Here is a 67,474-nt window from a genome sequence, read left to right as displayed (position 1 = left end):
CAGTACCCTGTATTCAGACACATACCATTTACAATCATTAAACAACCAATTATTAGTCATTTATCACAGGAAGAGTTGAAAAACCGACTGTTTTGTGGTGTTATTGATTGACTGATTGATGTCAGTGAAGTCATTGAAGCAAGACGTCATTGTGGGACTTGGCACTGAAAGAAATCACTCAGACCAGAGAACAAATGGGAGGGCTATTTGAAAACACAGAGGAGTCATCAGTCTAATCGTTAAAAGCCAGGTTACAATTATCCAGAAGGAAATAACAGTGTAGGTGGTCATTCTGATTTATATTGCATGTCTTCGATAGTGTGTATCCTTGGCCGATTTAGTTTCATCCTTGCATGGGTTGTTATCAGGCAGTCGTAATGTAACATGAGGTAGGTGGTAACCTAATTCACAAAAATACCCAGCAGCATAATCATGTCAGAGCTGTTTTAGGGTTTCAAGCACTCAGCAATGAGAGTTTACAACTGTAGAGGTATATTATGGGGATTCAGTTCTCAGTATTAATTGGCCACACCCCATAGGAATTTGATTTGAAACTTGAATGTACTGAATTGCAATTTAAAGAAATATAACAGGAAATGTATTCTGGGATAGTAAATGTCCTTCTATCCATCCATCCATGGGTATAAGTTCACTTAAATTCTACTGACACAGGGTGTTCCACAGGGCTCAGTTCTTGGTCCTTTAATTTTTTATCATCTATGTGCAGCCACTTGGTGATATCATACTCAAGTATGTTTTCATTGTTATGCTGATGATTTCTAAATCTACCTTACCACCTCCTCTGATATTTCATCTCTGCCTGACTCACTCACTGCATGTATTAGAGAAATCAAACACTGGATGTCACTGAACTTTCTTAAACTAAATGACAGCAAAACTGAAATAATGCTGATCGGCTCCACCATACCTGTAAATAGAATGGACCTGTCCTTTGACATAGATGGGGTTCTTGTTAAACCCTCCTCCCCTGTACGTAATCTTGGTGTTTTATTTGATTCCTCTCTTTACTTTGTTTCTCATCTCATCACCAGCATAATATCGCACGTCTCTACTCCTCCCTCAATCTGGCTAATGCAGAAACCCTTGTTCATGCACTAATAACTTGTTTGGACTACTGCAATGCCTTGAAACAACATATTAAAAGGCTACAGTATGTACAAAATGCAGCTGCGAGAGTGCTCACCTCGACTAGAAGTAGTGCTAATGTAACTTCCTTCTCCATGATCTTCACTGGTTACCTGCTGCATCACGTATTTATTTTAGGGTACTCCTTTTGATCTTTAAAGCTTTAAATGCTCTTGCGCCTCTATATCTATCAGACCTACTCCACCCATACCTTCCCACCCGGCCTCTTAGATCATCTGAACTTGGCCTATTGTCAGCTCCTAGATTCCGGCTGTCTACTACAGGTGGACAATCTTTTTGTGTTAACGCTCACAAGCTCTGGAATTCATTACCCCCTCTCTCTTCGTAATATCTCTTCTCTACCTTCCTTTAAGTCTCAACCTAAAACATATCTCTTGTATCTGACGTTTTTGTGTTTATTTTTTGTGGTGTCTGTAACTGTAAATGTTCTTCACCTTTGTTAAGCAGCCTTGGGCTTGTGGAAAGGCGCTATACAAATAAAACTTCCATCTGTCTGTCTATATACAGTATACAATCATCATCTATCCAGCTACAGTATCCATTTATCTGTCCATCTGTCTCTGTCTACATCTATCTGTCTATCCATCTGTCTATTCGTTTATCCATCTGTCTATCCATCTGTCTATTCTTTTATTCATCTACAGTATCCATCTATTTGTCCATCTATCGATCTGTCTTTCCATCTATTTACAGTATCCATTTACCCATTCATAGTATCAATTTATCTATCAATCTGTCTATCTGTTTATCCATCTACAGTGTCCATGTATCTGTCCGTCATCAGGAATAATAATAAAATGGACCATAACAAGACCTGACCCCACTTTAAAGAGCAGTGTGAATGGAAAGAGAACTGGATTCTTCACTCAATTCACTTTTGGTCTACTTAGGATCTGAGTTTTTTTAAATGTTATTTTAGAGGGGGATTCAAGTGTGAAAACTTGAATTATTAGCCATTAAATACAAAAGCAGACATTGATTTGTTTGGATTCTTACACAATGCAGCTCCCAGTAGACTTTTTTTTTTCTGTGCGTGTGTGTGCGCACTGGACTGTAACGTCACCCGGGCCCCACACTAGGTTTCTGGGAACAAGAGTCACGTTTACTGTAAGTGTTTTTTTTTTCCTCAAGCACATCAGTTTTGGGAAGCAGCCTTGGCTTCGGGCCCTCTGTTAAGAGATCTCTGCTTTATGACTCGCTCCTGTGGTTAGCTGGAAGGCTGACCCCGTGCCGCTGACAAGTCATCAAAGCAAAGACTGTGTGAACAACTTGCAGGCAACTGCGGCGAGTTATTTTTTTCCTTTGCTGTTAATCGCCGCTGAGATGGACCCTCTGACAGAGTATCTGATTTAAGGCCTGTTTGCGGCATGAGTCAGAGGAAGTGCGCTTCAGCGCAAGTGCAGTGAAATGAAGAACAAATGTGCACTGTAAACCCAGGGAGGGGGGGGGTAAGACATCCCTAAGGATTGCGGGGGGGAGTGGGCAGTTACGTGAACCATAGCCGACGGCTAGACGTGAGTCAGTTAAGACTCATGGTACTTATTCAATTATGCATACAGTACAGTTATATTAGGGCCTATGAGACTTCCAAGAATCTATTCCCTCACAGACAGGAATGTGTCATTTCTCGGAAATCGGTGTTAGTTTAAATATAAACATGGTGATCATTACACATCGTGTTAAGTTTGTTCTTATTTGCAGCCCCTCAAACCACATCTTAGGATGTAGTGGTTGAACGTGAAATTTATGCGAGCGAACGCAAAAGCACTGAAATATAATCTTTTTGAGTTTGCTTGTAAAATAATGCAAAAGTTTTGCCAGCAAAGTTTCTGCAAAAGCATTTTATAAATCATATTATTTTATCATCACCATGTCCCTTTAGACCAGGGATCTCCAAACTCTGTCCTGAAGGGCCAGTGCCATGCAGAATTTAGCTCCAACCCCAATTAAACTCATCTGAACCAGCTAATCAAGGTCTAATTAGTCATACTAGAAACTTCCAGGCAGGTGTGTTGAGGCAAGTTGGAGCTCAACTCTGCAGCACACTGGCCCTCCAGGAGCGAGTTTGGGACCCCTGATTTAGGTGCTCCTTGAAAATCTGCTATAGATCTCAAAACTCATTAGCATTTACCACTATATATATTCAAACTTAGCATGATGCATTCACTTGTGAAATCAACAAATGCACGGATTTACTGGGAAAATGAACGCGTTAATTTCTTTGGTTAATGTGAACTGTTTAACACGATACATTTACAATTAATACAGCACCCTTTTTTCACTTAAAGAGGCTATGCTAATGTTTTTTTCTCCCATTTGTTTTGTGAGAAGGGTTCTATTCTCACACTGATTAAGTTCAGAGAAAGTGTTGAATTGTATGATTACAAGATTACAAAATATAAGATCATAATTCATCACACCTAACATGATTAATAGCGATCCATCACCAAAAACTTGTTTTCACAGTACGAAAGGAAGCAGTGTAAACATTGTTCGAAACATCTCATTTTTTGCTGTAGAAAAAGGTTTAGAACAACATGAGGGTGAGTAAATGATCATTTTCATTTTTAGGTGAGCTAGTCCTTTAATCCCAGGTTTAGTCACAGAGAAATCGTTTCGGATTAAAGTGTCTGCTGGTAAATGCTTGCTGACTTGCTAGTGAAGTTCTGCATCAGAGTCCGCGTGCTTCATGCGACTGCAGGTAGTGCCGGTTTAGAGGTTATCAGAGAGCAGACATGCGTAATAAGCTGCACACTGCGGTGAGGAAATATAAAATTACTGATTTGCGCAGTGGTGTTTCTGTTGGCAAGGCCATTCCAGATGAGCGCAGGCCGGGTTTCCCAGGAGCACTTCTCAGAACAGCTCATTTAGTTCAAGACGTCCTGGGAATTTGTAGTTGCAGGTCACTGTAATTTTCTTCCTCCTTTGTCAAAAGCCACTTGGTAAAATCACTTATTTGTCAGGTGTTGCTATACATAGGTTCAACTGAAGTGGTATACCAAAAATAAACTAGCACAGAATTGCGAGCTGTAAGAAAAAGGCTCCTTGTGTTTAGCATGACTCAGGTTAGCATCACTTCCACTCACGTCATACCCGCAAATCTCTAAAGCATTCAGATCCAGTCTACTTGTGAGTGTGTTTGTGCCAAAAAGGAACATAGACGGTATGAGTGGACAGATCTACTTGTCCTTCATGGTTCCTGGAAACTCTTGCTTATCCTCATTCTCCCCATTTTTCTATCTTTCTACTCTTTTTTTTCGCTATGTATTTACTCAGACTCTAAATTTGGCCCACTTTTCTGATAGGGTTAAGGTTGTTTATCTGTTTTTGCCCAGAAAGGAACATTCTCCTGTGGCTATGTCACACTGCGCGTGTACAAGTGGGCCAAAGTTCAGCCTCTTCCTGTAAATAGATCAAAAGGAACAGCCAGATGTCTGAAATTCCCCACGAATTGTCCAAGAATTCCAAAGAACTTGCGCACTAAGAGCATGCTTTGGAACGATTCACTGCCAAAACGGCTGTGGTTAATGCCAGGAGATGAAGAGGGAAAAAAATATTTGTTATTAGGAAAGAAACATGTCGTGTTATGTATAGCTGCGTGTGGGTGCCCGTTTGCTTGTGTATTTACGTACAAATACTTCATCTATATAAATATATACACGGAGTGTGCATCCAAAAGTCTAAGAGCACATTAAAAATCTGTGATTCAAAATCTAATTTAACCTAGAAACAAATAAAATAATGTGTAAAAAAAAATTAATTTTGCACTATTTCTAGGTCACTAAACAAAATTTGTGACATTTAAATTAAATTGATATTGCTTCCCCAAAACACAAGATCCGACTAACAAATTCTTCTGTTGAGAGTTTATTAAAGTTTTTAAGACCCACTTTTATATAATTTTCATTTTTTGTGTGCTGCAGTATTGTTGCATTGTGTGGATTTAATAAAACTCACACAGAGGCACCACTTTTTAGCCTTGATTTATAAATAGGTGACAGTCTCTTTCAGAGTGCCTTCTAATTAAAGAAAGGAAGGAGGAGAGAATGAGTGTGTGACCTGCTGCCACTATATCCATCACTCTCCATGCCCTATGCATGAACTCAAGAGAGCATGCTAAGCCATATTAACACCATGCTGAACTCTATTGACTGATCTGCATTAACTTCTGGGTCTTTCTCGCTCTTACGCATTCAGCAGTGTTAAAACCATCTATCCTCACAGCACTGTCTCATGCCGTTCTTTTCATCTTGGAGTCTTTACAAAGTGAATCCTGCTGCACTCATGTATCTCTCTCTGCTGGGTTTCAGATGGGCAACTACGGTGTGTAGTTAGGCCACACAGAGGATGTTTAAAGTGCCTCTATTATGCTATTTTAAACATTCACTCCTACGATAGGTTTACAGGTCCAAGGTCAAAAAAATTAAATTTTCTCATAATATACATTGCATATTACCTCTTTTCTCACAGTGTCTGAAAAGGCTCAAAAAATGATTCAGTCTCTCTAAATGATGTCTCTCTGCTCTGATTCGTTAGATGGCCCCGTCTGTTGTGATTTCGGAAACAAAACGGCCATTACCATATCTGAATTTCAGTGGAGAAGGTTTCCTCAACAGTAACGATTACCATATCAATTCCAGCACAAGTCCTCAATTGTTTGAAGTACATGCAAAGTGGATTTGCAGCGCTGAAAACTGCGTCTTCTCGACATGTTGACAACACAAATCAAACTCTTCCAGGCCTCAGCTACAACTACAGTGTTTGAGCGTGGAAGTACTAAAGCCGCATTTCCACCGAAATTACCCGGAATAATTTGTCCTAGGTACAAACCTGTTGCTCTCTGCGTTTCGATCACGATCTAAAGTACCATGAAGATTATGTCCGGTGACATAGGACTGCGTGAGACTTTACAGTTCCCACTCGATTTCATCCTCTGCATATAAGCTTAGTAAAGCCTGAACCTCGTCGTCAGTCCATCGGTCATTTTAAACTCCATTGTTGATTCGAATAGCAAACAATTCTTACTGCAAGCACTGCAACAGAGTTTTAAAAATGGTGGTTGAAATAAAATGCTTTTTGGAGTCAACCAATCAGCATATTCAGCATCCAAGTCCCACCCCTGAAAGTTCCTGAACTTTGAAAAAGCACTACATTGTGAGCAGGGACTTTCTGAGGAGGAATTTTTTCCCCGGAACTTAATTTAGAACCTGATCCCTGCGGTCGAAACACACTGAGTACCACGCCAAAGTCCCTATTTCCTGTGGAAAGGTCCTGCGGGGGAAACGCGGCTTGAGTAGACATTGTTCACAGGCAGCCAATGAAGACTACTGGCTGGCATTATGCAAATTATTTATAAACCTACGTATATGTGTTACGGAAGTGAGACTGGAAACTTGTTTCAGCAGTTCAGAATTGATTCTTTCTTTAGGAGGCAATAACTTTATTTGTCATGCACTTTGAGCTTTAAAACTTTGCCTTTTACATTCACAAACAGCTATATTACACACTGCATGAAAGGTAATATTTGGAAAAGTGTAATAGGGGCACTTAAATGTCTATAAATAATCAGGATGTAGGTAACTAATATTTGACCCAGCTTTGAACTGAGTTTATCTACACCAAAAGTATGAGCATTTGTGCTTGCTGAGTATTTCAGAACCACTGGCATATGTACTGTGTGAGAGAATTAATTATGATATTATAAACAAAATTAAATACTTTGGATTTATATAGTAAATAAAGAAATTAAATTATTTGTAATAATAATAATAATGATGTTTTATTCATATAGTTTTTTCCCAAATAATATTTTAACTTTAAATTCTGCTCTCATCCATGTTGTTGTTCCTGGAACTGTTCTGTTAAATTATTGACCCATAAGGAACCATTTACAAGAATTAGTTACTGTTCTTGGATCAGTTAAGTGCTGTGCAGTTTGTGGATGTGAGTCATATCTGTGCTTGTGTATGTGGCATACTTTGACACTGACATGATTAAAATAAAACACCTGCCTCCTATGATTCATATCTGACTCATCAGCTGAAACATATGTACATCCCTGCATCATCTTTCTCACTCGAAACTCACATCAGGACCAGCACAGATTCTTTTTAAATGGGGCAAACTGCTTGCTTGTTCCATGAATGAACAGATTGGGAAATAGTGTTTGTGGTATTGAGGAAGGACTGTAGAGTATCGACTGGTGTCACAGCAGCAGTATGTTTGCTGAAGCACTTATTAATACTGGGGAAAAGTGAGGGGGAACTAATCGAGGTGATGAACGAGTTTCTATGAGCTGTAAATGTGATGAGTCATTATTCCATAGGGCAGCTTGTTGGGTTTTAAACATTTGATGGAGAAATAACTAAACCACCGCTGTATGTGCGTGTGTATGCTGCATACGTTTAGTTATGAAAAATGGTGGTGGGCAGATTCTTGTGATGCTCTATGACCTGCTTTGCCTCGCATACTGAAGTGCTTTCTTTTTCTGACTGTTTTTCCCCATCAGCTTTTAGTTCTCAAACCACAGTCTCTTTAATGCATAGTACACTTTTAAAAATGTCAGATCAAGATTAAGATCAACTAGTTTTATCCAAGTTATTATGTAATAGTTTGGTGCAACAAAAGTAATTTTTAAAGTCTACAGCCGGATGTATTTGTCTGATGTTAGCGAAATGGGATATACAACAACAACAAGGCCGGTAAGAGCTGTACGTGTAACCCTCAGTCCCCTGATCTCAAGAGACGCTCTAGAGACTGACACTATAGAGACTGTAGTCTTTAGCCTCCTTGTTAGAGGGCCTGACTCCCATGCCAGCGTACCCGGGTTCGTGTCCCGCTTAGAGAGGGCGGTTCGAACAGAAAGGGTTACGTTGGTGCCGTGACCCGGATGGGAGTGAGGTTTAGAGGGGTGAGTGTAATGGACGTAGACCGGTAAGAGCTGTATGTGTAAACCTCACTTCAAACAGAAAAGGTTACACAAGGATAGAGTAGGTGGTTGAAAATTAAGAGGGATTGGTGATGTGCTGAAAATTTAAAGGGGGACCAATTATGCCCTTTTTCCAAGTCTTGATTTTGTATCATATTACATGAATTTCTAAGGCCTTGACATGATCAAAACTTTGCTGAAAAATCTGTTGCACACAATCTAATACATGCCCTCTGATTGATAGTTCATACTTTTTACTAAGTAAAAGGCCTTTTAGTGTAATTGAGAAAAAGTCAATCTTCAGGTTTTGCGGTGAAACGGTTAAAAAAAAAACAAAAAAAAGTGGTGAATGAACATTTTGGGGAGTGTTTATTTGTATCTCTCAATCATTATTGAATTCCATTGCATTGCATTTTGCCCCCACAATTAAAAATACAAAGTTTTGATCATAAAAATAAGCATTTAAATATCATCTTATTAAGACATATTATTGAGAGATGATGATATTACTGATTTTTGTGTGTATAAATATATATTTCATGTAAGTAACCTGCTATATTTAAAAAAAAAAAAACTCATTGATTTACATCAGAGGTCTTCAATGTCCAGTTTAGCTCCAACCCTAATCAAACACACCTGAACCAGCTAATCAAGCCCTTCAGGATCATTTGAAAATCACAGGCAGGTGTGCAGGTATTTACATTACAAGCTATCAGAATTTCATCGTACTTTTTGGCCATATAAATAACGTCCGCACCAAATTGCATATTCTTTGTCTGTTTGGGCCTGAAGAGTTTTTCCCTTGAGTGTGAGCTCCGTATTTTTATTATACTATATGGGCCATAACATCCTGATGTAATATGATACATAAAACATACACCTACTTTTGTTTTGTATTATTTTGTAATATTTTGTTTAAAGGTTTAATAAACAGTTCCATTAAAAAAAAAAAAAAATCAGGTAAAAATGTCTCCTTAAGCTGCACATTTTCACTTCTCACAGTTAGCAAGCATTCTTGAAACAAATTACTATAAAGAAGCATCATTCCGCCTCTCTAACAGATCCAGCAGTGAGAAACACTCACGTGGCTGGACAGACTAATCACTTCTGGGCCACGTCATTACAGAGCTCACACGAGCCAAGCCACCAAAGAGGATAGGCGTTTCTGTTCACCCACCCGCATTCGCAGAGACGAACACATTTAGCTGTGCTTTTTGGCGGCAAGGCTCAGCTAGTACAAAATAAATTGATATCAGAGAGAGAGAGAGAGAGAGCTAATGTAGAGCTAACAACCACGACTGAAGGAGTGCTCAAAGCAGGTTGTTACATAAAATAGAAGATCTTGTCATTCTCTTTTATAAAAAATTAGGCCAAGGAGGCAACGGGCGGGAGGGGGTGATGTCATCACTTATAGCGACGGGCAGTCATGCAGTCCATTCATTTTTGTGAGTTTGTGTGTGTATGTGTGTGCGCACACAGTGAGTTTCTGTCTTCTGCGTGTCAGTTCCTGGGATTGAATAGAGTAGGAAGTGGAGTGACAGGGCGCAAAGAACAACACCTCTATGGTGGGCTTTTCACACACACACCAGAGAGCAGGACTCACATGTGTGTTTGTGTATTCACTGACTTGGCAGGAGTCCCTTCAGCTCTGCTGCCCTGTTTTTGCTGGTTATTTGTGTCTGAATGAGATGTACTGAAACACTGCCCTCTTCTGTTTGCTTTCAGAACTGGAGAAAAAAAATGTTCAACACCTGCTGTTCTAAATGGATCCGGTAAGTTGCACTATCATTAATTACGATCAGCATAATAGGACCAGTCCAGGCTTACATAAAATCTCTGCACACAGAACTTGATTTCCATAGAATTAACTTAACAGCACTAAAGCATATCTTTTTAATTGTATCTAATTTTCCACAGAACCCATTTTCTATATATCCGCTCTCTATTTTGGCTAATTTGAAAATTACTTATTGGCTGAGTCTACCACATTTTATTAAATCCATTCTCTAGAATTCAACATATTTTCCCTCAAAATCAAGACAGAAAATGTGGAAAAATGTAATCTGGGCCTACACATGACTAATCATTTTTGTTCAGAAAAATATCTTTAAAAGCTGTGTAAGCATTTTCTGCACTACATGGAATTTGCAGAGGTAATCACTGTTTCCAAACAAGCTTCCGAAATGCTTCCTCCATCTGCCATAAGTCTGTAAATCAGATAGCCTTGTTCCAAACTCATGCCCTTGGTTTACAGAGCACCATCTCAGTGGACCACAGTCACATTTTTATTTGCCATTTACAGAGCTAAATGCTGCTATAGAAACGAGTGGGATTTCTCAGGAGAGCCATTATAGCAATATCTAACTTTTAAAAAAAAAATATGCAGGAAAGCTTACAAGACTTTTAATAAGCTTCACAGGTTGCAAGGGTTGTGCTATTTTGAATAGTATATGTTATACAAGATGATATTTTCTGTCCAATTAAACTGACAAAACTGAACACCAAAGCTAGCGCTGGTTAGCAGAAGACGGTTAACTGTCACTTTGTGTGAAAATAAAGGCTGCACTCTCTCCTCTTATGCAAGAGTCAGTGCCGGCTGACTTGGGCCATTAAATCAGGCACCTCCTGTGGGTTCCGGGGTGCGAGAAACAGATAATAAGGTGTGTAATAATACACGGTAAGCTAAATCTGTGTGGGCTTCCTAGCATCCAGAGGACACCTTATGCAAGCTGGTAAAACAGTAGTGTACAGCTTATTGCTGCAGGTCATATGCGGTGATTATTCTTGGTGAGAAATATAAGGAAATATGAAATCCCTGCAGCACAAACAGTCAAAAACATTCATAAGCCTAAATATAGCTGTTAACCCTAGTGGAAGCTTTTAAAAGGACAGTTCACCTAAAAATGAATGATCTGGCATCATTTTTCACCCGTTATTCCAAATCTATGACTTATTTTCTTCTGTAGAACAGAAAGATGATATTTTGAAAATGTTTCTGTGAAAGTCACTGGGGTCATTTTGATCCCCATTAAAGGGACAGTTGGGTTTTGTATGAATATATTTAAAATTTTTAACTATAATAACCGGCTTCCGACAAACATCCATACTCAAGTCGACTTACGGCGAAGTGTAACCTCTGACGCGATGTGACGTAGAATGTAAGAGTAGGTGAGAGCAGACTCCTTTTGCGGATCAAACAAATAGAGCTGGGCAAAAAACTCAAGCTCCTCTACTTTTATATCGAAATCCTCTGACATTTCTATTTTAAAATTCTCATTTTAGACTTTTAATTGGTGAACAATAGTTGCGTCCCAAATTACGCACTATACACTATGCACTTATATACTATGTACTTGTGCACTCATCCATGTAGTGCGTGAATTGTATAATATAGGTTATTTTGTCATTTAACAATGGAGTCCGATCCTCCCTTCCCCTCCACTATGTAATTAAAGCTGCGACAGTCAAGTGCACGAAGTGTCCAACATTCCACACTTTGTTTTTCCCGTTAATTTAGTGCATCATCCGGGTATTTAAAGTGCACTTTTTCTTTTTGGATTTTCTGTGTGAACACACTACTCACACTATTTATACTTAAAAACGTCATAGAATAGTGCACAAGTACGCAAATTGGGATGCACCTAATGTTTTGTTTTACTCTATCCTCTGCGCTTCCGCGTTAGTCAATACATCATGCGTCGCGTCAGAGGTTAGGCTTCCACCGTAAGTCGACTTGCGCACAGATGTTAAATATAAAAGATAGAAATATAAAAACAAAAGGCTCATTCAGATTATTAATAAATACTATAATAGTATATAAATAACACCTACTCGTAGAGACAAGTCAGTGATATTCTAGCAATGACATCATCAACGTGATCAGCCATTGGCTGATGTATAAATGAGGAGGAGCCATGTAGAGGTGTGGTGCATTAAACACGTTTCAAAGCAATTAAGAAAGCGTGCCATGTCGAAACGCCATTATTTGCAAGTGGGCCCGAGACCACGTCAGTGATGCGTTGGCGGTAAGTACGCAAGTTAACTTCAAGGACCTTCAGTGGCCCGGCCACAGGTGAGCGACCAATCCTGTTCGTGTTTGACGTCTACTTTGAATGATGACATTGTTTAGAGATCATTCAGTGACTCATATTTTCCATCTCCCACAGTTCTCCTTTGAAAAAGGGCTGACGTCATCCTCCCACGGACAAAACCAATGCAGGGATTCTTTCTGGGCAATCAAGGGTCTATTTATACACAAACATGCCATACATCAAAGCACATTGTGTGTTATGCAATAAGATGCAGTCTCTTTGCTGTATTAACATTCTTATCCAACTGATCAACAACCAGAGGTTTACAAAGTCTGGTATCAATGGAGGAAATCGGAGGTCACTGTTCAAAACCGCAACGCCATGGTGACCATGACCGTGACATTTGTTTTGACAGAGTCACTTCCTGTAAAAGCATGCCCACTGCTGTTTCAACCTTTTGCCTTTCCTGTAATGTTAATCATCAGCTCAGCCAATGACACAGGGACATCTGATAGGATTGTTTGCACTCCTGGACGCTTCCTCCGGATGCTGGTTTCACATGGTGGTTTAGATGTGTTCTACCAGTGTCTAGCACCATTTGAAATCAGTGTTCTTGGGGAGGGAATTGCAGCTGGATCACATTTCCCAGCGATGGACGATCCAAAGAATAGCAAAAAAGGACAAGGAAACGTTAGTGGGTGGAGTGGCTTTTCGAGAGAAGTGAGGGAAGTACATCTATTGAATCACAGGAGAACCAGATAGCGCTTATATGACTTGCCCCAAGCGCTTGATGAACTCACTCAAATACTGGAAGTCAAATGAATGTGGTGTGAACAAGCCAGCCCAGTCCCACAAGGGAAATACAACTGTAAAAAAAAAAAAAAATGAATAAGTCAAAACATCATGTTTTGCCATTACTTTAACCAATTTCAACTTTTTTTTTTTTTTTTTTTTTTTATACAAGATTCAACTATTTAAGTTAGGTGAATATAACTGAAAAAAATTGAGTTGAAATGACTTGTACAGACAATTTGATTACACTTCATTTAAGACAGCAACTGAACTTTAAGCTGAGCTGGAATTTTTTTTTTTTTTTTTACTTTTTTGGAGGTTTCTGTAAGGCCCGTTTTGCATGGCGCTATCTCTGTCTGGTGCAAAATATGGAACAAAAGGAACATGTTGCAATATTGTGCATTACAACAGTGTATGAATTACATAAATAATACTAAAATAACACTGCATCATGCTGTATCACACATTTATGTACTTTTATAGTATGTATTAATATTTTGAATTGCATTTTATTTTATATTTTTATTTTGCATTTTTAGTTTTAGTAATTAAATTGAGTGAAAGTGAACATTTTTGTCGGTTATAGCTTCAATTTATTTTTATTTCAGTTTTAGTCATTTTAGTAATTCATCTCATTTTATTTTGGTTAGTTGCCAAGGTCAAATTAATATTAAATATTAAAATTAAATATAAATTAATATTTAATATTTCATTTACAAAGTAATAGTTTTAGTTGACAATAACATGGCATGATGAACCTCATTTAATTTGATTTTCTCATTAGGAATACAAACAAACCACTTGACTAACAAGTAACCGAATTCTTCAACATGAGGTTCAAGGATAACCAGAGCTTTTATGGTGCATGGATAAATGACGATAGAGTAGTAATTTCTTGTTGGAGGAACAAGCAGGGATCGGGCACTTTGCATTAAATACACAGCTCACAGACTGTATTTACTGTATGAATACATGGAAGTTTGTGTGGTTGAGTCTACTTGTCTACTTGCATTATATGAGTTTTTTAGTGTATTTGTTTTTCCTACCCTCATGTGAAATGTTAACATTGCCTGATAGGGCCAGTAAAGAGAGATTGTGTTCTCTGAAGCTCTTTCTCCCTCTCTGGCCGTTCCTGCCCCCATCTCTCCCCACCAAAGGATGACTGATTTCCTCTGGTGCTGAGAGTCCCTTCTGTCATCTAGCACCATTTGAAATCGGTTATAATGACTGGGGATCAATTCTTCGGCTTCCCATTGCGCTCAGAGCGATCTGTGCCCTTTGCATGTGTGCTCAAGCCTTTGAAGAGGTTATTGCAAATATACGGGAAAATAAAACATGAGTTAAATAGGCCTAAATGTTTTCTTTTCAGCTGAATATGAGTGAAATTTCAATTAACTTGGTTGTTATTGTGAGACACCCTAACTATGTATTCATCAGCAATTAAATGAACACTACAAGGCAATAATAACTGCTTTAAGACTGGCCTAATCTGATGTTAAATTCTGCCCTCTGTTGGTGTAAAGGCACTACAAGCTAAAGTTTCAGAATGTAGGTGTTAGATTTAGGTAGAGTTGAATTAAAGTCAAGTATAACACATTTCACAATACATTGTTTCAAAAGGGCTTTTGCAGAAAATCTTGATGTTAATTTTTCATATTTTAATATCTGTATGCTTTAAAGTCACATTTAGCTGGATGATAATATAGTTCACATTAATATTTAAAGGATCAAAGCACTACATAATTTAATAGCTATATTGCCTCTATTCATTTTTTCCTATATTGAATGATGTAGATAATAATGATGTTGTATGTTTTGAAAAAAACACTTTTGCAATTTAACAATTTGTACTTGGGAAAATGTAATTCTGAATAAAATATAAGACTGCAAAACCTTTGCCCAATAACCTGTAACCATACTGTGACTGAAAGATGAAACCCTCCTTAATAAAGATGTTTAAACTTTGAGAATTATTAACCACTGTTTCACCATCAAATGTGCATATTTTAAAATAATCATGAAGTATCTCTCCTGGTATTTTGTGCATATGCGGGTCCTGATTATGTGGTTCAGCTAATCATATTTAGGCTATTTGTAGAACATGTTGTGGAAATGGAATACTAATAAAAATATTTAATGGTTATAATAATAAATGTGTAATTACAACAACATTCAGTATGTTTATTGTGCAGGCATTTTCACTGAATAATGAAAGAAAAATGGGTTTACTGGTTTACTGACTCATACAAAAACAAGTTTATTCATTGGGAACTGTCAATCTTTTCTTTGTGCATTTACAATGCTTGAACTGTTTTGTTGTTTTAATTACCCGTACACAATAGGCATCATTAGTTTGAAATAAACAAGCTTAACGTTTTCAGCTCTAATGAGGTCTGGATATTGTGAGGGGTAAGACTGCTTCCAGACTGGCCTTTAACACATCAGTTAACACTTTTGACCTTATGATACATAAACTGACGTAGATTACATCTGATCTGTCTTCAAAGTTAAGACCATTTTGCCATTTTTATTCAGATTTCTTGAAATACTCAAGAAATAAAGGCCCTTAAGTCAGTTGTGTTGAGTAAAAAGGCTTTAGTGCATGAACAGTGTTCCCTGTTTCTGTTACAATATTGTGTTTATCTTTATTAGAAGTATTGAATAGACATGATTACAATCAGGGATGGGCAATATTTATGATACATGTATTTCAAACACATTTCAAATATAAAATAGTATTTTGTAATTTGTATTTGATAGGGTTGATGAAAATGGCTTTGTATTTTGTATTAAAATACTTTAGTGTTTTGTATTTTTGTAGTTTTAAAATACTGTACAATACTTCGTAAGAAGTCTACATGATGACATCATAAAAATGTGGCTCCTGATTGGTGCCTGCTTAGAATCTTTCCAAGACTTGTGGAGATCAGAACAGAAAATTGATCCATGTGGAAGAAGGTGGTCAAGGTACAAAATCAATTTTTGCATAAATTGCTATAATTTTTAACAGTTCATGTTGTTTTGGTGTTCATTTTAGTAGCCTAGGCTAAATAGTTTACCAATTTATGTAATGTTTTTGAAAACTATTATACGGAGCAGCAGACCCCTATTTATGATTAAAAATCAAATGATTAATTAGTTACAAAGAAACTACAGGTGCCATCAGTTGTCTTCTTATGAATGACTTGTTTTCTCATCTAGTTGCTGATGCAAAGTAGGCCCTTTGTTACCAAACACCAAGTAACTAAATTAGGATACAATTATGAGTCATTCGCAAACTGTTAAACATTAAACAGTTGGCTACTTTAAAACTAACCTTCATCTGGGAGATCACAGGGATATGTGAATTTTTGATCTGTTAACTGGTTGCATATATCAGATTTATTGTATGACTCGGGCAGAGAAAAGCTGGTGCTATCAAACATTGTTTACTTAAAGGGATAGTATGCCCCAAAATGAAAATTATTCCATGATTTACTAACCCTCAAGCCATCCTAGGATATCTGTCATACACAAATGCATGGATTTGCTTCAAAAAGGCATTTATTCACAATCATGATAAATCTTGGAGGATAAGGATATTTTTAAATATATCTCAGATTGTGTTCATCTGAAAGAAGACATATACACCTAGGATGGCTTGAGGGTGAGTAAATCATGAAATAAATTTAATTTTTGGGTGAACTATCCCTTTAATCAACTGAGTCAGTGTAATGGTGAAGGGATAAATCAAATAGGCCAGTTGATGAAGAAATTTCATGCTCCCTTGTAAAACTAGTTTTAAGTATTTTTAAAATACAAAAATACAGAAGTTTATTTTAATACATGTTGTGGCATTTGTATTTTGTAGTTTATTTTGATTCATTTAAAATGAAGGTATTTAGTATTTTATTTTAAAATACATTTTGATGCATCTTTGCCCAACCCTGATTACAACAATATAAAATTATCCAATAACATAAAATCGCCAAATGGGGTTTAAGAAATGGTTGAAAACAAACAATGAAACGTTTGTTTTTAGCTTTTAACACGGTTTTATTTTCATATGCAAATGTCGTTTTTAGTACTGATTAATTTAAGTAAAATGCAAGAATAGGTGGTTTGTTGTTGATGAATATACATGTAACACGAGAGACAGCAGGCGCGCAAATATTTCGTCATTACTAGTCGCATTAAATCCCTCCCCCATGCCCACTTCTGATTGGCCGCGATTCAGATTTCCGCCATATTCAAAATCCGTCCCATCCGTTGAATAACACTAACTTCTCCTTTTCTGTTCACCCCACAAATTAATTAATTTGAATTGTATTACGTTTTGTACATACAATTTACAGTAGCGTATTCCAGGTCCACTTTTTTTCAAATGGAGGAAACCGACGGATCTCCCGTGCCGATGACAGAGCCGGTGAACGAAAGACCGAAGAGGAATAAGAGAAAATCGTCGATGGCTGATATGGACGCTTCCCCAGAGCGCAGTTTCAAACGGTCAGGAATATCATATTAGATACTTTGTTGTTGCTCTTATTATTCATTATTATTTCACTATTCACTATTGTGTTCTGCTTATTCCTTTGCAAATTATCCCATTGTGCGAACTGATCTGGTAATTAAGAACTGTATTAGCTGATTTTTATTAATTTAAACGGTTTTATCTATAGATATCCATTATAAACCATAATTAAGGAGTTATCCTGTAATATACGACTGAACGGGTGAAAATAGAGTAATGAGTTTGTTTTGTTTCCAAAGTGAGAAAAACTTCCGCAATATGTCGACACATAAAAACAAAACATGACAGCAGGAAAGCACTATATTAATGCAATATTTTATTCTACCACACGGTGGCGCTCATGCCTCACAAAAATAAGAGCGGTGTTCAAGCCACAACTATAGAAAGACAGCTAAAACAGTACACTCAATTATTGTTTTTAGCTTACTAAAAATAAAGAAATCTGCAGTATTTTGAGTCCCTCTCTTGGGAACTGTCAAACTGACATTTGATCAGCTGTGTAATGCAATTGACTGATTTAGTAACAACAACATGTTTACTTTGTTACATGGTTATACATCAGTAGATCTAAGCGAGCCAAATAGTTTGATAACACAATATAAACAAAAAACATACTCTGTGCAACATTAATTTTATCCAAAGACATTTGATCTTCAAAAGCTCATATATTTTTGAATAAAAGGTTAAAATGAATGACCGTCAAATCCCTGGTGCATGCCAGTTTTACCAACATTATATCGAGGACAACTGATAATGTGTCCAAGGTACCCTGCATAAATAGAGCATGCCAAATATATACAAGATAAACCCTGAGAAAGAAAGGAAAGGGGGATGGAAAGCATCAAAATGTGCTTTTATCACAGGCTAAAATAGCAACAGTGTATTTTGGCAAAGGGACTGATTTCTTTCTCTCATGCCTTCTGATTTATTGGAACACCAGTCTGTGACCCAAATGAAATTGCCATGGAATGGAAATATTATTTTTAAAGATTTTTGGAAAATGTGAGTACTACTTGCCACTATGATGCAAAGGCATTAGTATGTGAAGGCTGATGTTCTAAATGGGTTTTAGTGTGTTGCTATGCAGTTGCCAGGGTGGTTGTTTGGGTGGTATTGAAAACATGATAATCAAGATAAAATTATTATTGTGTCGCACTATAAATCCAGCACACCACTTTCATTTTGTGGTGTGCGTTCGCTTCTCCCTAAATGATTAGTAGTTTTCAGTAGGTTGTGGAAGATCAGTTATTTGCAGAACCCTTGTTATTAGCGACACCAGTGGTTGTTAAGTGAACTGTTTTGTCTTTGCTTAGAAGTAAAAAGTAGTTGGAAATACTAGGGCTGCACTGGGGTTTGTTCTAAAGAACAAACAAACACATTCTAAAAGAACACCAGGGTTTGTTGGGCAAAAATGTTGTGCTTTCATGAATGTGACTAATAACCATCATAAATAATCATTATGATCATTATTACCTAATGAGAATATTAAACAAACTAAGAAATATTATTATTGTAATAACACCATTTCATTTTAAAACAAAAGCTTCTGAGAGCAATGTTGAGTAAATATGTGCTGCACTCTTCCCTCAATAACAAAAATGGAACAAAAATGACAGCCGTAACATATAAAACAGCATTCAAGAAGTATAAACACTTTAGAAAGCACCTGATCATAGCAATGTGGATAAGTTTGCATCCACTCTGCAATTCACTGGCGTTATGTCGACAGATGAGGTAATTAAAATTACACTGTTATGATAGTTTTAATATAAAGTATGTTTGAGACTACAGATCTGGCTATGTGAGACAATAGCCAGTCTCACAGCTGAACAATGTCATTGTTCAGCTGAAGTCAGTTCAGTGTTGATTCAGTTCTGCTGTAAAGATCATCAATTATTAAATTAGTTCATTTCATCTATAAAACGGCTCCGCAGAAAACAGCGACGTCTTTGTCCAGCTCAGTTCAGTTTTCATCCAATAGTGTCAGTGCAATCAAATCAACAATATTGTTGAATATTAAGTGTTACACTGTTAAAAGTTGATCTTGTTTTCTTATCAAATTAAGTGATTATGATTTTTACCATAATCAAGCAGCCCTAATTAATTGATCTAGCATTGCTTGCCACCTTATATGAATTATGAGCAACAACAACAACAACAAAAAAAGCTCATGACCTGAAAAGCCCACCATAGGTTTTGACGTAATGTTGTGTCACAGAAAACCGAAACAGACTTTTATTAAATGTCTTGTTTTTGGCCTTGTTTTTTTTCCAGTAATCCCCAAGGAATTAGTAAACAATAACTTGCTTCATTTCATACGCACTGAAAGGCCAGATATAGTTGAGATAAGAGCACAAAATCACAGTTTCACACATAGTGGGATGTCGTAGGTGTTTAAGGCAACCATTATCCAATTTCAGATTATCTTTTCTCTGAGCTTTTTTGACACTCAAGCCCTTTACGTGGCCTTTTACAGGTTTGTTATATATGATGTCTCATATTTGACAGTGAAAACCACAACAAAGAGAGCTTTTGAAGCCGTATTAGAATGATCTCGATGAGTAAGTGACATATCATTCCTCCAAGGCCTGTCCTTTGTTTGCTACGTAAAGCATGGTGAAACCAAACCTACTTATCTTAACCCGAGTCCCCTCAAGTGTTTTCCCACCTTAAAGTCTGTGGGATTGCTCGCTCATTGTCATAGGGGGAAAAAACAGCTAAAACCAATGTTGACCATTCCTCTAAAACTATTGGTTTGTATAGTACATTGTGACTACTACCAAAATTCAGAATAACAGTATGCAGGAAGTGTAGCTGTATTTATAGAAATGCTCCTACTCCACACATAAAAATGACCAGTGTATCGATGACGTCACCTTGTGAATAGACCAAGTAATCTCTTACATGTTCCCACGCTTGTGTCAGATCAGCTGACAATCAGTGGCGGTAAAGCTAGTGATGTAATTTTCTGCTGAATTTCTTAAAACAGGGTAAGCCTCATTTTTGGTATATTTGTGGAGACTGTTACGTTACCAGTGAGTGTTAGAGTTGTGTATGTGTTGATGCAACCATCACAGGGTGTGCGCGCTATTTGTTCCATGTTTGTCATGCCAATGTCCAGAGTTTCAGACAACACCTCAGCATTTCAAACATGTTTTAGAAGCAATACGCACTCACAGGATCCCTACTCAGTTCCTGAAGCTCCCAAATAGCAACGATTTTGGATGTCTCCCTTATCAGATACACCTGTTTCAGGCCTTGGAGTCTCTGCTATTGAGCTGATGAGTTGAATAAGGTATTTGATTATGGAGAGTGTGTTGAGGGCTTCCAGGAACAGGCCTGGGAACCACTGCTTTAGGCTTCTTTTTTTTTTTTTTTTTTTTTACACATAGCTACAGGTCATGGGGGTGTGTTTATTCTGCCGTACAGTCATTACCACAACCATTCAGATCACATTTTTTTTCCTTTTAAAAACAGACAGGTTTGTTCATTTGTGGTAATCTGGAATTCAGTCTTCTCAGAATTTGTATATAAATGATGCTTACGATGCTTTTGGGAAATGCTGCATCACCACAAAAGTTTGCACATTTGCACATGTTTTTAAGCCTTGTGATTTTAAATATTCAAGCTCAAGACGACGCAAAAAAGAACTCAATTCGGTACTCGTTGTGTTTGCAACATACATCCGAAGCACGCCCAGAAAGCCGCCTCTCAGACAGCGCTCGAATACTGAATTGAGTTCTTTTTCAAGTAGGCCTGCACAATTGATCGAATTTCGAATTGAAATTATGATTACAGATGCCACAGTTTTGTAATCGTTCAAAGGTGCGATTACATAAAAAAAATCCACTTGCATTATTCTGCGTGCTTAAGAGGTGTGTTTAGAGCGTGTTACATTCAGAGGTCTAACCCAGCACAAAAGGAACTAGCAGTGGCGTAAGTGTACGCTGACTGGTCAAACGAATGCGAAGCACCAGTATATTCACTCCACGAACTATCTCTACAAACATGGAAGCTAGACCTCTAAACTTGACGCTAAGGAGTAGGGATGTTGCGGTGACGGATTTTTTCCTCCGGTTAATCGACGTGTAAAAAGAACGGTAATCCCGGTGTCACCGGGGTTGCGTGTCGGGGGTTTCCGGTGGCCGAAAATGCGGTCGTGCAGACGTGCACACGTCTCAATTTACTTTCACTTTAATTAGCGGCAATACAGTAGCATTTGTTTGAATTAATCATGGGTTCATTTATTTTATTCTTAATAAAAATACACAAAACAATAAGACACTCGCTTGTATTACACACATCTTTATTGCAAAATGAATAATAACTTAACACCATGCAAAAACTAAACAAAAGCACTTATGAAACACCTTTAAAAAGTGCATTTATTAACAAAACAAACCACTGCACACATCGTGCAAGTATCAAACAAGAAATTATATTAAAAAAAATCACTATTCGTTAAATAAGTGCCTGCCTTTTTCAGCAAAAAACAAAACAAAAACACCGCACAACCATAGAATATGAAACGAACGAACATCAAAAACTTTGTTCCCTGTTCGCATTTGGTTTGAATCCAAAATATTTCCAAATAGGTGCTTTTGCATTTCGCTTTGAAACCAGATCTTACGCCATCCTTTGCCAGTTAGCTCGCCTCACTCTCCTCAAATGATAAATGAATGTGCCGGTGGTCAAGTGCTATGACCGGTAGGTGTGTTAAACACCGTGTATCACCGGTAACACCGACTATCGCAACAAGCCTACTAAGGAGAAAATCCAGCGTGACTATGAGCGGACCAAGCAAAACATGATTATGTATTGTCTGCTCAGCTAGTGACATTGGGCATCAACTACATGGCAAATGCTAATACTTTCATATACTTTCGTCACTTCAGAGTTCCTACTAGCGGTGTGAATGCAACCAGGAAAATGGCCCTAGGGGAACATTAGTTCTCAGGGAAACACCCTGGTGGCTAGCTCCTATAACTAAGTTCAAACAATCGTACAAAGCTATTCAAAACTTTATTCAATGTTATTTTGATAATCATAATTAATAAATTGCAATTACAATTTCAAAGAAATAATCGACAATTATGATTTGTCAGCCCTACTTTCACATCGTCTTGTGCTTGAACGGACATAGTCGCACAACATTTTGTAATTGGCAAGTACACAATCTGAAAGTTGTGAATTTTATGAATTTTAAGGTAATGAATTTAGCTAGATGTTTTAAATGCAGGCACAAACAGTGTGTGACATGGTTGTGTGGTATGAGGACAGAATTTTATGACTTGACAGCATGTCCCAATATATTGTTATGTTACTTTACTGCACACCCAAGTATGTACTTTCCTATAAGTACATAGTGTTTGTTTTGTTTTGTTTTTTTATCCATAACTTAAATATTCTGTCCACTTGTTACTATGGTTTATTCCTCATCAAGTCAGCTTGGAATGGAGGACACTCCATCATGGGATTGGCAGCGTCATTTGACCTACATATTTAGGCTCCTGTTGTCTTTAGCATTCTAGACCACCCACAGTAGTCTTTTTCTAGTGAACACTGATATAGATTCTGTACTCTGTTAACACACAAATACACTCTGACTGGTCAGATAATATCACACCTAGGATTGCCCAGCTTAATATTCCGCTCACTGCATCACTGCTTTTCTTAAATTGCACTGTTGTTTAGAAACATCCACCTGTACAAGACACCATCACACAATATTCAATTGATAAGTTAAATGAGTCACATTTAAACTAGTGTTTCCATGAGAATCAGATTCTCTCACTTCCCATTTACATTCTTTAGATTTATTTTACTCTAATTACCTAATCTGTCATATGTACACACAGTACTTGCATTCCTCTAGGTGCCACCTGCACTCATTCCCAAGTGACGGAATAATAAACAGACAACTGATGGAGAGATAGAAAGATGGGGGATTCCTGCAGAAACCACACCAGACAGAATAAGAGGAATTTTCGCATTTGTTACACCTCTGCCAGGACCCCAGGGTAGATGGCAACCAGAGAACAATTGTCTTCATATCACAATAAATCATCACTAAAAACACATAATGAAATAAAGTTTGCCCACACTTAATAAATACTTTAAAATAATACACCCCCATAACTGTTATTATAAATAAATGCATGAGGATGAGTCAAGGTCTGACAGCTTCAAAAGCAACTTCACCGCACATTTACTTAAATATTATCTATTATCAAATTAAATTATATACTGGTATATAAATGATTAACATACAATGATTTTTTTTTTTTTTTTCGATCAAAGATTTATTAGTTTAATATTTAATTTGCAGCATTCTGGGTCAGACAGCTCTGATAACAGCTAAAGTGTATAACTGACCATTGTCCCAGACAGCTGATTTCCTAATGTAGTTGTGCTTGTCTCTTCTATTACTCTGATCTTTCTCTTCTTGTATATTTAAGATGAAAATTTCAATATTCCAGTGTATTTCCTTGCACTACCGTTCAAAAGTTTGGGGTCAGTACTTTTTTTTTTATATATATATATACTTTTATTCAATAAGGAGGATATTTTTAATTAATCAAAAGTGAGAGTAAAGACATAATATATTGGTTTTCACAAAAATATTAAAGGTGCCATTGAACGTTTTTTTACAAGATGTAATATAAGCCTAAGGTGTCCCCTGAATGTGTTTGTGAAGTTTCAGCTTAAAATACCCCATAGATTTATTTAAATAAATTTTTTAACTGCCTATTTTGGGGCATCATTAACTATGCACCGATTCAGGGGCTGCTGGCCCTTTAAATTTCATGCTCCCTGCCCATCGAGCTCGCGACTCTATAATACAGTGCATTTACAAAGTTCACACAGCTAATATAACCCTCAAATGGATTTTTACAAGATGTCCGTCATGTATGCTGCATGCATGCTTCGTGTCATGTGAGTATAGTATTTATTTGGGTGTTTATATTTGATTCTGAACAAGTTTGATAGTGCTCCGTGGCTAAAACTAACAATACACACTGTTGGAGAGATTTATAAAGAAAGAAGTTGTTTATGAATTATACAGACTGCAAGTGTTTAAAAATGAAAATAGCAACGGCTCTTGTCTACGTGAATACAGTAATAAACAATGGTAACTTTAACCAACAGTAGCCTACATTAGCAGCATGCTAACGAAAATTTAGAAAGAGTTTACAAATATCACTAAAAATATCATGATATCATGGATCATGTCAGTTATTATTGCTCCATCTGCCATTTTTCGTGGTTATTGTTATTGCTTGCTTACCTAGTCTGATGATTCAGCTGTGCACAGATCCAGACGTTACTGGCTGCCCTTGTCTAATGCTTTTCATAATGTTGGGAACATGGGCTGGCATATGCAAATATTGGGGGCGTACACCCCGACTGATGCGTAACAGTCGGTGTTATGTTGAGATTCGCCTGTTCTTCTGAGGTCTTTTAAACAAATGAGATTTATATAAGAAGGAGGAAACAATGGAGTTTGAGACTCACTGTATGTCATTTCCATGTACTGAACTCTTGTTATTCAACTATGCCAAAGTAAATTCAATTTTTAATTCTAGGGCACCTTTAAGCACTGAGAAAAAATATTTCACAAAAATATTAAGAACTGTTTTCAATATTGATATTGTAAGAAATGTTTCTCGAGCAGCACCAAATCGGTATATTACAATGATTTCTGAATGATCATGTGACACTGAAGACTGGTGTAATGATGCTGAAAATTCAGCTTTGCCAACACAGGGATAAAATAAAATTTTAAAATTATTAAAAAATATAATTATATAAAACATAATTTCACACTATTATTATTTTTGATCATCTTAGAAAGTTCAAAAACATAAAAAAAAAAAAAATCTTACCAACCAAACAATAGAGACAATAATGTATGTAATGTAGTGTAGTGCAAAAAAAAAAAATCCTCAAGAATGATTTCAGAGTGATTTGAGAAACACAAGAAGTTACCACATTTTCAATCATTAGATAAAAGCTTTTCTTTAGAATACGTGCTGGTGCATGATTCAGGATAATTCCTCAGTCTGTTTCAATGTTGCTAAAATAAGCATACTATATTTGACTTCATTTCTGAAGAACTAAAATTATTTAATCATAATCCTGTAGAATAGCTGATAACTCTGAGAATTTCTCTCAGAAAAGATTCGGCAGGGCCGTCCCATTATCATAGCTGAAAAAAGCAGCGGCTGTTCTGAAAAAGGAACCCTGGGTATCTTTGCAAACATGACCTCGCTGAGACAGTTGTTACCAGTCCCCAAATAAGGGCCCAGCCAACAATGAGGGGCAGTGCATTTGTGAGTAAAAGAGGACATGAAGAATAGAGACTGAAGGCGAGGGCACGTGGGTGAAAGACAGCAGAAACTGAGTGTCTTAGTGTGAGTTAGAGAGATCGGGGCTTAGTGACGCTCTCTCTGTATCAGTTCTGCAGAAGATGATGCAGTGTCACGGGAGACAGAGCTACACCAGGCTTGGTGTGTGGTACGTACAGGATGTGTCTTTACATTTATGGGCTTTTCTTGTGGGCACACTGACATTGTTGGGTTACAGACATACTAATGGATCTACAAGGTTTGGCTGCACATTCTGTGTCATTACTGCACAACCAGAGGTCTGGGTCTGGTTGGATGCTTTGCATTTGTCTGGTTATTGGTATGAATAGGGTATTAAATATTTTATTTTAAATGGCTTTTGTAATTGTTTTAAAAACCTTATTCTTAATTTGTTTTTCTTGCTGTAGGCCATCTTTGAGACGAGGAAGTTCTTTCATCTTCCTGACACCTGGACCCCAGTGGGACTTTACGCTGGTGAGTAGCTTATGACATCCATATAAATAATATCTTTCTCTAGCATACAAAACACTCTACTGTAGCTATACTGTGTCAACATAGGGAGCTAACTACTAAGATGGCATCATAATTGCCACAAGCTATGTTTCCATCCAAAGCTGTGAATTTAACTTAAACATTGGAATATCACATAAAACACTTACAGATAAAGTGCTTTTCCATCCCATGTGTTCAAGAGAACACAATCATCCTGGGAAACTGCAAATTATCTGTAATAAAAATGGAAGTTTCTGCATTGGGGGAAGCCACTGTGGATATTTTTTCATACATTACTACTAGCACAAAGTTTGGGAATGCTATTGTGTGAGACATTTCTGGGAGATAATAATAACAATACAATACAATTCAGTTCAAATACATTTTTTATGCGCATTTTTAGAATTTGTGTGCATCCTGGTGTTTTCATTGTTTTTTTTTTGTTTTTTGTTTTTTTTTTAATGCACTATCGCAGAATTTTCATAAAAAAGGTGGATGGAAACATAGCTACTGAATGAGTGATTTAAAACAGTCTTCATAGTGCCACACACGAAGACAGACATGACTCTTAGTTGATTCCAATAGAGTTTGACATCACATGTAATTAAGAATTTTGGTATTTATTCTTGGTTTGTTTTGTAAAAAGTTTGGACCCACTTCATATGAAATATCTAACTACTTTATACTAGTAGACCCTATACCTAAACCACCCTTAAACCTAACTATACCACAAAACTTATCTTTTATGCGTGTCCGTCCTCAATAACAGCAAAAGTGTTTTGTAATAAAACACAATAAGTACACTGTACCTAACTGAATTTTGATTGAGTTAAAAGACACCTAGAATAAAGTGTAATATAAAACTTTGGACGTACAACAGATGTCCTTTGTATTTTAAGTGACGTGAATGCTGTAGCCCCATTAATGGTGCTTTGCTACAGTTCATCAGTTTTTATGCCTCAAACTACAACAATAAGGTCATTTTTGTTAAACTTTCCATCCTTTTCTTTTGCGCAAGTGTGCAATTGTACTTTCCCCTTGCCCTTTATGAAAATTTTGGCAGATAGCGTTTTCCACTCAACCATCATATTGTCGCCAACTGATGACATCTTAATCCTCTCATGGCATCGCGTGCCTTTGGTTCAGCGGATGCACAAATTGCCACCGATAAATTCCCAAGCATCCCCCCCCCCCCAAATTTCCATCAAACTGAACCGAACATAGCCCTCATTCCCACTGAATCAGTTAAGCAGTAAATGCAAATTAGTTTGTGATTGAAAACAGAGTAGAGCCCGTTTAGAGCATTCCAAAGTTTATGAAGGCCAAGCGAAATGCAATCCATCTCTCATCTGTAGGAGAATTTGGAGGGAAGGGGGAAGGGTGCAAAGACGGGAAAGATGACTTGCTGCTTTATCACATGCCAAAATGTTCCTTTGATATGTTTTTTTTTTTTTTTTCATGAATACACACACATTAGCTCATCTAGGGGGCACATGGGCCTCATTAGGCTTCAAGCTCAAGCACCATTATCTCACCTTCAAAACCCTGCCGAGGTGAAAGTATTCCTCTCTCCTTCTATTCCTGCTCAAACTCCTTGAACATGAAAGCTGAGGGTGTCTGTCTTTATTGTGGAAGTAGTTCTACTGGTTGAGGCCGTCTGCATTGCCACAGGGTGATCGTGGTTGTATAACAACAGATGGATTATGCAGGAAGTGGCCTGCGGACCTGTTATAATGCTGGATTTAATTTTGCAGTGTGTTGTGCCAACATGTGGTGATGACTTGGAAGAAATGAATCTCAGACATGTTCAAACTTCTGGATTCATTGTAATTTTTTTCCTCAATTGTTCCTATGAAAATTGTTTGGTGTTCACAAAAATTAGTTTTTTTCTTCTATAGCGCCTAAATTCACATAACAATGTGAGTCATACATTTATTGTAGAAGACACATAAAGCAGCTTGAGTCAGATGGAATTTCTACATTGATTTTATAGTAAAAGAAAATAGCTGCATCTTTAAGTCTATCTGAAGGTGACATGCTTAATAGGGTTGCAGTATTGGCTCAACTGATGGCATGAGTTTGCCACAAGACTACTTTGAACAATAGTAGAGTGAGGAGTGTTAAGGAAACTTGTTTGAAAACAGTAATTTTTCCAATTCTATTATTTGAAGTCTAACTTTAAAGGGCTTTCTTTTCACCTTTGAAACGTGGGCTGCGTCCAAAAGCTTAGGCAGCTGACTTGTTGCCCTGCTTTCCTATCAGGCAATGACTTTGTTGGCAGCATTTGCGCATGAAGGTACCTCACAAAACGGATTTCAGACAGACTTCTGAGGAAGTATAAAGGACTAATGAGCTACAACAATAGAGAGAGCTTTGATTATAATTAAGCGGATATTTAATTACTACAATACTAATTTCTTGCTAGAAATGACATCAAAAACGTTCATTTATACAGAAACTGACCACCAACCGCAAATTTCAGACGCCATCTTTATTTTTTAGCTTAACTGTCAAAGACTGGAATGCACAGTATTGTGGGATAAAGACAGCGATGGATACATCTATGCTGTTTTCAGAAATCAGTCAGATGAAGGTATCTCTGGAGATGGGATGTGAAGCTAACATTGAATTTGGACGTGCCTTGACGCCTTCCTACCTTGGAATGCATCCTCTGAAGCATTTCAGATGCAGCTGCCTTTTCATCAAGCCGTCTTATTTTTCAGCTCCTTTCCACCAATTAGCATTGCTCACATCCTATTACCATGTCACGTTTTTCCCTAATTGAATATCCATTCTTACTTGGAAAATGTCACATTACAGAAGTTAAATGGGTTGTGAACTCAGTTTTATGTTGGCTTTATTTCATTCTTTAAGACTTTTTCCCACTGATTTGTAATAACAAATGGCATTTTGGTTTAATCCATATCAAATAATCACAATATGCAAACCACATTCCTTGTCATCATGTGCACAGCCATCCTAGATCTTACTGACAGCTGCAATATGCAGTGTGTCTCAAAAACGTGACTTTGATTTGAGCTTGTTTGTAATAATCTAATTTTTTCTGTGCCAGCAGCCATTTGCTCTCATAAATTCTTTGCTGTAATATCCATTTATGGTTTGTACACCAAGAACATGCCGTTTGGAGCCAAAACATACACAGCCTGTCTATCACTTTGAACTTTTCTCCTTGTTCCTCCGTTTTATTTCTTCTTCTTGTGAAGCTTTGGTTTTATTCTTTTAATTGTTTGGCTTTCCAAGTTGACCAAATTTTTTATCTGAATCCACTAGCAATATTGGTGCCACTTGTAAACTAGGAATGTGTGATATAGATCGTCTATGATAATATAATTGTTGTTTTAACAATTGCCGATCTGACTTTATATAGTATGTCCCTAACTTTGCAAAAAGATGCCTAGTGAGTCCACACATTCACTGTGTGATTTAGCCTTTTTGGTTTAGTTTAGACTACTGCATGTGGGCATTTAGAGTGCATGCTTTTACTGTGAGAGAAAACTATTTTATTCTATTAAAAAGGAATAAATATGAATATTTGTCTTTTAGGCTATATTTATGATATATTAGGCAATCATACAAAGAGTGTCGTTTTCTTTTCCCAAATATATGCATGATTGCATATGATATTGATTTTAAACAACAGTTTAATAAACAAGAAATATGAAATGAATTACATTTTAGACAATATTGCTGTTTTTGTTCTTTTCCTATGAAAATTGTCCAAACAAAGCCACAGCAGAGCTGTTTTGCATCTCTGAGCAACACACAATGGTGTTTCATTACTGAATGAATTGGTTCTTTTGAACAAATCTGTTAGTTAATGGCTCACTCATTAAGAAAGTTAAATGTAGGGCTGGACGATTAATTAAAAAGTAATCGAAACTGAAATTTCAGTTTCTGAAATGCTAACCGACGTAATTTTCCCATGTCGGTTATTTCGTTTTTTTAATCCTGTTACTTTGCCCTTAAAAACATATTACCGTGTGGATTCACGTGTAGCCTCGTCTAGTCAGTGGCACGGAAGAATCACGAAGGCGAACTCAAACGCCAAGTCAACACACACAGACAACGTGCGAGCGGCAAGCCGCAAAGTGAGATCACTTGAATGAGATCACAATATGTTAATTTAATCGAGATTGATTTTAGGTCATATCGTCCAGCCTATTCAAATGCTTCATTCTTGAAACAATCAGCCGTTTGAACGAATCGGTTGAATGAATGACTCGACTCAGTTAACAGTTACTTGCCGCCACCTACTGGCAGGTTTAGTCTCATATTTAAAGTGTCTTTTTAATTTTAAAATCATTTCAAATCAATACTTAACATTTTATTTTTAATCAAAACATTTATGCATTTGTATCTGAAGGTAAATGCATTTGTCACCCCTCTGAGCTGCATTAAACAGTCTGTGTAAAAACATCTAAATGCCAGTTCAAATGAAGCTTGTTTCTTCTGCGTTGCAAAGACGGATATTGTTGATACTGATTTTATTTGATTGGTAACAGTTCTATAGTGTCTTTTTCTAATTGATGTAATTGATTAAATGTAACAATTTGACAAAAGATGATGCATAGGCTACATTTAATTAAATGCCTTTATAAACATAAAACTGCCTATAAAGGGTAAAAATCAATTTAAACTTATTGGATATTTTCAGTCTCTGCTGTGAACTAACAACTGCACAAAATATGAAGAATATCAAAAACTTAAGGAGTCAGCTCCTAAACCTGCATGGCAGTCTTAAACCTCCCAAGATACCTGTATAATAACATGCTCAGCAAACAAAAATCGACAAAAATCCCAGAAAATAGACCATTAGCTTTTCTCCACTCTCAGATAACACAAAAGTAGACGCTTATCTGTGTTACCCTTTAAAACTTCAAGTCACATTATAACACAAGTTTAGGTTTATCCGTCTATAGGTCTTCATATTTTTTCCTTTCAGTTTCTTTACTTATAAGAGGATGTTGCCAAATGGCTCTTCTCAGAAACTGAGGAGGATTATGTATAGGGAATAATTAACTTAAAACGAAACACTTGTCATATCCTCACCCTGATGTTCCAAATAGGGGTAGGCGATATGACCAAAATCTCATCACATTATGAATCATTTTATTTCACACTATAGCAGTGTTCATTTTGACAGCAAATTTTGGTTTAGTTTTAGTCATAGTCTTTTGACTAAAATGCCATTTATAACAATAATAACCCTTATACTTGTAAAATATATTGAATGTGTCAAATAATGTTCTTAGTCTTTCCTTCCTGTGACAGAAGATACATTAGTTTACTATGAATTAAACAGAAATTAAATTAAATACAGTTTATTGTTTAAACAAAATAACAATAATGACCAGGAAAAAAAATAATAATTATAAACCATCCTGAAATACACCGTGACTCTTATTCTGAAATGTCTGCAGTCTGCACTGTAGCAGGCTGCTCATGAGGGAGATAAATATGCATTCTTACAACCGTCTCAAACATGCTACCATATAAACATCGTGTAGTAAACATTGTCATAATTCATCAACATTAGCTTATAAGCAATCGCTTGGCCTAAATGTGCGCTATTCATTAATTGCGCAGCAGTCACATGTGCTGCTGCACGAGCCTGTAGAGCGCGCAACAGTGTTGCGTTTCCCGCGGTTAAATCAGCACATTACAGTTCAAATGTGCGCATCTTCCACACAGGACAGCAGTTCTGACTGCATATCTTCCCAAATCGTCCATCTCTTTCATTTTCGTCTCATTTTTATTCGTTGACGAAAATTAGAGTAGATTTTAGTCATAGTTTTAGTCATTCAAAACGCATTTTTATTTAGTCATCGTCTCGTTTCCGTCCGTGAAAAAATGACGTTGACAAATTATGACAAATAATTCGTCAACGAAATTAACACTGCACTATAGTTATTTTTGCTTTAAATAAAGTTATATCACACTGAAGACAAGTAAACAGTCAATGAATACAATAGGAACCAAAACTAATTACAAGCAGTAGGACAAAACTACAATAGAACAAAGACACAAATAAAAAGACCTACCTGAAAATTCAAGCACTAAATTAGAAATACTAGGCTACATGAATTGTATAAAGTAATTAGCCTTGCATAGACTTCACTGTGTAAATAAAATATAAATTTATTCTTATTAAAGTGACAAAAGTGATTCAAGTCAGGAGCAGTTTCTCTTTTTCTTATTTGATTAACATTAAAACGCAGACAGCAGCAGGTTTATTAGGCTCACTTTAAGACCGAACGCACTAATATACTGATACACATGCACTTTTTCTCAACTGTTTACGTTCACTTAAGACATAAGTGACTGTTTATGAGGATACTCGCAAAGATTATCTGAGTTACCCATTAAAACGTTCAAAACCAAACACCATGAGTAACCTGTGATTCACTCAGTAGCTCAGTATCTGACTGGCCAGCAATCATTACTGCCTCCAATCAGGTCTTGATTAATTCTCCCCCATTGTCTATGAATGGGGATTTGCTAAATGATAGCTTGTCATTTATTGTTTTAGTGTGTTTGCTAACTTATTTGCTGTGAATGGGTCTGATGTTATATTAGCCTAATCTACTCATTGCTTCAATGAAACCCAGTGAGCTGGCTGCAGTGTGTTTGGTTTTGATCACATGACTTTACATATGCTTTCACCCTATAAGAAAACAAAAGGCTCATCAAGACGTTACTTCTGTTAGCGGCTGCGACATCAAGAATAGTACTTTTTCAATTGATACTGGTCTCAGACGAAACCCTAATTGACATACAAACTGGCCCTCTTTGTGAAATGTTGCTTACAAACGTATAAAGCAGATTATGGGCACATTTGTGTTAAAACTACCACCCGTTTTAAATGCGATTTACATGAATTCAAATTCAAATTCCCCTTCAACTTGTGGATTTAATAATGATATTCAGCCTATTACATAATAAAATAATAATAATAAGAAGAAGAAGAAGAAGAAATAATCAATTAATTTGTTTTAAAATAATATATTGAATGATTATTATTATTATTATTATTATTATTAATAAATAAAACACAATATTGTTTCATTATGACAGAAAATAAAATTGTGCATATTCCACGTGGGCCTAGTTATATGGAGGGATGTCTTCTTGGGAGGTTCATTATCCTATAATTCAGCCACCAACTGCCTTTCTTGAACAGTTTCGTGAAGTGGTTTCTTTTGGGAAAAGTCCAGTAAAGAGAGCACAGGCCAATAACAGAGATCCTGAGGGCTCTCTGTGGCCACTGCAGTGCTGCAGAAATGTTTACAACTCCTTCACACCCTGCACACGCTCCACAGGTAGAATTTTCACTAGCCAGATGCCCCACCAGCCCCCGAATCACACACACAGGTGCTAAAAGGCCTCAGGGATAATGATGTCCTTCCTGAGTCTGACGGGACCTCCTTAGGAGCCATTGTAACCCGTAATAATGCCAACTTTCGGGGCAGCACTTTGCATACTCTTCAGGAAACCAAAAGAAAAGTGTGGCAAAGTTGACAAAAGAATGTCTTCTCCTTCGTTCCTCTCCCAAAGCCAGAAAGTTTACATTTTTGTAAGTGTGCCTTTTAGTTTAGATGTGTATTGTGCTACAGGTTCTCATAGACTCTTTTCTTTTTGCAGAAACGCAAGCGCAGAGAGAAGGACGATAAGGACGATGCGGACGCAGTCAGTCTCTGCAGCTTTGACTTCAAGGTAAGAAAACCACCAAAACAAAATACGTTTTGCAAAGCCAGAAATGACACAACAGATTTATCAAAATACACAAATCAAATTACTTCCTGAAGTCAGTCTGTCCACAGCATACCTCAAAACAACATTAAAGTCTCATAACAACATCAAGAAAGACCAAAATAAAAAAAATGCCCCCGTCTGTCATATTTGTCAGCAAAATTAAAGCCATTTTACGCAAGAATCCTAGATAAAATCATTTGTTTGTGGCAGAAATCAAAGCCTTTTAACCTTAAACTTGTGGAATTTAATCTTAGAAAATCTTTCCACTGATAATCTGAAAGGTCATTCTTCCAAAACCGTAAACTCCATGATTACCGTCAGTAATTATCCTCATTTCAGCAAGGGCTTAATTGAGACGCATTGCTTTGTAAACTAACAAGTTGTGTAATTTGACTCCACACTGATCTCGACTCCTTTATTTTCATACTTTTTTCCCCATCTAAAAGGGAACAGTTGACTTATTATTACACATCCATAGCAACCGAACATGTTTTTTGCAGTTTAGTAAGGTCACACTGAGCACACCCAAATCCTCTGTATTTTGACAGACAAATGAACAATATAACAGAAATGGCTTTCATCAGTCTTGCGCCTACAAGATAAGAGAGCTCTGATTCAACAAGAGCCTTCATGCCTTAAGCAATGGAAAAAACCTGGGCATGGTTATTACATAAAAACAAAATATATTGTAACAAATCCATTTTTTTGTATTGTTAGAATGGATTATAAATGATGGATAGATTGATAGACAAAGGAACACAAGACAACACTGAAAAAAATGATCAGAGTATGTGTGTTCAATAACATTATTTTGGACTACAGTGACTTTCATTGTATGGACAAAAATAGTTTTACTACAACATTCATCAAAATATCTTAAGAAAACGTCTGAAAGATTTGAAACATTTTGAGAAATGAGGCTGCAATTCCTTCAATTCACATCTGAAATGTTTCACTCACTTGTCCATTCTGACCCAGACTATTCTATAGAGTGAAACTTGTTTCACTAGACAGTGCAGTAAACAAAAGTCCAACTCCCTTCCCCACAGCACATCTTTGAGAATGCATATTGGGGGAGGTGTGGGCTTTGTATAATCACCTGTCCTGATGGTAGCCCTTTTTATTGCCCCCTGCTTTCTCACCAGGGCCTTGTTCTGATAAAATTACATGCCTGATGCAGACTTTTCAGACTTTTCTGTATAATGCTTTGCACAATCAAGCGGAGATCTGTCATAATGTTGCCTTAACATGGTTACGGTTGAAATTTTTACTCTGTATGGAGTGACTAATTTAACTTTCATAACATAGACTGGCCAAACATTTTAGACCAGATTGCGATATGTTGTTCAGGTCTGTGAGAAAGAGGCTGTAAGCATGTGTGGGATGCGTCCTGACCGTGTTGTGTGTCTTGTCGGAGGGGTGTGTTATTAGTTACCTGCACTGTTTGGTGGCAACCATCTCTGTTGAGGGTGCATTGACTCAGTCAGAGTTAAATAAATTTGAGAAACATCAGGGTGTGTGTAATTTTTATATCTGTTTTTCTGCAGATGGAGCAAAATAAAAAACCACTAAAAAAAATATATAGCTGCAAGCACATTATGGTTCCACACATTTAGTTAAAATGTTGACATATGTTATTGTGCCACATATGTTTTACTGCAAGTCACATTATAACTTAACACAAGTTTAGGTTTATCTGTCTATAAGTCTTCATATTTTTTCTTTCAGTTTCTTTACTTATAAGAGGATGTTGCCAAATGACTCTTCTCAGGAACTGAGAAGGATTATGTATAGGGAATAATTCACTTAAAACAAAACACTTGTCATATCCTCACCCTGATGTTCCAAATAGGGGTAGGCGATATGACCAAAATCTCATCACATTATGAATAATTTTATTTCACACTATAGTTATTTTTGCTTTAAATAGAGTTATATCACACTGAAGACAAGTAAACTGTCAATGGATAAAATAGGAACCAAAACTAATTACAAGCAGTAGGACAAAACTACAATAGAACAAAGACACAAATAAAAAGACCTACCTGAAAATTCAAGCACTAAATTAGAAATACTAGGCTACATGAATTGTATAAAGTAATTAGCCTTGCATAGACTTCACTGTGTAAATAAAATATAAATTTATTCTTATTAAAGTGACAAAAGTGATTCAAGTCAGGAGCAGTTTCTCTTTTTCTTATTTGATTAACATTAAAACGCAGACAGCAGCAGGTTTATTAGGCTCACTTTAAGACCGAACGCACTGATCGAATATACTGATACATGTGCTTTTTCTCAACGATTTCATTTTGACACAAGTGTGTATGAACGGTTAAGCCCAATTAGGTGGCAAAAGAAACTGTTCTGTACACACATGAGCAGAGGCTTCATGTGCGCGTCTCTCAGACAGTACTCGCATATACAGAAATTAGCTCTTTCATTGCTTATTGTGCTGAAAATTGCTTGTTTTTAAACAGTAATGCTTTAAAATGCATACAAGGGATACACTTTCATGACGGTGCAGCACAGCAATGTCACATGAGTGGGATACGTACGATAGCTTTTTCTTCTATGGAACACAAAAAGATACGTTTTGATGGATGTAGTTGGTTGCTCTTTTATATGCAATTACAAAGGGGACTGGTGCTTTTTAGCTTCAGAAAAGATGCAAATCTTCTTCCAATAGCTTTTAATCAACTACAGGTGCTGGTCATATAATTAGAATATCATCAAAAAGTTGTTTTATTTCACTAATTCCATTCAAAAAGTGAAACTTGTATATTATATTCATTCATTACACTGATATATTTCAAATGTTTATTTCTTTTAATTTTGATGATTATAACTGACAACTAAGAAAAATCCCAAATTTAGTGTCTCAGAAAATTAGAATATTGTGAAAAGGTTCAATATTGAAGACACCTTTTGTGACACTCTAATCAGCTAATTAACTCAAAACACCTGCAAAGGCCTTTAAATGGTCTCTCAGTCTAGTTCTGTAGGCTACACAATTATGGGGAAGACTGCTGACTTGACAGTTGTCCAAAAGACGACCATTGACACCTTGCACAAGGTGGGCAAGACACAAAAGGTCATTGCAAAAGAGGCTGGCTGTTCAGAGCTCTGTGTCCAAGCACATTAATAGAGAGGCGAAGGGAAGGAAAAGATGTGGTAGAAAAGTGTACAAGCAATAGGGATAACCGCACCCTGGAGAGGATTGTGAAACAAAACCCATTTTAAAATGTGGGGGAGATTCACAAAGAGTGGACTGCAGCTGGAGTCAGTGCTTCAAGAACCACTACGCACAGACGTATGCAAGACATGGGTTTCAGCTGTCGCATTCCTTGTGTCAAGCCACTCTTGAACAACAGACAGCGTCAGAAGCGTCTAAAGACAAAAAGGACTGGACTGCTGCTGAGTGATCCAAAGTTATGTTCTCTGATGAAAGTAAATTTTGCATTTCCTTTGGAAATCAGGGTTCCAGAGTCTGGAGGAAGAGAGGAGAGGCACACAATCCACGTTGCTTGAGGTCCAGTGTAAAGTTTCCACAGTCAGTGATGGTTTGGGGTGCCATGTCATCTGCTGGTGTTGGTCCACTGTATTTTCTGAGGTCCAAGGTCAACGCAGCCGTATACCAGGAAGTTTTAGTTTTTAGTTTGCCACACCGCATTGCTGCAGTAATTCAGGCAAAAGGAGCCCCAACTAAGTATTGAGTGCTGTACATGCTCATACTTTTCATGTTCATACTTTTTCAGTTGGCCAAGATTTCTAAAAATCCTTTTTGTATTGGTCTTAACTAAGTAATATTCTAATTTTCTGAGATACTGAATTTGGGATTGTCAGTTATAATCATCAAAATTAAAAGAAATAAACATTTGAAATATATCAGTCTGTGTGTAATCAATGAATATAATATACAAGTTTCACTTTTCGAATGGAATTAGTGAAATCAACTTTTTGATGATATTCTAATTATATGACCAGCACCTGTACTTGCTGACTAAAATGTCTGTGTTTTTGTTCTACAGAACAAACATCACACGGGTGCTGCTAAATACCCCTCAAACATTACTACAATTAATGCAGTGTCTTTTTAGGCCTTTGTATTATAATACTAACACTAATACTAATAATAATCATTAAACTAACATCAAAAACTAAAAAGAGGTCCATGATAAAGTCCAGGTACAAGTCAAATACTTTTTACTAATTTGGACACTGAACATGGGCTGGATGCTCAATTTTGTAACCATCATGGTTGATTATATTATGGGAAGAAAAAGATATTTGAGAACCCAAACAGGATGAGTGGAGGTTGGGCCATGAAGTGATGGCAGCAATGATAGTGTGATTCCAGAGTAAAACAGTTGGTGTTCCTCTATTGATATACACCTATACACTCAGACGTCACAGGCAGCTACAGCCTATGCCCAGTACAGGCTTGTCTTGCAACCACACCTTTGTTATAAGAAACTGGAAGCTTTCAAGAATTTGGACGGAAGAGGTTGTCTAGGCCGGGCTTTATCATTCCCAGTAGTAAGGTATTATTCACACTGCTAATCAAAGTCTGTACAAGCACACGATGCATCCTGGAACATCAAGCCACAATTAAATACAATTTGAAATGCCATGGCAGTCACCTAGACTGCAGTACCATTGAATTATCCACCAGGGGGCAGCACTATGATCCACTGCACACCAGTCCGCTTGCTGCACATTCAACAGAGGTTTATCAGTACAGAGCGTAGCAAGATAGCTCACATTTTCCCTGTCAGGCAAGCTCACACACGGCCCACATGAAGTGAGTCACTCTTGTGTGATTGTGTTTGGCACTGAAGTAGGAGTACTGCGTTTGTGCTTCACACCCAGATGTCCAGCTGTCATGTGTGTCGAGGTGTTAGCCCGCAGGGGGTGCAGGCTGAGCCGTGCTCTCATGCAATATGGCTGCCACACCTCTCATCAAAAACACACAGAGAACAGTATGAAAGTGTCTCCCCATGGGATGAGTAATGAAGGAACCCTGTTATTGACTTCACCCGTACTGATATATTTAGCTTTCAACCATACATGTTTTAATTTTTTTTTTTTTTTTTTGGTGCACAATCGTTATGGTGAAATGCTGATTAGTCATAATCAAATGCCATTTGAACTGCTCCAAAAGTGGCTTAAAATTTCTACCACCATCATTTAATATACTTATGGCAAAGATTATTCGATCTTAAATGATTAAAATCATCTATCATAGTTTGATCTCTTCACTTTTTAGAAATGCACACAAATTCGTTATGAACATAGGTATCGTGTAATGTTTTGAATAATAGAATAATAGGTAAACTGAATGCAGCCTCATTAGCAAATAACCCTGCCTTCCGTTTGACTCGTCCAGTGGAAGGTGTCCTGACCCAAACACACTAATGCATGTCCTGTTTCACACTCTTGTATTGACACAGGAGGTTAAGTTTAGAGCGCACATCATTCATCTCCATTTGCTTAACGCGCACCCCAATGCTTTCACACTTTTTAACATAAAAATCTCTTAAAACCCACTGACACATCATGTTAGTCTGTTTGCGTAGCTAAAGTTAATACCGCTGCTGACAGTGTGGGAAGGTAGCAGTAAAAATTTTGGGCCTGTAGTGAACCATACTCCACACAAATGAAGGTAAACGGGTGTGCAGTTTTGCGTACGCTGAGAAAAATGGACTGAGAAAAGCAGCTTTTGTTAAGCAGGATGTGTTTACGGCGTGGTCTGGGTCAGTTTCTGGTTTGGGTCACTGAAACTTTTTGAGACACATCAGACCTTCCCACACACCTCCAATACACAGACAGCCACCAGTTCTCTGTGTGCATGTGACCCCCTCAGCCCTGATTGATATTATAATTGATCATCCCCCTTCTCCTGCTGATGAGTGGGTGATAACGACCCAATTCTTCATTAGGCAGATCTCAAAGCAAATATGCCTGTACTTTATACCCTTCATGCAACATACATAAACCAATCCACATTGCAAATAGAAACAGCCTTGACTACACTTAACACAAGACTGGGGAGTCTGTGATGTTTTAGTGTGTTTGTTTGTTTTGAGGTTCAAAATACTTTAATTAGGGTTTAAGTCTTAATATTTTAAAGGCAGAAAAAAAGTTTCTAAAAATGTATTTTTTTTGTGATTTAAACAAGCTTTTTACAAAAGGGTTATAAAGTTCTCCTGCCTTATGAACAGTAACATATTTTGGCTACTGAAACGTAGAATCAAAATTTTGCTGCGTTGATGTAAGGTTGCAGAGATAAGTCAGGTTTTCTCAGACTTTGTCTGTTCAGAGTCATTTACATATCCCCAACTCTTGCCATTGGTGAGTTTATATTGACTCCACCCATTGAAAAACTCTGTGTATATAAGCACTCCCTACCTCTCTCATCCCTAGAACAAAGTTAGAGATTGTTAGAGCACACACACCAAGAGTGTGTTTAGAAGTTAGAAAGCTCCGCTCAGGCGGACAGTCACAAGTTAGGGGGGACGTTGAGCTTTTTAGTCCTCTTATGTTACATCAGGTTTTTATTTAAGAGTCATTAGTGGATTATTGCCGTCCCTTGGAAATAACAAACCAACCAGTGGATTTTATTGAAAGAAATGGTGGCTTACGATGAACCTTGTGTGGTACCTATCAAACGGACTTTACAGAAGATAGACTATCAGAACCAGACCTACAAAGAACTAGAGGTGAGACCCAAAGGCTATTAATCACAAATTCTGTTCCGTTGTTTCTTTTGTTCTTTGTTTGGCATGATAAAAGCATGTTTGAGTTCCTACACTTTCTTTATCAGCCAAGTCAGAACCTTGCCCTGTTGTTATCTTGTATGCACACTAGCCTTTAAAGGAGTAAAAACCACAGGTGTGTTTCTCAAGAGTTTGTGTTTGGTGGGGTGAGACTTGAGTGAATGCTCTGCAAATGAACAAGGCTAAAGGTCTTCTCAGCTTAAGTAGTCATTGAATTACTGGATTACATTTGAACAGTTTCAACATTTTTTGAAATTGTCTCACCCATTGTGGCGGCATAATATACATATACAGGAAGTTTAAAGAGCAGAAGTTTCACAGGTATACGAATGGTTTGAGGGACCTTTTTTATTTTATTTTATTATTTTTTTGAATGTGTGAGCACACAGAGATGAACATTCTAGCTGTCTGAAAGCAGTCACAGCCTGTAGCCCAGGTATACTTGAGCCTTGCTCTGAGCATTTAGAAACATATTCAAGACCCAGAAAGAGGCTTTAATTTTACTTCTCTTCGGCAGGCTGCTATTCCTATTTGCGGTTTCAACTCTGATTCGGAAGTGGTCACAGAAAGGGTTTAGTTGTCGGGAAGGCTAAAGCAGAAGTAGCAAATTATGAATGAATCAGGAGATTTTTAGGAAGTTGTGGCTCAAAGCAGAGGGGCATTGCTTAGTTTAAGTTTTATAATCACAACTTATTGTTTGATTGCCTGGCAATCAAACAATAAGTTGTATTGATTTGGCTTGCCAGTAAGGATTTAAATAATCTAATCTGTCCATCAGAGGGATTTTGATGAAAGAACAGAAACAATAGCATAGACTTCCATTGTTTTTATGTACAGCTAATTATAATGACTTAAGACTCCTTAGAACCATACTCCTAAAAGAATCTTAGATTTTTTGTATACTTTTTTTTTTTTTAAACTTAATTTTGTTTTACCTTTTGAGGTTAAAAAAAAAAAAATTCCCTTTGGGGACATCACATTTAGCCAACTTCTAGTGACAATTATGTCTCCAAAGTTTAGATAAGCAAACAAACTGTTACACAGCAGCAGTAGTCTAAACTTTAGTTCCTGTGGGGGAGGCTTCCCCCTGCTAAGTTCTCCCAATCCAACTCTCCAGGGGGGTCCCTAAAAAAAGTCAACAACCAGAAATAGCCACACTATCAGTCTATCTGTCTGTCTGTTGCCCTTTCCACAAGATAATCTATAATTTTTTAAAAAAAAGAGAGAGAGAGCAAGAACAGGAGTGTTTGTTATTGCAGGGTTTCCCTAAACAGCAGGAAGAGCACAATGGGCAGCAGCAACACTGATTATTTGCGTAGAGCCACTAATCGCTCACACTGGTACTGCTGTGCCCTTTTGAATTCAGTTTGAGCCAGACTGCTTCCTCTGCATTCAATCTCCCTAACGTCTTGTGTTTTTGGCCACCGTTGGAGAAGGTTCAGATGTGGTCTTCATGTTTACTTGCATGATGTTTTACAGCGGAGGAAGGGTAGGCGGGCAGAACTAGGCGGCCAAGTCCAGTTGGGCTTGGGCCACAGTTGCAGTTCCTACTAAAATGAAGTTGTAGATCTGCTCGGCAGCTGTCTCTGCCGGTCAGGGGAATGGTTTGGTTTCACTTTGCCAAGATGAGAATAACACATCCCTTTTTATATATTTTAAGCAGCTGGAAAGCCATCCAGCACTGGAAAATCTATTGAAATGTGCATTTTAAAAAGTGCCAAGCACATAGTGCTTTTTGTCCCCTCCGCTTGAAAGACGTAAACACTTTTTGACAACAAGGCTCACATTGTTCCAGGAACAGTAGAAGTTTTTTCAGTCATATCTCTAGAGTGAGTGTAGGATCAACATCTCAGATCTGTTTTGCTTTGATTTCCCCCTCCCCTCTCAGGTCTGTTGAGGTTGGCTGGAGGCCCAGACATTATGGATGTAGGGTTTGAGTGTGCTCACCTCCCCCTCTTCCAGGGGGTTCAGGTGTGCCTGTATCTCTCACGCAAAGGCTACAGGGCCTGCCTCAACACGAAACCATAAACAGCTCTTAATGGAAGAAAGAGAAGAGAAGAGTAGGGTAGAGTGTTCCCTGTTTACAAGGCCTGGGTCAAATCTGTAACTCACCATGGTGGTCTCTCTGACCCAAATAAATACACAACCAATGGTTCTCAAACTTCCCCTTGAAAGAGAAAATTTGTCTCTGTTAAGTGAACAACAGCTCTGATTAGGAGACCTGTTTGCTATAGTTAGGCCATAATGTTGAGTGTGTGTGGGTCATCAGCATGGGACAGCTGACTGGAGTCTCCTACATTCCAATCATGCCTCTTGAACCCTGGGTGTCCAGGATTGCAGTCAGAGAGGGTTTTGTTCGTGTTTTTATGTGTGTATTTTATATATATATATATATATATATATACAGAGAGAGATATTTTTGCTGAGAGGGTCAATCTCACGTGATGGCCTTAACAGCTGCTAACTCCAGAGGTTGGAGCTTCCGCCCTAGCTGTCTGTCGCCCAGGAAACACCAATCATCCTGACCTCAATATGACCTGAGTGTATCATGTGACTCTGTGACTGTTTAAGTGAGGCAGCAACTTGTGGTCTCAACTTTAGCCTTCTTGTATTGGCAGTTGTGCATTTAATGAAGCACTAAGGAATCTGTTGTGGTCAGTAGGGGGTGATTAAGTTTTAACGTTTATTTTCATCCATGTGTCTCATAGGAACCCTGTACTAAGCGCGTGCGGCCTCTCGGCCGAGTGACCTCGCTGGCGAACCTCATCTCTCCCGTGAAGAATGGGGCCGTCCGACGCTTCGGCCAGACCCTCCAGGCCTCATTCCGGGGCGATGGGCGGTCTCCGGGCGTGCCCCAGCAGAAGCCCTGCAGCAAGGCCGCGGCTCCCACGCCACCCAAACGCCGCAACAGCACGCTCTGGTCTGAGACTCTAGATGTCCACCAGAAAGGAACCTTTTCCACCAAAGAGATTAAAAGACAAGAGGTGAGTACAGTCGGAACTACAGAATCCAGACGGCACTGAAAAACCCAGACTATTAAATCCACTCTTAGTCTCCCTGCCAGACGCTACTGAATCAGGACTGTGTGACTTATTAAACCCAAAGGGCCTGGGGCTTGGAAAGTGCCCTGTTATTTCTTTCCCTCTGTTTTTATTCTCCATCGCTCTACCTCTCTCGGTCTGGCTGTGTTTTTTTGGCATGTGTTTTCGGCACGCAATGGAATGGAGCAGAGAGAGTCTGGCTGTATTTTGCTGTCTCAGAGTCAGACGTACAGTGCTAACACAGACTGGCCATTCTGACGCACAAAGCCCCCACCTCTCATTCACAACTAGACTTAGTAATCAGACATTACAGCAAACTGTGAGCCCCTCAAATATTTCCCACCAAAGAGAGAATCAGACGGATGTGTAGGGCCTTGACTAAAAATACCTGAACTATCTTCTTGGTTATGAATGTGACCATTCGTTTTTGTCTCTCTAGGCAATTTTTGAGCTGTCTCGGGGAGAACAAGACCTGATTGAAGACCTGAAGTTAGCCCGAAAGGTTTGTCCATTTTGATTTTTGGTTGGAACATTCAAAGCAAATAGACCAAATAAGTTCTTGGCTGTGCTTTCAGAGTTAGACACATTGGCTGGCTTCCTCCCTCCATTTATAGCCAAAAATGTCTCTCTCTTTAAAATTAGAAGCTGTAGCTATTATTTACTAATTTTTCATTTGGTGTGTCCAGGCGTACCATGACCCCATGCTGAAACTTTCTATCATGTCTGAGGAGGAGCTGACAGCCATCTTTGGAGACTTGGATGCTTATATTCCTCTTCATGAAGGTAGATATCGTACCCAGACATCTTATTTATTTTAGTGATGATAATGACCAGTAGTACTCACTCATTTTTTTTACCTGATCAGATATTCTCGCTCAGTTGGAGAAGGCTACAGGCCCAGATGGCACAGTGGGACAGATCGGCAAGATTGTTGTGAACTGGGTAAGCATCTTTTTGCTGTCTTTATATTATTATGAAATGCACATTATTGTTGAGCATTGCAAGAGTGTTAAGATTAACTTTTTTTTTTCTTCTACAGCTGCCAAGGTTAAATGCGTACAGGGCATATTGCAGTAACCAGTTAGCTGCCAAAGCCTTGCTTGACCAGAAGAAACAGGACCCAAGAGTTCAGGACTTCCTACAGCGCTGTCTTGAGTCACCTTTCAGCAGGAAACTAGACTTGTGGAGCTTCTTGGACATTCCTCGTTCACGATTGGTCAAATACCCCCTTCTTTTGAAAGAGATTTTAAGACACACACCACCAGATCATCCAGACACAGCAAGTCTTGAGCAGGCGGTAAGTACAAACAACCATCTATCAACTGTAGGCTTTCAAAATTGAGTTGTTCAGGTGAAATTTGGTGTTAATGCTGCATTTGGTCCTCTTCTTCAGATAAGCATTATTCAGGCTGTGTTGGCTGACATCAACATGAAGAAAGGAGAGTCAGAATGTCAATACTATATCGATAAGCTGGAATATTTGGATGACAGACAGAAAGACCCACGCATAGAGCAGTGCAAAAGCCTGCTTTGCCACGGTGAACTTCGCAACAAAAGTGGCACGGTGAGTTTTTGTCTTCCACACAGACACACCCATAACAGCCTGAACTGCTGGGGGCAAATCACTTCTGTCTTTTATTTTCTCGATATATAAACACAAAAGCCACCATATTCCAAATAAGGCCATCGGAGGGAAGGAATTGGCTCCCTTTATCTCTCAAACACATGACACAATGACAGGGGAATCTTTAAGAGCGCCAGGAGAGAAAACTGTTAATACTTGCAAATCAGTCCAACGTTCAAACAACATGTCAATAACCAGACCTTTCTTTTTTCTTTGCCCTCTTTTTTCCTCCATTCTTCCCCTTAGAAGTTGCACGTGTTTCTGTTCACGGAGGTTCTAGTCTTGACCAGGCCTGTGACGCGGAATGATCGGCATTGTTTCCAAGTGTACCGCCAGCCAATTCCAGTGCAGGATCTCGTATTGGAAGACCTTCAGGACGGAGACGTTCGCATGGGCGGCTCATTCCGAGGGGCCTTTAGCAACGCAGATAAAGGTAAGGTTAATGCCTCCAAGTGTCATGCTGATCACACCACTTCCTTCAGTCATATTTTTTTGTTTCCTTTTGCTCATTTGAATCTTTTTCCCCCCCCGTAGCCAAGAACATCTTCCGGGTCCGCTTCCAGGACCAATCTCAGGGTCAGTCCCACACACTCCAGGTCAATGACATCTTCCACAAGCAACAGTGGCTCAACTGCCTTCGCAGCGCAATGTCAACCCAGAAAGATTCACCGCTCCCTGAGAACGAATCCTTGACCACCCCTGCCAGTACCGAGGTTTGCACCAAACGGCGTTCTTCTTCAGTCTCCGCCATCATCCATATGGAAGAGATGGATGAGAACTGTCCGCGGGCCGCAGTTTCCGCCCCTTCCTCCCCCAGATCCGAGGAGCCCCCCAGCCCCACACCCTCCGCAACCTCCACCCTCTCCTCGTCCTCTTCATCATCTTCGATTTCCGCCCCCTTCCTGCCCCGCAAATCTAAAAAGGACAAGCGTTCACTCTGCTCGCTGGGCAAGAGGAAAGAGACCATGGTGTAAAGACTGAGCTATCCCAGGGTGTAGATGGAGTGGCATAGTGCGGAGGACTTGTATTTATGTGTGTGTATAGACTGTGTGTGTTTCTACAGCAGTGTTTTTGTGTTACTGTCCACAATGGCAGCTATTATTACGAAATCCCTCCCCCAAAAACCCTCCCAGGTCCACATGGGCCACACCAGTACCAGAAAGACAGTATTTGTGAGACGACTGTGTGTGGATCTCAAGGGATTGAAGATTGAAGATATCCCACACATTTTAAATCACCATGTTGATTTGTGTGAAAACGCAAGATCACATCTAGTCTTGTTTACTGTTAGTGTGGTCATGTTTTTTGTTGTTTATTTTATTAATTTTTTTTTTTTTTTTGTAATTAAAGTTATACTTTTTTAAACTTCTCAATAAGATATTTACTGTAGCTCTTTTTTGTTTTATTAAAAGCACTGTTTAGCTTTTAGAAGGGAAGAATACCCACTGAGAAAAAAAGACGAAATATCGAAAGTAATGAATACTTTGTAAAAGTCTGATTCACTCTCACTCTACTGGAAGGCAAGTCTTACAAGTACATTCCCGTTAAACAGATATTTTATCAGCTCCATTTTATATTTAAATCAGATGGTATAATTTTTTATCAAGACAAAAATGCTATGTTTGGTAGCAGTATGATTTTTAGTTTCCCATTGGAAAATTAGCTATTTTGTTAATGCAAAAATCAAACCTGAGCCATATTTGTTTTCCACCCCTGAAAATGATGGATGAATATTTCAATGTAGCATCTTGCATGGAGCTTTACTTGTTGAGTCCTGCCTGCATTATCATGAGGGCCCAGTGCATGTACATGCTTGTCAAAGCAGAAAGTTGACGTAGAATGGACAGTCGCATAGAAGAGAAGTTGAATGTTGAATGAGGGCTTGAGAAATGTTGACGTGATATTTAGAAGGAAACTTTGGAATAGAGTTGGAAATGACTAGATGGACTACTTTATTGGCGCTACTCGATATTAGCAACCATCCATGGACTTTGGTGTGCTGTTATTTTTATTTCGTAGTGTCTTCATGAAGTAGGAAGGTTTGATACACTGGTAACAAGCCAAGATGTTGTTTTGAGAAGAAAGAAAGATGAAAAGTATGTTTAGGAGAAAGAACTGTTAAAGAAGGTTAAAGAATGTTATGACCACTTCAAAATGAAATGTCTGTAAAAAGTTTGTAACTGAGAAGAATAGATGTACAGTATTGAGAAGGACTGTGGTGGCCTGTATGTACAGTATGTGGTGTAAAAATCAACTATTAAGAACAATAAAGGTCTGTGTAAGATTTGCATCTGACACCAGAGTTTCCTCTTTCTTCTGATGTGAATTGCTGTTCTGCACTACAAAGCATAAAGTTTTCCAAAAGCATTTCTGAGACGTTACGAAACCTAAATGTATAACACATGCCGATGTGATTATGAGAAAGATATCATGGAAACGTTTCCATAAATTCCAGGTAGACAGGCACTCAATAAGCATACAGACACAAATTCACTCACACGCAGGTTAATTAGTTGAACTACTTCTGGGTTTTTCTCCGTTGACAATGAATCACTCAAAAGCACTTTAAACAAATCCCCCAATGTGGGCGACATGCCTAAATCATCTTCCATTTTTAGCGTTTGGATGATTTTCATATACCGAATCTGTGTCTTATCCAGCTCCACTGCCTTAACCCCCCCTCTCCATTTCATCTAGATCTTGGCAGCTGCATAAAGTAAGTCAGTCTGTATTAAACAAATACCTTCATTTATCTCCACGAACCCCCTTCACTGATGGTATTTGCCTCTGATAATCTCTTTAGTGGGAGGCCCAAAACAAATGGGCTGTCAGGAGTCACTTAGCACGTCCGCTGATGCGCTTTGGAGTCTGGATACGAATAACACACGATCGCTTTTGTTTGTCTGACGGTCAATCAGAGAGCTAGTGTGTGAACACTGACGATGGGTCCCAAGAATGCGATCGGTTCTTGTTTAAAGCTAATCTCAGCCAATGAGTTCACAGCATGGATTGATTTTATGTGCATTAAGTCATTTGGCTCTTAAATGCACAAAATGGCCTTTCTGTGCTTGGCAAGGCCACTTTTAGGAGGTTCAGGTTTTATGGAGAAATTGCCTCACGTCTGCCTTTTAGGGATAACGGAATTCTCCAAACATTCGTTCATTTTGCCCGGGGAGGCTGCCTGCTGTCGCTGATTTACTTTAATAAATGCTAATAATGTAGACACATGACCTTTCCGGGGGTCAACGAATGGTCGTACACATTTACGAGCAATTTGTGTTAACATAAAGGGGGTTTGTATTGTGAAGCAACACTCCCGTACATTGTTCCTCACTGTACGGGAGGAAACACAGCATTTATTGAGTCTACTGGGAGGAACTCAAACAAACAGATGATGATGGTCAGTTTACAACTGCGAACAGATGCAGTCACAAGGGGTCTGGGAGAGGATGACCTCATAAAACCTTTCCTAATTTAACAACATTTCGATCTAATTTTGTGTGAAAACAGCCCAACGTTATGGCAACGAAGGTCCTGAAACACACTACATGTCTAAACAGCCACTGAATTAGCACCTACCCCCTTGAGTGTCTAAACAAGTTTAAAGGACTCTTTGCTCCTTGGCTCCTAAATCATTATGGTTACATAAGCAAATGTGTCTTCACCTGTGTCTCTTCGATGATTGGGGTTATGTAATGTTTGACAAAGACTAATGGAGACTAAATCTTGCAATAAGTTGCTAATAGGTCAACGTCCTCACATTGTTATAGGTGGTGATTGAGCGACACAAACCTTGGGCTTAATAGATCTTCAGTATGGATTACGTCTTCATGCATTCGGGAAATTAGACCTTGGTTGTGATTTCATTCAGGTGACGGTTATTTGATCATGAGTTTGAAGTACAAAGTATCACTTATATACAGAGTATCACTATTATTAACCTAAAGGCACAGCAGAACAAAAAAGGCTGATGAATCCATTAAAGCTCAGATGTGGTTTGGATGTCTTTTTTGTTGTCTTCCATACATTGTTTGTGTCTGAAAAAGGCAGCAAGGCATCCAAATTCAGTATTTGCACACTAATAAGATGCCTTCAGTTTTTGAACTTCAACCACCAACCTACATGCACAGGATTGTTGGATTCAAAAGGGAAAAAATGGTGTCCAACGGAGCGAAATCCAAAGATTTATTCAATTTCTATCAACAATAAGCATTGTAGATATTAAATATTTGCTCGGTTGCATCTTACTGTATAAGGCCCTGTAAGGTCAATCGGATCACAAGTGGACGAGGGAGAGACATACCTGTTTCCACCTGGTGTTTTAATCCGTTTTTAATTCACTTTCTTCAAGGGGAGGGTCTATGGGTGGGTAAATGTATAGGCCTTTTCAGATCTTTCCATCTAATGGACAAAATAAGCTCTCAGAATTCACATATGAACGCGGCCGGAGATGACAGAAAAACATACGGAGAGCATCAGCTATCATTTCTGCTCTGATAGCCGCAATACCACGGTGAACACTGTGAAGATATCAGGAATGGTGAGAGAACATTGTGCTTGGTACATTTTTCCTCTTCAAACCAAACTTGGGTCTTCAGCTGACAAAATTTCAATCCGGCCTGGCTAGCGCACACTTTCCATAATGTTTACGCATTAGGTTAGTAGGCATAGTGGCTGTTCAAACACATTCGATCACATGAGTGCTTCTACTACAAAAGCAATCCGGTCGAATGCGTTTTCGACTGCCTCTGGAAGTGGTCGAAAGTGGACAAGCTCAAAACGTTTTACACCTGTATTTAGCATTGTCCACTTGTGACCCGATCGACCAAAACGCATCTTAATACCAGGTGGAAACGGCCTAAAGCTCACCTGAATTTGTTCTAGATCAGTAGCCACAATGTTATGGTGTCTTGGAAGCCTGTTTGAACCAGTTTCATTTGGCAGTACGATCATACACAAACTCTGCATGTTAGGTCATTGACTGAGTAGCCAGCTGCCTTCAGTTTCAGACATAAGCAAAATATGTAGGACAAGCAGCACAATAGTCAACTTATTAACTTGAGTTGCTGATAAGAGGAGAGTCAAAGACTGACTGACATAAGCTAGCGTGCACTTATTCGGCACTCAAATACCCACTCTGAGACACTTTGAATGGCTTATTTAGACAGAACATGACTTCATTCACCCAGAGGTGCTACAGAAAAGAATAGCATGAAATGCAAAACCTTAACTTCCGAGTTAAAGCTGGGAACTGGTGTCAACTTCGTATTAATGCTATGAATCACACAGTACTTGTCAAAGTAACATCCTATTCATCCTTCCTGTTTCTTATATTGTTCACATGCTAGATCACATTCGGGAACAAAACCCTAAGCATAACCAACAAAATGGCCCAATCTGGATAGAGCACAGGCTTCACATGAGCCGTAGTGTTCATGCTGGTGACTCTCGCCAGTAATTTTCTCTTTCGCTATAATAATTATCATATAAAAGAAGGGGAAAAAAGTGTTACACATTTTTGTTTTATGGTCCTTCAAATAATGTCCCGTTAAGGCAAGTCAGTTTTTTGGCAACACCTCTGTGTAGTATATATGCACCCCAATTGTCAATCATACAACATTATCCAAGATGGGTCAAAGGGGGTCAACAAGTTTGATCGCCAAAGAGATCAAATCAAGATTTCCATCAATTGAATGATATGTTCCCAAATTTCACTTATTGCATAAATTGTGATTTGTTTACAGATTTTGTTTGTGAAATTTTCAGCTTATGCAAGAGGATCTATTCCTGACAGGAGTTACGGCCAAATTATGAGTCAGTTCTGTCAGTGAGGTGTACGCCGTTCCAGGGAAACTCCCATTTTCATTTTTCCCCTCTTCAAGGGGGATTGCAACATTACAAGACCATCAGGATACATTGGTTTCCTTTCTGTGCTTTGTATAAAATTACATTTAGCAGACACGGTTTATACAGTTTTATACTTTTTTAAGCTTTGTATAAAATTACATTTAGCAGACACGGTTTATACAGTTTTATACTTTTATATACACACAAGAGAGATATTTATTATATTTATCTTTAACTCCTCCTCCCAGGTTTCATAATTTAACTCTTACAGAGTTTCTATGTTGTTCTTGTGTTGTAGAATCTAGGCCTACATCAATATCTGCAGTTACTGCTGTTTACCGTTTTGTTGTCAATTGTTGTCAAATCTGAGGACCACACCTACTGTACTCTCAGCTTGAGACAATTACATAACAATGAACTGCATAGTTCATAGTTACAGAAAATGCGTGCATATCTTGCTAATACTTAGACAGCATAATGACTAAAGCACTTAATGATAGTGCAGTCGATGAACAATTTTAAAATGTATGAAGTGCAGTGCTTCTTGTAGGCATGAAATTTTTTTTAAAGGTGCCCTAGAATTAAAAATTGAATTTATCTTGGCATAGTTAAATAACAAGAGTTCAGTACATGGAAATGACATACAGTGAGTCTCAAACTCCATTGTTTCCTCCTTCTTATATAAATCTCATTTGTTTAAAAGACCTCCGAAGAACAGGCGAATCTCAACATAACACCGACTGTTACGTAACAGTCGGGATCATTAATATGTACGCCCCCAATATTTGCATATGCCCATGTTCAAGCATTAGACAAGGGCAGAACGTCTGGATGTGCACAGCTGAATCATCAGACTAGGTAAGCAAGCAAGAACAACAGTGAAAAATGGCAGATGGAGCGATAATAACTGACATGATAACATGATATTTTTAGTGCTATTTGTAAATTGTCTTTCTAAATGTTTCGTTAGCATGTTGCTAATGTACTGTTAAATGTGGTTAAAGTTACCATCGTTTCTTACTGTATTCACAGAGACAAGAGCTGTTGCTATTTTCATTTTTAAACACTTGCAGTCTGTATAATGCATAAACACAACTTCATTCTTTATAAATCTCTCCAACAGTGTGTAATGTTAGCTTTAGCCACGGAGCAAAACCTCAAACTCTTCAGAATCAAACGTAAAAATCCAAATAAATACTATACTCACATAATCCGACACATGCATGCAGTATGCATGATGAACACTTTTTAAAGATCCATTTTGAGGGTTATATTAGCTACTTTGTAAACTTTGTTTATGCTGGTTAAGGCAAGCACGAGCATTTAAAGGGGCTGCAGCATGAATCGGTGCATAGTTAATGATGCCCCAAAAAATTCATAAAAAAAAAGGCCTTTTTTTTGTGCATTTATTTCCATACTGGATTGCGAGTATAGTCTTTCTGGAAGAATTACACTGGAAAGTTGCAATGGCAAAATTTAAGCAAAGTCTAAAAATAATCTGCTGCTTTGCAAGTATCTGTATTTCCTTGTGGAAACGCAAATCTAGTTTCATTAGTGGGCTGCTGCCCAGTTGAAGCACACTGACGGATATGGAAAATGGAAAGGTTAATATTACTATAATGGTTGGCTTTCTAGTGTACTAGAAGAAAAAATCTTGAGGTTTCATAGAGGTTATATGCTTTTATCAAGTTTTTTTTACTCTTTCAGGACCATTGACACTCAGTGGCAATTAGAGGATCACATTAAGCCAGTATTATCTATTATTCTCTCTGCTCAAATAAATGGTGATGTATAACACTAACTGAAACATGCTGACCTAACTTATAATTTTAGTCTTTTGTTTTCATTTAGTCAAGTAAAATCAGCTCAAATTTGTGCATGTTAAGACCAAATTTAGAAGCATGACATCATGTGGTACATTACGAGGAAGGATTTTGATTGTGTAATACATCTTTCGCCACATACTATTGCACAAAACACAATGTTCTGTGGCTTCAGTCAAGTTGAATTATGCTTTTTATTACAAAAGAAACCAGAGTCTGCTTTACTTTAATTTCCTCCCTGAATACCTGATGGCTTAGAAAAATCTAAAGATGCAGCTTAGTTTTGGGCTAGACCTTTGGCCTATGTTGTGTTTTCATCCACCATCAGTACAGTCACAAGAATTAGCCCCTCAATGTCCATACACAAACATTCAGAGTTCCATCTGGAATATCAAAAAGTGCACGTAGCCCACGTCTTATACACTATCTTCCCCTGAATGTTACCTTTGCCTTATGTAACATAGTGCATGGATTTTGACTGCATCTTCGAGCGAATCCACTGTGCGCAGGCTTGTGAGACTTTGTATGTGTAGAGCCTTATCTTTTGATAAGTTTGCGTAGAATAACAAAACACTTATTGGACCTATTGGTCTTCATTCACCTGTGCACCAGAGACTTGTGAGTAGCTTAACATTAAACTTTGCAATTCTCCACAACTTTAAATTCAATGGACCTCTATAGAGAGAACAATGCTTTAAGCTCCTTGTTATTGGTTTGAATCATGATTCACTCACTCAATTAATTGATCTGTGATCTGAACTACAATCACAAGTCATTACTTTCATTCATGTTCAAGTCAAAATAAACCAAGATCTTTGTGTCACAAGGTTGTCGAGACTAGAATAGTTCTGGTTGTTCATGTGACAAAAACCTTCAGAAAATTCTTGTGTATCAAATATCTTTAAATGTACATATCTCATATAATACAAATATCACATTAAATGGATATAATTTAGAATATTATAAAAACTTGTATATATGGATGCACTGTAAACCCTAATGCTCAAAATTTTGAGTTGGGTAAACTAAAATAAAATGAGTATTTAGAACTTTATTTATAAAATAAAATTAAGTTCTAATTTATAAAGTTCTTTATTTTATAAACTGACATTTAAGTAATCTAAATTGTTTCATTGTTTTGAGTTCTATGAACTTGTTTCTTTTAATGTAGACAAACTTAAATTTACCTGAAACTGGGCTATTTCCCAGCATGCTTTTGGCATGACACTTTAAACGGAGAATAAATGCTAAAATTAAGTGTTATATAATGTTTTTTTTATGTTCATTGCTATGCTATGCTTAAGTATTGTGTCACCAATTAGCAAGTTAGCATTTACTGAATTAGCTAAAGCAGCCAAGTTTCCACTACTGAAAATATTCAAGTTGAGATTACATGATAATTTCAAGTTAAACATATGAATTAGCTTACTCAAATCTTTCAAGTTAAGAGATATTAAAATGTATAAGTACAAAATAAAAATCTGCTAGTTCTGCTTACTTAAACTTTTCGGCCAGACAGGGTTTATCCTAAGTCAGGATTAGGCCTTAGTTCAATTAGGACATTTAAATAGCTTTTATAAACATTCTATAGAAAAAAAACTTTACTGGATATGACAGTGCAAGTTACTTTCAGTTAAAACAGCTAATTTCTTAACGTAAAAAAAAAATTATGTAACTGATTACCACAAATTTTTGTATATTCGGGTTTACAGTGTGTATGTATAAAAACATGAAATGCTGCAATTAATACAAGTGCAATGAAATGTGCAAAAAGTCCCAAAAAAATACTCACAAAAATACAACAAAATATGATAACAATTTCTTATTTATGCTCACATATGCTCATTTTAATCGCAACATTTCATAATGCATTAATTTCATCATAAGATTAAATATGCCTTGGGGTGTGCAAACATACATGCCTTTTTCCTCTCATATTTCAATTTTCATTTCACATAAATAGACTTTATGTCTTATTCATGCTCCTATTACTGTAATTTTTTAAAATTGATTAAATATATCATGAAATATTCTATTTTATCATTATTTTTTTTCTGTTATATTCCCAGATACAAAAAATAAGGTGGTTGGACAACAGAAAACATTTGAATCTTTTTTAACTTGTGTAGAAAGAGTTTGATGTGAACAGTTTTAGTCAGTTTCATGATTGTGTAAGTGTACAGGCAGGGCTGACAGCATCACCTCATAAACAACGGACATTCTGCTCCTCTTAATTGCACTTCTGGCACACAACATCCACCACAAAACAGACAAAACTCTACTGAAACTATGATCACTGCCAGCAGACCACCCATTCCACTACCATAGCATCCTCAACCACTATAATCTACAAATACAGGCATTAGTTATGCAATTTCTTGAGAAGAAAGAAAAAGAGAGCCAAATTTAGAAGTTTCAGAGATGTTGCGATTGAGGTTGTAATTGTGTGTGGCGAGGAGGGGGGATTAAAGGTCTGGGTGGAGTCGGACAGAGAGATGTCTGTTAACTGAACCAGGTCCAAATTAAACACAGCACTGGGGGGTCTGTTTTCCCTGTAAGAGAATCATTCTCTCTTCCTGTTGAAACAGATTTAGAGCTTTAGACAGTGACGAAGACCTTGCACTATTGTTCTCCTGTGACCTCAGCCTCCACTGACTCCAATCTGTCTGTTCTGAGGGCCCCGAGGGCCTTCAAAATACAGGAAAATGAAGAGAATCTCTGAGTTTTACACAGTCAGGGATTTTTTTTTTTTTTTTCAAAAATGTAGACCGACAGCAACCTCAAAGGAATCTCTCTATCTCTCTCTCAAGGGTCTGAAGGTGTGTTACACAAGTGGTACTAAGCTTCTTCCAGGCCAACACACTCAATCTCTCTCATGGAAAACATCAAAGGAGGAAGAAGCAGTCCTGAAGCTCAAATTATGTGTTCCTGATGTGAACACAATGCAAACAGACAAGACTGAACAGATCTCAGCCATGTCAGCAGGTGCTCATCTCTCTCTTTGAATAGATATATATTATGTATAGCATCTTCCCATTCCAAAATCTCTCTAGTCTTTCACCTGATATTGAAACTATCCTCTTTTAAAAAAAAAAAAAATAACATAAATCCTAAAAGTGAGTTTAGGTTCCATTTAAGAGAAATTTTCGGTGTTACTGTAGTAGTTTTGTTGCTCAACAACTTAATTCTGCATATCTACCCCTGGTTTCCCAGACAAGACTTAAGCTAGTCCCAGACTAAAATGCATGTTTGAGGTATTTGAACTGAAAGCAGCTTACACTGACATATCTTAAAATATGTCAGTGCCATTGTTTTGTCTCAAGATTCACACCAGTAATGTATTTTTTTTTTCTAAGGCACTTTTTTAAAAAGCTACTTAAATTTCCTAATTGACCTAAGGCCTACTCCTGGCTTAATCTAAGCCCTGTCTGTGAAAGCAGGTCCTAGTGAAATAAAATGAATCAGATTAGTACATGTGCATTTTGTCATGAAAAATTACTTTTTTAAGATGTATTTTTGGTATTTTACCTTTATTATGACAGGATAGTAAGTTGACAGAAAGTGAAGCTGGAGAGAGAGAGAGAAAGAGGGACAGGATCGGAAAAGGTCCATGAAGCTGAACTCAAACTCAGGATGCCCGAAGCGCAACTGCACTATATGTCGGCGTGCTGCCCACAAGGCTATTAGGCAGCAACCCATAAACTAAATTTTAAATAAATAAATGATGATGCTTTTATCCAGCGACTTATATTGCATTCAAGGTACATATTTTTGTCAGTCTTTATTTAAATTACAGCAACAGCTGTCCTAAAGCCAAGCGCATTCTCAAAATTAATCCAGGATGCTAACCTTGCATCCTGAACCAACACTTCAACTAAAACTTACATCATTACTTCTCCTTCTCAGAAACCTTCATGTAAACCCAGGAGCCCAAAGAGTCTGAAAGCTTTTTGGCCATTAGAACAGCAAATTCAACTATTTATTTATTCTTTTTTAAATGAAAGTGTGGCCGTAAAGCAGGGATCTTAAACTCTTGGAGGCCACTAGCCAAGTGGTGTCTTAATAAAGTGTCAGTTGACCAGTCACAACAAATATGACTGTTTTCACAACCACAATTTTTAACAGAGAGTCACACAAGTTGTATTTATTCACACATGAACAGACCTTTTCAGACTCATTTTTTCCTCATTCCTTGCATACTGCTCAGCATTAAGTAGATTAACGACACCTGAGATTGGGTTCCTTAGAACAGCAATTTACTCGTAGATCTGTAAACACAAGCTGTGTCCAAAATCAGTCCTTATTCCTTATATAGTGCACTATGTAGCTCCAATCACTGTAGGGAATAGTGAACGAGTAACCCTTTGGTCATCTTATTTGCCTGCAGAGTTTAACTGCCCAAACAGAGTGACAGTAATGTTATTTCCAAGAGTTAAAGGTCTAAAGTGTGATAAGATGATGCCATCTGAATTATCAGGGATTGGTCAGCGTACTTCCTTTGAGAGAAAGAGATTACGCTGAGCTGTCATTGTGGTGTATACTCATTCTCTGGTCAATGCTAGTGTTTGTGTGAAAGTGAGTGTTGTCTCTGTTTGAGGATGCGGTCAGCAGTCAGTGAGCTGAACTGCAGAGTCATCTGCTATGCTTTGAAATGTTTCAGCCTACAGCAGTGATTCCCAGAATGCCTCCCATCATGCATTGCTAGGAAGGCAGATAATTCTCCTGTCCATAATTTAGTGAAAACAGCAGAGCTGCGAGACAGATCAAAGAACACAGAGACACTCAAAGCAAACCAATAGAGGCAAAACAAGAGTTATCAAGCAGGACAGACAGTGGAGGTCTGAGAGAGGCAAAAAGAGGACAAATCATTAAATTAAACAGTCAATAAAAATAGATATATTGATGAAGAAAGAGGTGAGCTCACATAACCTGTCAAGAACAAGCCATAATTCACAAAAGAACAAAAATAAATTTTGCATGTCAATTAAATTCAATAAATTAAAAAAAAAAAAAATGTAAAAATCATTTACACATATTGGTAGTATTTCTATTGTACTGCTTGTATATATTAAATACAAATATATAAATTAAAATTATTTCAGTGCAAAGTTCTATATTTCATTTGCTAAATACTTACACATCACGATAGTATTTACTGTACTGCATTTAATTTATGATTACAGATTTTTTTTTTGTAAAACAATAGTTACTAATTTTGTTGTATTTTAAATACAGTTGACAAAAATGGTTATAAGAATGACTTCTTTGACAATATAGTAATTTGAGTGAAAAAAAATGGTTTTGAGTGGAATTTGAGTCATAAAATGTGATTGTCATGAAAAAAATAAATAAAAATCAATCAATGGTATTACAATTTTTTAAACTTTTTTATTTTGGGATTTAACATGACCTTGATATTTTTTTATCTCCTTAATATCAAAAGGTCATGATGTATAAAGATGTTGACTTCCCATTACTGAACTGATGGTCAAACATAAGCCGTACAATCAGTGAATGTGGTGTGTATGATACACTATAGTGCTGCGATGCAGGGTTTGCGTGTGAAAGGTTCCCCTCACTGGAACACTGCCATGGCTCAGAGCAAAATTCTGCCTTACTCACCTGTTGAGTCAGCCAGTCACACACAATCTCCGATTTCACCTCACACAGACACCAGACAAAAAGACAAACAAAGAAAGACAAAGAGAGAGTGAATGAATGAGAGTTGAAAACTCAAAGAAAGAGTGACAAGACAGAGACCAAAATCTGGATACAGTTAGCAGATTAATGGCAGCACAAATCCTCAATATGGTTGCGTAACACCTTCAACGGCTCTCCTACCCGCACACGTGCCCGGGCGTACAAACAGTTTGCCTAAACACTTCAGCATCTGTCCGCACAGTAGCACATTGCGAAGCGTAAACTACAGCAGAACAGCCAGTTATCTAACCGCTCCTCAGAGCTGCTGCAAAAACAGTGTCCTCCCAGTTCTCCAGCTTTACAATAACACGACAGAGACCTTCTCAACAACCTTCAGATGTGAACGCAGCAGCCAAAACAGTCTGCAAGGCCACCATTTTCTATCTGTACCGTTCTGGAGAAAAACATATTTGTGAAGACCTTTACCATGTCAATGAGTTTCAGGCTTTTAAAATGTCACCTGAAGATCATTTTATCTTCATTATAAGCCATATTCTTAAGGGATAGTTCACCCTAAAAAAAAATTCTAATTTGCAGAATGACCCCCTCACTTATTTTTAGACAAACTGCCTCTTTAACTAAAAATGGAGTGCAAGTCTGTATATAAAAGTGATTTACAAGAAATTTCTGTTTCTCCTTCAGCCAAGCATTTTCTTAGTAACACTGAAATATGGCAACTACATTTGATTACACTATAATATTATAAGTCACATATTTGCTGCTGGTTTCCCTCCAACAGGGTAAACACACAGTTTTGACAACTTATGTAAGTCAGAAACTTCGTCTGTCTGCTAACGGCTATATCTAGTATATAACAGAGGCGGTTTCCATCCATTTTATGACCCATAACCACATGCCAGACACAAACTGTTATCATTATATGTGTAAAATATCCAGATAGGCAACAGGCGATGAATCGGTTCTGTCGCAACCTTAATTTGTAGACCTGTAAGGCATATTATTCGTCTTTTTTTTTTTCCTTTTGGTAGGTTACGATTTATGAGTTAAAAAGGTTGTTGTGTTAACATTACTTGAAGAGTCTGTTGAAAGTCTGTGAAGTTGTTAACAAGATGCTATATAAGGACTACAGTGGTTTCATAATTCATGTTTGAGGGATTTATGTTGTGTAATATTACAAATACAATTTTGGTTACACTTTATTTTAAGGTGTCTTTGTTACACTCTAATTTTACATTTAAATACTGAGTAATATTAAGGAGGAACTACATGTACTTACTATAGGGTTAGGAGTAGGGTTTGGTTTGGTTTAGGGTTAGTTGCATATAATTATGCATTATTTGTAGTTATTACTATAGTAATTACATGTAACAATGACACAAATAAAGTGTTACCATATTTTATATATACAGTGGGTACGGAAAGTATTCAGACCTCCTTAAATTTTTCACTCTTTGTTATATTGCAGCCATTTTCGAAAATCATTTAAGTTCATTTTTTTTCCTCAATGTACACACAGCACCCCATATTGACAGAAAAACACAGAATTGTTGACATTTTTGCAGATTTATTAAAAAAGAAAAACTGAAATATCACATGGTCTCAAGTATACAGACCCTTTGCTGTGACACTCATATTTAACTCAGGTGCTGTCCATTTCTTCTGATCATCCTTGAGATGGTTCTACACCTTCATTTGAGTCCAGCTGTGTTTGATTATACTGATTGGACTTGATTAGGAAAGCCACACACCTGTCTATATAAGACCTTACAGCTCACAGTGCATGTCAGAGCAAATGAGAATCATGAGGTCAAAGGAACTGCCTGAAGAGCTCAGAGACAGAATTGTGGCAAGGCACAGATCTGGCCAAGGTTACAAAAAATTTCTGCTGCACTTAAGGTTCATAAGAGCACAGTGGCCTCCATAATCCTTAAATGCAAGACGTTTGGGACGACCAGAACCCTTCCTAAAGCTGGCCGTCCGGCCAAACTGAGCTATCGGGGGAGAAGAGCCTTGGTGAGAGAGGTAAAGAAGAACCCAAAGATCACTGTGGCTGAGCTCAAGAGATGCAGTCAGGAGATGGGAGAAAGTTGTAGAAAGTCAACCATCACTGCAGCCCTCCACCAGTCGGGGCTTTATGGCAGAGTGGCCCGACGGAAGCCTCTCCTCAGTGCAAGACACATGAAAGCCTGCATGGAGTTAATTAGCGCAAATGATTTTTAATAATTTTTTTGTTTTAGTTTAGTTTTAGTTTAAATTAACAATAACAACACATTCTAAAAGCCTGTTAGAAAATCATTAGTACCTTATTTTGGCTGGTTTGTGCTTATGAAATATATGGGACACGGTTATATAATGCCATAAGTTCCATCATAACAAGACATGCAGTCAAACTTTCAATATATCAATGGCCATAAAGGTATATCCTAAGAGACATATTCCCACCTGTAAGGTTAGCCAGGTGTAATTTCATCCAAAGGGACTTTTGGTCTGCGTGCAAAAAGGGATTTGCTCCCTATTGCAGAGAATAGACCAGAGATGCTGTGACCTGATTTCTCTGCTCTCAATTTCAAGTGTGATTGCTCAACTTCAGCTCTGTTTGCACTCCAAAGTGACCTCTGTGTCTTCACAATGCAACATCTGCAAGATCTCACAAACACCTTGTAAACAACCTTATTCTGTCAACAAGCCTCTGTGGGGATCTGATAATTTCAGTCAAGAAATTCAGATGAAAGAATTCCATGTCTGGAATCCAAAAGCATTTTCTGAGAAATATACCATGAGACCATGAAGTGAAAATACATTAGTAGAATGTGAGATAGTTGCAAAGAAGTTGTTGTGTTTAACAAAAGATTATCTCTTCTTGTCGAAAGGAATGAAAACAAATATAAAAGACCAAAGGAAGTTCCAACAAAATTAAACATTCTATTTATAGTCGTAACAAACCCAAAATAGATGTTTGCCTTTACTGTACTGATTACATCTAAACAGATATACAGCTCTTTTCCTGTGCGTTTAAATCAATGTTTAGAATACAGTCAAATGATCTTCTGAATTTACTCTTCTAAAATTAGATGAAAACAGAAAAATGGCTGGAGGCAGGGGAGATAATTTAGTCTAAGATACCAAATTAGCCTATTTAGTTTATTAAAAGAACAGTAAAGGTGGGCAATGACCCAAAAAGGGACTCTATGATATGAAGGGTTTCATGTTCAATCCCAATCCTTGATTTCTTTGGCTGAATTTGTAGTGCATGGCGCTAGCATTGTCGAAGTCATTGGTTTGATTCAGAGGGATAAAATGTACACCTTGAATGCATGCATGTCTGTTAAATGCATAAATGTAGGTGACCCGAAAACTGTACAGTTGAACTGGAGCTTTGCACAAGGCTCTTAATCCCATTTTAAGTTGGAGAACTAGTTGTAAACAGCATATGGAAGATCACTTTTGGATTGAAAGCATCTGGTAAATTGTAAATAACTTAAGATAAACCAACTAGACCCACTTCAGATAACACACTCTTCCTCTCTCTTGCTGTTGCTTTTCCTCTCATACATAAGTAAACACAGAACAATGTATTAGTCTTTCTGCATTGAGGCTTATCAGAGTTTCAGTATCTCAAGCTTAAACAGACACGCATACAATGAGCCTGTCACTGTCCTTGATGGGTGCAACACTTTGCCCTGTGCTGGTATAAAAACAATAACAGTGTTGCCATGGACACCAAACCAACAATACTGGCCTTCATGAGTCATTCAAATTTTTTAAATGTCCCTACATTACCAATACATTACAAGACTTCTGGGCAGGTACTGATAAGATGATAAGTGTTCAGCAACAAGATATTCAAAGACTCCCCGATACCAGAATTATGTTTCTATTTCAATAGATTAATCTGAGGCCTGTAAAACAATACATTTTAATCCTGTTAATGGTCCTGTGGCACAATGACTACTAGAGTCCTCTTCAAAAGTGAATTGGGCCTCTTTAAATTCACACTATCACTGGCCTTAATTCCGGTCTATAGCTATTAGGTTGAACTTTGTTTTGAGGCATCCGTGTTATGGTGTTATTATACATTTAAGTACCAAGTATTAATTAACTACATGTACTATAGATCTTATTCAGAGCGCAATGGCAGAAGTGAGGCTGTGAGGAATAGAGTTGTCATGTTTTCAATGGTATCCTCTGTAAAAAGCTGTATAAAGCTCTTAGATCACTTATGATTTTCCATAGCTCATGTTTTCTGGAGTTTTTTGTCTACTGAAATTTCTTGGAAAGATATTTTTGCAGTGTTTTGTTAGCAGAACAATACAAAAACACATTAAGTAACAGTATAACCGACTGAAGAGATCGGTTTCATTCCCATTAAAAATGAAAGATGGCACTGCTGTGAATAAGGTCTATAGGGTTAGGGTTGGGATTAGGGTTTGGTTTAGGGTTAATTGAATGTAATTATGCATAATTCATAGTTATTACTACAGTAACTACATGTAATGTGTAACAAGGACACTGTAAGATAAAGTTTTACCCTATATTGAATATGAATTCACCTTCTTATTATATTAAATATTGGTATCAGTGTTATCGTTAACTAAAACAAACCATTAAAACAGTTTATATTAATTGAAAAGGCTGGAATGAAATATAAATTACATGAAAAACAAACTATTTTACAGCAATATCTAATTTTTGTTTAAGTTGAAGGACTAAAATTACTAAAACTAAAAAACAAACAAAAGCCAAACTGAAAAAAATAAACTAATAAAAATGACATAAGCACAAAAATGACTAAAACAGATTAAAATGGTAACTGAAAATATAAATACTATAATAGTGTATAAATACTACTAAAATATCCCGGATTGGTATATTTCTGTCAAAATCAATATATATTTAAACTGATTTAAAGAGATTTTAGTCAGTTTGAATGTGCACTTATGAGTGATAATTCTTGAAGGATTGTTCAAATGAAATATTAATAATAATAACCACCGAAAATAACCACATGAAAACCCTCAAGCTTAAGTGTTTGCAACTGGAAGGTTGCTGGTTCGAACCCCATATTGCACGAACCCTGAATAATCATCATTTTGCCAGTCAGCAACACATTTAACCCTAAGATTGCTCCAGGTGGACCATCCCTGTAAGAAGTGTACTGGAGCTTTTCGTAATTAGTCATTTAATGGACACTTTTCACATGTTAACTTGCTCCTGTGAACCTGATTCACATTAGTGTCTCATTCATTAGCATTTAAGTCTGAAAGAATATGTAAAAGGAAACCTTGCCACTTTCTGTTTAACTTCCTGAAACTGGTTCAGCAAGAGAGCAGTTTCTCTGCTACCATCCTGGGTGTGTAAGAACACAAAACCTTGACAAAACAAACCATTTTTCATCTTTTATCTTATACAAGCATACAATCTACACTATATCTTTAGCTAAAAACAACAAGACCGCAAGGCTTAGGTAAAACAAACAATCAGGCAGTCAGGCACAGATAATTATCATCATTACTACAGCAGAAGGCGGAATAAATGTAGTTTCAAAGATCAGTCTCAACAACCAGGCAGTCAGGTGCAGATCACTATCATTACTATTACAATAGAAAGAGGAGTAATCTAGTTTTTAAGATCGAGGTGATAGCACTGTATGCCCCAATAGCAGAGGAGTTTTAACAGCTCATGTCATTCACACACACACTCACGTCTGGTTCCAGCTGTTACAGTAACAGCTGGTGAGTGCATTACTGCATCACAGACACAACAAGCCTCTCAGAGCGAGGAGCACAGGAAGCCCTTGATTAAAGCACTTCCTGTCTCGCTGCCCGGAGCATTGTGGCATTTGCGGTGTCGTTTTTTTTCAAGTGTGAGAGCATATCGCCAGATTAACTTCCTGATGTAGTTTATTAGAGTAATATGAAACCAGTACTGCTTAGACCACATAGAAACATTGATGTAGAAACACTGGAAATATCAGCTTTTTTAAGCCCAGTGCACAGACCAGGGTTATTGCTGTGTATGAAAACTAAGAGGAAAATTTTCATAGTCATGCACTCATCATGGCAGAATAATCTGACTCATGTCAGATAACATCACATTGGTTGTATAATGTGAGGCGCTAGTAAGGTTACTCATACTGATAACAGTTGGAGATATAGTAATGTTATGCCCAATGACATTTAATTTAAGTGTATAAGCATTTTCTGAAAATTAAACTGCTATTGTGTATTTAAGGCGAGACACCCCAGGTGAATAGGGTAAAAAAAATTAACTAATAGATATCACCATACTTCCCCAGCTGATTGATTGCATTAAAAATTGCAAACATTTTTTTGTTACAAGTTTTCTAAAATCTTATGTTTAAATATGCAAATGATGCATTATCTGATTAAATATGCACTAATTTGCATACATTTCTATAACAAAAATCTGAATATTGGATGACGTCAGGTTCAAAATTCTCGTTTAAGTTTTTGGACATATTAAATTCAAATATTTTTACATAAGGAATCTCTTTTTATCACTCCATAATTCAAAAAATACTATCAACAGCCAGAAAAAAAAATAATTTTCACCATTTTTTTAGGAATAAAATGTTGTATAAAATCAGGCAAATCAACAAATCCCTCTGTAAAAACCTTTAGAATATAGACAGGAATAAAACTGTAAAGTTTGGTGTATGTAAGTTCTGCTGAAGTTGAGATTTCTGAAACAGAGCAGGAGAAAAAAAACTCATTTTAAGAAAACAGCCTTTAAAATTATTTACTGTAATTTAAATCTATAGACGCAAATAGATAAAGTGCTATAAAATAAACAATTAAATGTGTATTTTGGATTTTTTTTTTTTCCACTAGTCTGAAAAAACACTTTAGGAAAAGCCAAAAAGCACAAAATCTCAAAATTGACAGGTGCCTGAAAAAACAGTGTTTTTGCCTGTAGTGTCTCCCCTTAAAAGTTCTGACTTTGATGCAGCCTTGGTTCTGCATGAATTTAAAGCGTGTTATTTCAAGTCAGGTTATACTACAAAAATGCAAATTTGTGAAAACCATGACATCATGTGCATGCGTGTGTTCAGTATATAGGCGCGTAGTGTTTCTTTACAAAGTGCCAACTACTGGCCTGATATGAACGATGCAGCATTTTTAGTCCGGATCCGTGTGAGCACGGATTGTTTTTCACAGTGTCGTCTGTATGTGAAACTTCAAAAACACAAAAGGAAAAACGTTTCAGTTTTTAGTGCATCACTGTCATGTAAATGTACCCTAAAACAAACTAAAATGATGAAATTGTAACCATTTTTTTTTTTTTTTGTAAATCAATCAATCAATCAATCAACAAATGCACCTAACAACATACCAAACTAAAAAAATTAAACCGCATTATAATAAAAGCATTTTTAAAAATGTTAAACTATAACCTTGCTGCAAACTGGAAGTGTTTTAGGGATAAGATTCAATTTAAATTTCTGTGGAAAGAGCTGTGCCAGTTGAAAATTTGGAAACAGTGAATTGGATTTCACAATTGCAATCTAAAAGGCGCCTGAAACCATATAAATGTCACGTCATAATGTGGTGTTCTAGGACTTGAACTGCAGCCAACATCGTCTTTGTCTCGAGTCTCGACTGCACGAGGAGCAGAACGTCTGGGGAGCCTCTGTCTACTTTAATAGTGGAGTCTGTTTTACAGATGTTATCGCATTAGTGACTCAAAATCTATATCATGATGTCTGCCAGGCAGGAAACCTCTGTCATTGTTTTTACACAGAGGAATCACTGGTGTGATCAAGTAAATGACTCTTCCCTGTCACTCTCTCTTTAACTTTCAGTCTCACTCAATCCCACCCAATAGATAACTTCAAAATTAGTCCAACTTCTTATTCACAAATATTAACATATTTGGGCTTTTCACACTTAAGATCACAATCTTGTCAGTGTTTTACATACTTCCACCCAGAGTTTATAAATGTGCTTACCTAATGTTATTATTTGCATACTCATAAAGGTCAAAAACATTAAGTAGACAAATATAGGTAACACCATTTCAATAGTCCAATTTAGACTTTGCAAGTACATATAATCTACCAGTCATTAGAGTATTATTAGACTGTCTGCTTAAAATCTGCTAACACTTTATTTTGATGCTCCCTCAACAGACATTCTACTGACTATAAGTAGGTTTGCAAGTACATGTCAACTTATTCTACTAACCCTAACCTAACAGTCTATTAATAATGAGAGTTAGTTGACATGTAGATGCAATGTTACCTATAATTAGTAGAATGTCTAAAGTGGGCTATCGAAACAAAGTGCAACCCAAACATATGCATATGTGAAAATGTTTCCACAAAAAGTTCACTCTGGTTGTATTAAGTCTACTGAAATGCACAAAAACAAATAGGTTTGCCTTTGGATATTTTCATTTCTGTCTCAGACACTGAAACAAAGACTATAGAATAACACAAGACGTGTCACTCGTATTGTTTTGAATGGGAGAAAGTGTAATGCGCAATATGGCGGAATAAGTCCCGCCTTCTAAAGCCAAGAGCCAATCGCCGACTGGTAAAGTCATCGCGTCACTTCAGCGACCGTATCACCGGTTTCTATAGAAACAGTCAGACGCGCGCCTCCGAAGAGACGCGCATTT

General features: G+C 37.5%; 1 protein-coding gene across 2 annotated transcripts; it reads left to right on the top strand.

The window, feature by feature from the left end:
- The first annotated feature begins 17,183 nt into the window (after positions 1–17,183).
- net1 (neuroepithelial cell transforming 1) lies at positions 17,184–47,787 on the top strand. Of its 2 annotated transcripts, XM_067391759.1 has the most exons (11): positions 17,184–17,403; positions 26,205–26,271; positions 33,952–34,023; positions 43,547–43,822; positions 44,319–44,381; positions 44,566–44,662; positions 44,745–44,821; positions 44,919–45,176; positions 45,273–45,443; positions 45,750–45,936; positions 46,038–47,787. In XM_067391759.1, exons 1-11 carry the CDS (start codon positions 17,282–17,284, stop codon positions 46,475–46,477), a joined length of 1,830 nt encoding a protein of 609 aa, XP_067247860.1. In that variant the 5' UTR covers positions 17,184–17,281; the 3' UTR covers positions 46,478–47,787. The 2 variants fall into 2 exon arrangements, with proteins under 2 accessions (XP_067247860.1, XP_067247862.1); XM_067391761.1 differs by lacking the exons at positions 17,184–17,403; positions 26,205–26,271; positions 33,952–34,023 and adding an exon at positions 40,504–40,781.
- The last annotated feature ends 19,687 nt before the right edge of the window (positions 47,788–67,474 follow it).

This window comes from Chanodichthys erythropterus, chromosome 8 (genome assembly GCF_024489055.1).
Source record: "Chanodichthys erythropterus isolate Z2021 chromosome 8, ASM2448905v1, whole genome shotgun sequence".
NCBI classification, from domain to species: domain Eukaryota; kingdom Metazoa; phylum Chordata; class Actinopteri; order Cypriniformes; family Xenocyprididae; genus Chanodichthys; species Chanodichthys erythropterus.
The sequence above is the reverse complement of the archived record's forward strand: the minus strand, read 5'-3'. Positions and strand labels throughout refer to the sequence as shown.

Bases quoted from the DNA above. Each gene is read 5' to 3' on its own strand.
- net1 (XM_067391759.1), top strand. From the start codon at position 17,282: ATGGAGGAAACCGACGGATCTCCCGTGCCGATGACAGAGCCGGTGAAC. The intron at 17,404-26,204 runs GTCAGGAATATC...TTCTTGCTGTAG, and splicing joins CCAGAGCGCAGTTTCAAACG to GCCATCTTTGAGACGAGGAA. The intron at 44,822-44,918 runs GTAAGCATCTTT...TTTCTTCTACAG, and splicing joins GCAAGATTGTTGTGAACTGG to CTGCCAAGGTTAAATGCGTA.